General features: G+C 42.9%; 1 protein-coding gene across 1 annotated transcript; it reads right to left on the bottom strand.

Moving 5' to 3' along the window:
• Positions 1-303: 303 nt before the first annotated feature.
• LOC120019576 (radixin-like) lies at positions 304-49,914 on the bottom strand. The gene is made up of 15 exons (XM_038962884.1): positions 49,809-49,914; positions 48,666-48,771; positions 35,709-35,792; positions 18,030-18,125; positions 14,955-15,077; positions 14,717-14,868; positions 14,206-14,289; positions 13,747-13,893; positions 9,157-9,253; positions 7,603-7,766; positions 6,446-6,576; positions 4,936-5,096; positions 1,551-1,643; positions 1,040-1,324; positions 304-772 (listed from the first exon to the last, which is right to left on the bottom strand). Exons 2-15 carry the CDS (start codon positions 48,675-48,677, stop codon positions 608-610), a joined length of 1,794 nt encoding a protein of 597 aa, XP_038818812.1. The 5' UTR covers positions 48,678-48,771; positions 49,809-49,914; the 3' UTR covers positions 304-607.
• Between the last annotated feature and the right edge of the window lie 11,034 nt (positions 49,915-60,948).

Below are 60,948 nucleotides of genomic sequence, written 5' to 3'. Positions count from 1 at the left end.
AGTAAGAGTAAAAGTTCCATTATACTGTATTTTCCCCCTTTCCGAGTGATCCCTTTGAAAAACAACATATTGCCCTTTTTCAACATTCACACAACATTTAAGAAACATCAAAAGTGAGGGTTTAGTGCCACTACTCATTATCACACCTTTGGTTAAAAACAATGGTGATTGATTTGATCGCATCAAATTACATTACAATCAAAACACAAAGAAGATTTGTTATGCTAAAAGTAAAGAAGTTTTGGCACTAGTAAGTTCACACACGAATTTGAAAAGCCCCCCCCCCCCCCCCCCCCCCCCCTGCCTGACAGTTTATTAAAGAAGTTAGGGAGCTAAGGAGTAACTACTGTAGTAAAAGTGTGTCACTCACTCTTCATACTGCTCTTGTAGGTGTGATGAATTCACTAAATGTAAGTCGCTCTGGATAAGGACGTCTGCTAAATGACTAGAATGTCAAATGTTTGTGCACTGACGTGCATGTGTGTCTGTCTCCGTGTGTGTGTGTGTGTCTGCGTGTGCGTGTAGCAGTGGAGGGGATGAGTTCAGACACTATTCAGAAAGGGTACGTGGCTGTGAGGCCCTCGTGGCCTAGGAAGAAAGGGCCCTCTTATAAGGCCTCAAACTCGTCGATCCTCTGCTTGGTGTTGCCCGATCGGATCTGCCGCAGGGTCTTGTACTTGTCCCGGCCGGCGCGCACATTCTCTGTGTGGAGCAGGTCGTTCTGGGTATGCTTAGTGTCGTCACGCGCCTGGGCCAGCTCCGAGCTCAGGGCCTGCAAGGAGGAATAAGTCAACAAGGAAGGAACAAACCAAGGACATACTTTAAGTCAACAAGAGGACAACGACTTAACTCGGTACTCAGAGTTAGAGGGGAAAGCTCACCCTGGGAATAGGGTGGGTCTAGCACAGCAGATACATATAGGTTGATGTGCTACTAATAATACAAAACTCAAGACAATGATTTAATGAGCGAATCAAATCGATCCCTCAGCCGATCCCTGCAGACTCACACAGCTCTTTTGCGAACTCCTCTCTCTTACCATAAGCTGTTTCTGCACGCGCTCATTCTTCTCGGTCTCAGTGAGACGCTCCTCCTCCAGGCGGTGATCATGGAAGCCCTCGTTCTGCAGGTCGGCGCTGTATGTGCTGTTGTTCTCTTCGCTGTCGTGGTCGTTCTGCTCCTCCGCCGGAGTCGTCACCTCGTGGTTGTCCACGAACATGGGCACCTCCACAAACATGGGGGGAGGGGGCGGCGGAGGAGGAGCCGTCATCACCATGTGCAGCTCCTCCTTGGTCTTCAGCAGGTCTTCCTGGGCCTCCTGGGCCTGCGGGAAGGGAGAGGGATGGTGGTCACAGAAGTTATTAATACAGAACACCCTAGAATGCCCCACATTACAATGCAACCTTCAATATTAAGTGACTGTGTGTGTGTGTGTGTGTGTGTGTGGTGGCACCTGCGAGCGTGTTTGCACATCCAATTGTGCGTGCTTGTGGGTGCATACATAGGTGCGCATGCGTTTGTTCACGCGTGTGTGTGTGTGGGCGACTCACCCTGTGCTGCCATGTGTCGGCCTCTTCCTCCTTGCGTCTCTTGGCCTCCTCCAGCAGGGCGATCTTAGCCGTGTGCTCGGCCAGCTCCGCAGCCTGATGGAGAGAACAGAAGAGAGGAGAGGAGGGAGAGAGGAGAGGACTTAAACATCTGGGAGAGAGAAGGAGGACGACGGAGGAGGAGGGCTACAGGCCACAGACAGTCAGGATACAGTAGACGAAGGACTACAGGTCTGTGGGAGGGGATGGAGAGAAAGAGGGGTGTAGGGGAGTGTGGAGGAGGACTACACGTTTTAGGAAGGGCTAGACATTTGGAGTAAAAGGTGAATAGTAGGACAGAGATGGATGGACACTGTGTGGGGAATGTATAAGTCACCTTCCAGAAGAGAGAAAAGAGAAGCTGAGAGTACTGTGTTGCAGTAGAGTGAGTAGGCCAGTCTGTCTCAACATGTGCTGGGGCTAATAATCTGGTGATGAGGTATAATGATTTCACCATCGTTTGATGTGATTTACTAGGACCCCCATTGGCGACAGATAGTCTTACTGGGGAGAGACAACGAAAAATACATTGCAGACAAAAGACTAAAATGTATATACATGTAAAAACATTAACATGTAGTGTGTGTGCATCTATCAGTTACACATACGTTAGTACATACACACAACAAGTGGGTCACATGGGGGAGAGGCGTTGTGCAGTGAGGTGTTGCCTTGTTTTTTTAAACCATGTTTGCTATTCACTTGCACTATATAAGATGGAAGGGAGTTCCATGCATTCATGGTGCTGTATAATACTGTACGTTTCCTTGAATTTGTTCTGGACCTTGGGACTGTGAAAAGACCCCTGGTGGCATGTCCGGTGGGGTAAGTGTGTGTGGCAGTGCTGTGTGTAAGTTGACTATGCGAACAATTTGGAATTTCAAACACAATGCTTCTTATCAAAACAAGAAGTGAAGCGGTCAGTCTTTCCTCAACTCTTAGGAACTGTGAGAACTTGCTTTGTGGCGTATGGTGTCAAAAAAGCAGAGCGTCTCTTTATTATGGATAGACCTTTCTCCATCTTTACAACCATTGAATCTATATGTTTTGACCATGACAGTTTACAATCTAAGGTAACACCTAGTAATTTAGTCTCCTCAACTTAATCAACAGCCACACCATTCATTAATAGATTCAGCTGACTTCTAGAACTTACGGAATGATTTGTACGAAATACAATGTTCTTAGTTTTAGAGATGTTCAGGACCAGTCTATTACTGGCCAACCCATTCCAAAACATACTGTAACTCAAAAAAAAGTTAAAACATCTGCTTGCTGATGTGTATATGGCTGAATCATCAGCATACATGGACACACATGCTTTGTTTAATGCCAGTGGTAGGTCATTGGTAAAAACAGAAAAGAGTAGAGGGCCTAGAGAGCTGCCCTGTGGTACACCACACTTTACATGTTTGACATTAGAGAAGCTTCCATTAAAGAAAACCCTCAGTTCTATTAGAGATATAGCTCTAAATCCACAAAATGGCAGAGGTTGAAAAACCACAAGTTCTCAACAACAGGTTATGGTCAATAATATCAAAAGCTGCACTGAAATCTAACAGTACAGCTCCCACAATCTTCTTATTATTACATTGTTTTCAACCAATGAGCAGTCATTTGTATCAGTGCAGTAAACATTGGGTGCACCAGAGTGGAGAGACCTACAGTTATGGTCAAATATATTGGCACCCTTGCACTATTCAGAATTTCTTCTCAAATAAGTTGAAAATGAAAAAGGTTTGGTGTTTACACATGTATTGTTTGATTTACAACTGCTCAGGACCAAGAAATACAAAACCGAAACTTAAATTTCGATTCAAATGAATTTGGTTGGAGGCAGATCATTCTCATTTCCTGTGTAATTTCTCACCCATGGTAAATTGAAGGTGCCTACAGGGTAAAAATAGCCATTCAACCTGTTTTGAAAAGAGAAAACAGAACATCACACTCCATTTGTAAAGGGTTCTGAGTAACCTGCATCTATTGTTTGCAGTGTGTGTGTGAAGTCTAGGATTGTAAATACTGCACACACACACAAAGCCCAGCACAAAAGCACGACACACACAGTGTGGATGTTTTGACCATAAAAAAACCTCTGAAGTGTGCTCAGCTGTAAAATTGGTGGCTGGTTGAAAAAGGCCCAACACAGCCTCCATTGAAAACACAAACAGGTTGCTAAGCTAGACTGGTGCTAAGTCACTGGAGCTTCCACTGTACCTAATTAAAGCTGAGGAGATTGAGAAGAACACATGATAATGTTCATACTAGTAGGGCCTATAGGGGTCATGACGATGCATTACACGTTTGAGGAAAGCCCTATCAGAGCAAATAAATCCTAGCGTCTACATATTCATTGTTTGCTGTTTGGGGTTTTAGGCTGGGTTTCTGTATAAGCACTTGGTGACATCTGCTGATGGGAAAATGGCTTTATAAATACTTTTGATTGATTTAAATGTTGTATTTATTAAAACACTGTAGCCTACATTACTGTTTATTATCCATCCTGTTGCCTAGTCACTTTATCCCTACCTATATGCACAAATCTACCTCAACTACCTCATACCCCCACACATCGACTCAGTACTGGCACCCCCCGTGTATATAGCCAAGTTATCGTTACTCATCGCGTATTTATCTGGTGCATATCTGTTTATCATGACAAAGGGCTCTGTTATGGGGTTTGTTCAGAGTGGCTGTTGTCCAACGTGTGGCTGTTGCCTGATGAAGACCTGAGGGTCGAAACGTTGTTAAAAACATATCACCTGGGTGCATGAGCAGCAGTGTGCAGCGTTTTCCATGTTGTCCAACTTGCCCCTATAAAAACAGACTCAGTGTTCCACTGTCAATAGCCTAGTGAGAGCACACTGGTCTACAGGTTTACTGTCAGGCCTGTTATAGTGACCCTGTGGGTGGTCTGGTGCAGAGCAGGGTGGGCACTGTCTGGCATAATGGGATGCGGTCCAGTTATACGGTGGTGAAGGACATTACTACGGTGTCTTTAAGGAGCAGTCTGGTACAGGTTTTGCTTGCTCTTCAGTACTGAACAGAGGTTATTTCAGCTCGACACAATTCGCTGCAGTGAGGTGTAGTTCAGAGTTGTATATGTTAAAGAGATGGTGCCTAGGCTTTAGCTCAGTGGGCTAACAGTCTTGCGGCGTGCAGAAGAAGCCCAGAGTTCGAACTCTGGTCAGTCACATATAGATGCATAAATCCATTTCAGCACGTACAGTATAGTAGGGTTATAAGTTGGGTTTCAATTGGCTGTGACATGGTAGTGTTAAAGGACAGCTTAACGAGGTTATAAGGGGGTCGTGACACGTTTGTAACATGGTTGTCGGTTGGTTCTCACCAGCTGCTCCTGGTTGTGCATCTGGTCCTGGGCGTGACGGGCCAGCTCCTCCTTGGCCAGCAGGGCGGCCTGACGCTCAGCCTCCAGGCGGGCAGCCTCGTCCTCCGCCTTCCTCCTCTCCACCTCCAGCTGCATGGCACGTTGCATCTGCTCCTGAAGGTCTGGAGAGACAGAGCGGTGAGACACACACACACACACACACACACACACACACACACACACACGTGCGTTGTGATATTTTATATTTCTGCAACGTGTTACGCTATTAGGGGCAATAAAGAAGACCTGGAAAGCACCCAAACACACGTGCTACTCATGCAGGTCAGACAGAGAGAGAGCCTCAAAGAAATAAGAGTGACACTGACCGGAATAGACAGATACACCTCTGAGACAGAGGTATTTATAACCAAATATACATAGAGTGCGAGGCACACAGATGCACACTACATAGCGACACCGAGAAACATACAGAACAAGACAAACACATGTAGCAAACATGAGTTTCCTAACAACTCTCTACAATTCTCTCTGTGTAATGCTAAACAGCTCCCTGGATTACTAACTGACACACCAGGGGTTTTTAAATCTTACCCTACAAGGTCCTAAGTACTGCTGTTTCTGTTCTACCTGATCATGAATTGCACCCACTTGGTGTCCCAGGTCCAACACAGTTCCTGATTAGAGGGGAGAATGGGGGAAAAAAGCAGTTGTCCAGATTTGAATTTGAGGGTAATAGACTAATGACCAAGTGAAAATTCTGCCCTGCAGAAACCTCCAAATTACACTACATTTCCAGTACTGCAAACTGCTGTTAAAAAAAATAGCCTGCAAAAAAGGACAAAAGACCGACCTCTGAAGCAGGCCCTCAAAACGAAGTACAAAATACTACAAACTTACGATTGCTAAACGCACTACTATCAAACCATCCGGCACTTACTGTAGTTACACGGCTGCTCTACTTCCATGGTATATTTGTAAAACCTTTCCACAGCTATATTCATGGAAATACTAATCCTGTGTGCCACGTAAATCCGAGAGACCGCACTATATGGTAAAGACAATGGCGATGAACACTGAATAGAGGGTTACAAACAAAGGTCGATGAGAAATGCCTTATCAGCCGATTGCTGATATCTAACCCTGTAAAAACAGTACCGCCGGGCTATCTAAGGTCCACAGTGACAAAGTCACACATAGCACAAGGCCACCTGTTTATTACCTCTGAATTGAAACATCCACAGTAGTAAAACTGTTGAAATACAAATTGTCGTCAACTGAGAGCAATTTTCTCAAATATCATTACTGTTTTAGGCGCTCTTTTTTATGCAGCATAAAAATTATGCACGCAAAGTATGAATGCACACCAACACACACACAAATTCTACAGGTACACACTCCCCCCCCCCCCCCCCACCCGGTCTCTCTCTTTCTCATACCCACCTCTCCACATTTAGGTGATAAATGTGCTCTGGGTGACCTCCCAGTCAGACCCTATTTTCCCCAGTCCTACCTTTCTCTGCCTTCTTGGTCTTCTCCTCAAACTGGTAGAGCCTCATCATTAGCTCCTGCTTCTCTCTCTCCATCTGCTCCTTCTCTAACTCGATGGCCTCCCTCTTCTTCTTCTCGTTCTCCAGCTGGGCCCTGCAGATAAGGGAGGCCCAGTGTGAGACACAAAGAAGGGATGACGTGTGCTGGCTAATAAACTATTAAACTGGCCCCTCTTCGGAGTGTGTGAGGGCACACACTGATTTTAAAACACATTGAGTAGACACACACACACGTCGTACACACAATCACATGCACATGGGCACGCACGCACGCAAAAGCAAGCAAACACATTTCGGGTGCACAGTGTAGCAGACATAAACTGTCATTCTACACATACCCTTTGTAGTTTGTACTGTGATTTTAAATAAGGTGGTTCACTTTCATCATACAATGCAGCCTGTATACCTCTAGTGTACACATGTACATTACATTGTAATTGATAACAATCTAGACCAAAAACACAATGAACATTCTCCAACCAAAAATCCCCCTTTCCCATGTATTGTGTGGGGTTGGCAGTGTCGGGAAAGTCCTACAGGCGATTTTGTATGTGGCAAACCTCGGCCGTGTACAGCGTCACGACTGGCCGTTACATCATGTTGCTTGAACAGCTGTGCAGAGGCGATACTGTCCAGATAACACTAGCCAGCTCCCACAACCTTGTCTCAACGTTGCTTCACTCCCAGAATGAGGTCATGCTATTGAAGCATCAGAGCTACGCTGGGTTTCATCCTACTTACGCTGGCTAGTGACCCAGCGCCGCGGTACTTCAAGTACCTGCGAGGCCTACAAAAAGGTGCTGAGCACGTCTTGCTGTAATGAAGAGCATGCTAAGCTTTAGAGCAAGAGATTAATTCTAGGATATGAATAACGGCATATATTTGCTCCTCCGGACAACTCTCATAATGACATCTGCTAACCCTGCGTATGTGACCAATACAATTTGATACAATAGATCTCTTTTTGTGAGTGATATTCTGAATCTGATCAGGTGTTTGGGTAGGGATGGAGCAAAAGCATGCACATCCAGTTGTTCTCCAGGAGTGTTGACCATCCCTATTCTAAACTCTCTCACACACACACACACACACACACACACACACACACACACACACACACCTCTCCAACTGTTTCTGGTGTTTCTCCTCGCTGGCCTGGGCCTTCATCTGCTGCACCTCGATGGTGTCTGGCTTGCGGCGGCGCATGTACAGCTCGTGGTTGCCCATGCACAGCTGCAGGATGCGCTTGTTGATGCGCAGGCGAGGGGCGTAGAACACAAAGTCCTGAGAGAAGGAGAGCGCGAGAGAGAGAGAGGGAGGATGAGAGTGAGCGAGAAAGACCACGAGACAGAGAGGGGGGGGGGGGGGTGGCAGAAATAAAAAGGTGGTGGGGGAGATTTGTCGGAGAGAGAGAGAGAGAGACAGAGGTGCGAAATAGGGAGATGTGGGGAAAAAGAGGTGGAGGAGGGTGGAGCAAAGAACAACTCAGGTCAGACAAAACAGTTTTGCAGACAGCATGTCTTCTGTGCTAGAGTCTTACACCTCTGCGTGACAACGTGCACAGCGACCATTTGCTTTGGATGGAAAGTGGAAATGGCAGCTGAAGGAAGCAGTAGGAATGACTTAACCTTTCAGTTGAAGGAGACACTGCCCATATGCGCTTACTGACCAGTTAGCCGGACCACATACGCTCACACACACACGCTCTCACACACACACACACACACACACACACACACACACACAAATACTGGCTTGAGCAGAAGAGGTCTGTTGAGCGTAGAGGCTTGATGAACATTATAAGAGCACTCGGGGTCTTTGTGCACGTGTATGTGTGTGCGCACGTGTGTCCTCGCCGACTTTTGTGTGTCTGTGTTTCTCCCTATGTGTGCAAGCAGGGGCTGGAGCCAGGGTTCCGTTGACAATGGGAGATGGGATTGAGGATAGCCCCATGGAAACAGAGCAGGAGAGGAGAGAGGATGCAAGCAGGCCGAGCTGGGAACATGGGAGGTGAGGTAGTCAACACACACACACTAACTTTACCTACAGTAAATGCAAAGTAAAACATCTCCCTGTAGCGTCGGACACAGGTCTCCATGACGCAGGATCACATTGACTATTGATACAATTCACCAAATCACACGCCACATTTAACATCACAATGAAAACAATCTGAAAGCCTTAGCAAACAGCTGCAGCAGATGTCACGACGGACCAATATAAAACCCAGTTATCCTGTATAGCCAACTTTTGTTTTTCATAACACCGACCACAGAAGTTGGCTATACAGCACCGACCACAGAAGTTGGCTATACAGCACAAACAGACCTGGGACCAGGATAACTGGGTTTTATATTGGTCCATCGTGACATCTGCTGCAGCTGTTTGCTAAGGCTTTCAGATTGTTTTCATTGTGATGTTAAATGTGGCGTGTGATTCGGTGTATAGTATCGATCACTAAAACAGTGTTGTGATCCTGCGTCATGGGAGACCTGTGTCCGATGCTTGATTCACACTGTACGGTGTTGGCGTGGCTATTTTCTTTTCACATTGTCCTTTCCAGCAGAGTTCCAGAAACTATGCTGGGATGCGTAACCAGGCTAGCCCGGTACAGTTGGGCTTAGCCTGGCATGGCCTTATTTGTGTGAATCTATAGCGTTGAGGCCTAACTCACCGGGGCCTTCTTGTCAATGGGCTTGATGATGAACTTCTTGTCGTTGAAGGAGATGTTTCTGATCTCGCTCCAGGGGAAGCCAATCTTCGGGGTCAGTCTGATGCGGGAAATGAGGCAAACCAGTGTTAGTATTGTACATGTTTTTACATGGCTTAATAGTAGACATTACAGTTCATTTTCTGTAGATGTATTACAGATTATATCCCAAATCAAACTCCAGGGTATTGGTAGCCAAATATTTTAATTGAAACCAACCGAAGCCAAATTATTTTAATGTTAGTGGAAACACTGGGACTGTCTGAAACGGCACCATATTCCTTATAGGCTATGCAATATATAGGGGAAATGTTGCCATTAGGGACACAGCATGGGATCTGTTGTAGGAAACAAGTTCAAATAGGATAGGATTCATTCCATGTACATGTCTGAGGCAGGACTGTGCGTACTACTGCATTGTACATGTTGGCCTCTGTCTCAATCGGGCTAGGTGTGAGGAATTTCGGGCGGGGCTCGTCCATTGTGTGCCGGAGAAAGAAACATTGACTGGTTCTGTACTTGGTCCCGTGTGGCTGAGTTGGTAGAGAATGGTGCTTGCGATGCCAGAATTGCGGGTTCGATTCCCACATGGGACCAGTATGAAAATGTATACACTCACCACTTACTGTAAGTCACTCTGGATAATAGCATCTGATAAATATAAAATGCACACACATACAGTAGGCCATACGGAGAATGTTGTCTGAACTGCCTTACAGTGACACACTGGAAACCCTGCTGCTGCCTGAATTGGTATTTCAATCAATTACAGACCCGTGCTGACATACACATGAGGAATGTAAAGGACTCTTATTTAGAGTCATCTCTAAATGAAAGGTTAGGTGCTGTATAAGGCAACATCTCCCAATGACTTATCCAGAGGTGTGTTTCATAGAAAAATTATGATTTTACCAGTCAAATTGCTACGGTCAAAGGCTCTAAGCCCGTTCTAAAGATTTGACTTACAGTTGAAGTCGGAAGTTAGCATACACTTAGGTTGGAGTCATTAAAACTAGTTTTTCAACCAATCCACACATTTCTTGTTAACAAACTATAGTTTCGGCAAGTCGGTTAGGACATCTACTTTGTGCATGACACAAGTAATTTTTCCAACAATTGTTTACAGACAGATTGTTTAATTTATAATTCACTGTATCACAATTCCAGTGGGTCAGAAGTTCACATACACTAAGTTGACTGTGCCTTTAAATCAGCTTGGAAAAATCCAGAAAATTATGTCATGACTTTAGAAGCTTCTGATAGGCTAATTGACATAATTTGAGTCAAATGGAGGTGTACCTGTGGACGTATTTCAAAGCCTACCTTCAAACTCAGTGCCTCTTTGCTTGACATCATGGGAAATTCAAAAGAAATCAGCCAAGATCTCAGAAAAAAAATTGTAGACCTCCACAAGTCTGGTTCATCCTTGGGAGCAATTTCCAAACGCCTGAATGTACGACGTTCATCTGTACAAACAATAGTACGCAAGTATAAACACCATGGGACCGTCATACCGCTCAGGAAGGAGACGTGTTCTGTCTCCTAGAGCTGATTGTACTTTGGTGAGAAAAGTGCAAATCAATCCCAGAACAACAGCAAAGGACCTTGTGAAGATGCTGGAGGAAACAGGTACAAAAGTATCTATATCCACAGTAAAACAAGTCCTATATCAACATAACCTGAAAGGCCACTCAGCAAGGAAGAAGCCACTGCTCCAAAACCGCCATAAAAAAAAGCCAGACTACGGTTTGCAACTGCACATGGGGACAAAGATCGTACTTTTTGGAGAAATGTCCTCTGGTCTGATGGAACAAAAATAGAACTGTTTCACCATAATGACCATCGTTAGGAGGAAAAAGGGGGAGGCTTGCAAGCCGAAGAACACCAACCCAACCGTGAAGCACGGGGTGCCAGCATCATGTTGTGGGGGTGCTTTGCTGCAGGAAGGACTGGTGCACTTCACAAAATAGATCAGGAAAGAAATTATGTGGATATATTGAAGCAACATCTCAAGACGTCAGGAAGTTAAAGCTTGGTCGCAAATGGGTCTTCCAAATGGACAATGACCCCAAGCATACTTACAAAGTTGTGGCAAAATGGCTTAAGGACAACAAAGTCAAGGTATTGGAGTGGCCATCACAAAGCCCTGACCTCAATCCTATGGAACATTTGTGGGCAGAACTGAAAAAGGCGTGTGCGAGCAAGGAGGCCTACAAACCTGACTCAGTTACACCAGCTCTGTCAGGAGGAATGGGCCAAAATTCACCCAACTTATTGTGGGAAGCTTGTGGAAGGCTACCCAAAATGTTTGACCCAAGTTAAACAAAGGCAATGCTACCAAACTTCAACTGTACATGGTGTGTTCTGGGTTATGTAGAATCTCATAGAAACGTCAACATGTATTTGGATGGATTTATTCAGCAATCAGGGACAATATAGGACACCATACACATCAAATACCCTCCTTTCTGGTATAGGGGCAAAATGGAACCCTGTCCTGATAGCTAGCTATATGTCTTATACTGAATGAGGGTGTGTGCGTTTGCTTGACAAATGGCCTAAGGAGTAAAACGTTGGCATGATGGCCATATCTGACATATAAAGGATCAATGGTGTGCTAGTGTGTGTGTGTGTGTGTCTCAGCATGGTCTAAGGAGTCTACACTATGCACTCTGTGTGTCTCAGAGGCCTTGGCAGTAGTAGTGCTATGTATTGTCTGTAGCCTGCCGCCTCCATTGAGGGGCATGCACTCTAGGTCAGCCTGACATTCTTAAGTCCCGCACAGCTTGAAAAACCAGTAGGTGTCACCATGGTTACAGCAGCGTGCACTGCAGCAGAGAGTCATTTCTGTTGCCAAGCCCCAGAGTGCACAAACACAAACACACCCACATATTCAAGGACACTCAGAGCCTTACACAGACACATAGCCCTGTGTTTGTGTCTCTCTCGTCCCATTTTCTACTTGCTTCACCAGATTTACAGGTATCAGACTACACTACACTCAAGTTTAAATAAGAGTGTTAGATTCACTTTAAACCCATTCTATGGAACAATTGTGGTCGTAAATAAACACTCACACATCTATCCATTTGTGCTTTGTGTGGATTCAGAGCTAAGCATTTGGACACAAACCACAATAAATGTGGGTAGAGTGTAAGACAACGGGAAATCCCAAAAAGACACAGTCAAGTTAGAGTTAAAGCACTACCAAATGTCGGTCAGACAGAGTTCCCTGGGGGGGCGGCTGAGTCGATACATTTTCTCATTAACCGCCCAAGGAGCCGTATTCACGCTGCTTTGAATAGACTTTTGGCATGGAGAATTCAAACAGGGCATGGAGCTCTAAGGGAGCAACGGCCGTTGTCAACAACACAACCCAGCAATAGGTTAGTGCACTGCACTCAAAACACTGCTGCCAGACATTGGTTCAAATAGTATTTCATTATCTACTTTGCTGTGCTTAATTGCGTTTGTCTGGCCCGATGGAGCCAACGGAGTAGTCCCAAAAGTGTCAACTGCAAACCCAGCCCATCTTGAAAGGAAACAACTATTTGAACCCGGGTCTGATGTCACTCAGCCAGTGTTGCTGCCAGAGGGTCAGTGACCGCAGGGCTGTCGACTATATAGGGAATACTTATATTACGTCGTAATGTAACTGACCGGGAACAAGTACTTACCAAATAATTATGCAGTTACCGCTTGTATCGCGTGAGGGATCTGATCAAATCTGTATCTTTATTTTGAGCTTTCGCAAAGTATTTGGTGGCGCGCAGATTCGCATAACAACCTTGGGTACGACGGACCAGTAAAAGCTCATCAAAAAGGAGAGAGACAGTTGAAAGGAAAAACGCTGTGGTAAGAATGTTCTTCGTTGGTACTGATTAACTAAAGACGTGGGTTCACCTGGACGGAAGTCCATTGGAATGAGGCTACAATGTCTGGAACAGAACTGTAGCGAAGGCCGGAAAACAACCCGGTATCGTTGTCAAGCAGAACAAGAATGGGTAGACGGACTACATGACTTTAAACCTGGGCTCAAGTAGTATTTTAAATCTTTAGCTGTGTTTGATTGAGCTTGCCTGGCTCAATGGAAGTCATGGATAAGTGTCAGTGGCACCCCAGGCAGCAGCAATCAAATACTATTTGAACACAGTTTTGCATGACTTGACCCTCTGCAGTCTCAATCCTCATCCTGGACACCCAAAGGGATGCATTTTTGTTTTTGCCCCAGCACTAGCACACTTGATTCAAGTAAATCAACTCATCATCAAACCTTTGCGTATTTGAATAAGTGTGTTACTGCTAGAGGAAAAACTAAAATGTGCACCCTTTTGGTTCCCCAGGACCAGGATTGAGAAACACTGCACTAGTGCTCAGTTCAGTGAGGGAACCTGGGTGGTGTCCAGTAGGGAGAAAATGTTTTGAAACAGACAAACAGGGAGGGACTATCTGGACTTGTCCAATAAGAAATGCTCATTTAAAATTGTTAATTGCTAAATGTTTTTTTTGCTACAGTGTGACCTACTGAACACAACCCTGAAGGCTATTTCTTACTTGTCTTCCTTCTCGTAGATGTTGAGTCCAAGGGCGTCCACACCCAGCCACAGCTCGGTCCCCTTCTTGTTTTTGATGTCAAAGTAGTTGACGCCGTACATCTCCAGGTCCTGGGCGATCTTCAGGTACTCCAGCATGGCATCCTCTCTGCAGGATCAGACATGGAGGAATAAAGCAATGGTTTGAGATTAGGGATTTGATCTTTTTTTTATTATTGTGTCCTTGTGTAAGGTACTGTGGTGTTTTGTATTATTGTATTATTGTATTGCATCGTATGTTTGTGTATGAATGAACCCAGGAAGATAAGACCTGATCAACTAATAGGCATCTTCATAAATTAATATTAATAAAAACTAAAATGATTGCCATCTGAGGTAGAGCAAATCAGGGGAACCTGTTTTATTATGACAGGGACACCAACATACAGACTCGTACAAACCAACACAGAGAGGAACTCACTTGAGCATTCCACGGTGTTCCTCGTGCCACACCTGGATCCTCTCCTCCCACTGCTCCCTGGACAACTTATGCTGCTCCAGAACACTGGGAGAGGGAGAGAATGAGGGAGGGCAGAAAGGAAGAATAGAGGACGAATAGAAAGGGGCAAACAGAGAGGAGGTACAATGAAGAAAGAGTACTGATGTTATGATCAATATTGGATTTGTCACGGCATGGATTTCTTGTGGTCTATCCGAACACAAAACGTGATCTTGATCCTGTCAATCACAGCAATACTGTAAGCTATTGTCTGGTGTCTGGACTCCTGACTAAGTTCTAATGTCTATACTAGCATACCACTTAGAATGCATGGCCCCAATACATTGCTGCATATGAAAAAAGTCGAGTGCTTCATGCTAGTGTAGCTATTAGAAAAAAGCTCTTGGTTGTTTCCTAAATGGCACCATATTCCCCATGTAGTGCACTACTTTTGAGCAGGGCCCATAGGGACTGGGAGTGGACCGGCGCTTACCGCTGGGGCAGCAGGTGGTCTGAGGTGAGGTAGCCTGGCCGGTGGAGGTCCCGGGTGAAGTCTCCGAACTTGGCCTGGACGGAGTAGGAGGCCAGCAGCACGGCGGTCTCTGGGGGGCAGTAGACCTCATCGCTCAGGATGCCCTCCTTCACCTGGACACACAAAAAAAACATACATGTGTACGTGTGTGCGTGTGTGCTCGTGTGCCTGTGTGTGCCTGTGTGCGCGTGTGTGTTACCTGCATGAAAAACAGCTTCTGGGTGATGTCCTGGATCAGCTCCTCAGAGACGTCCTCGGGGAAGAACTTGGCGCGGAACTTGAACTGCAGCGGGTTCTCCTTCTTCACATCCTGGGACGACACCTGGGTTGGAGAGAGAGAGGATTCATTCATTCAAAATAGCGCACGTGAAGTGTTCCAAAAACACGTTTTCACATGATTTTAGTGAAATAGGGTGCCATTTGGGCTACCAGTTTCACGAGTAGGAATGGATGATTGGATTGGATAAACATTATTGTACCCGAGGAGTTCAATTGTCTTGGATGCACAGTGCTGCATTAAAAAAAAAAATGCACTGTCATATTCCTCTGTAAAAGAGGATGTATAAAATGCATGGGCTGATAAACGGGTTTATTTACTGACTTTGGCCTCTTCCTCTGTGTTCGCTCCAAAACAGGAACCAAAATGTCTTGAGGCGAATGGGAAGCAAATGTGGCGGGGGAATGTGTGCTGAAAGAGCTACTGTATAGTAGAGCTGCGCAGAGTCAGCACACAGCTATCTCCCTTATTTATAGGTATGGACCACTGGGTTGTCAGTACATTATAATATTCTACTTCAAACGTCCTAGTGAAACCACAACCGGCCTAACACCTTTCGCTGTAAACTAAGTAAAGTTACTATACTACCCTTACGTCACTAAGTATACACTCATGCTAATAGTCTAGCTCCTCACATTGTTAATACTGCAAGAATAAACAGTTTATTAGCCACGCAATAGAAACCAGCCCAACCCAAACACTGCAAGTAAGGTGAAGTTGGTGGGTTTATGTGACCTCCATGACGTAATAACCACAGCCATTATATACAGTGCATACCTGTACGTGTCTACAGTCATGGCCAAAAGTTTTGAGAATTACACAAATATTAATTTTCAAAGTCTGCTGCCTCAGTTTGTATGATGGCAATTTGCATATACTCCAGAATGTTATGAAGAGTAATCAGATGAATTTGCCATGCAAATGAACTGAATCCCCAAAAAACATTTCCACTGCATTTCAGCCCTGCCACAAAAGGACCAGCTGACATGTCAGTGATTCTCTCGTTAACACAGGTGTGAGTGTTGATGAGGACAAGGCTGGAGATCACTCTGTCATGCTGATTGAGTTTGAATTACAGACTGGAAGCTTCAAAAGGAGGGTGGTGCTTGGAATCATTGTTCTTCCTCTGTCAACCATGGTTACCTTTAAAGGATCACGTGCCGTCATCATTGCTTTGCACAAAAAAGGACTTCACAGGCAAGGATATTGGTGCCAGTAAGATTGCACCTAAATCAAACATTTATCAGATCATCAAGAACTTCAAGGAGAGCGGTTCAATTGTTGTGAAGAAGGCTTCAGGGCACCCAAGAAAGTCCAGCAAGCGCCAGGACCGTCTCCTGAAGTTGATTCAGCTGCGGGATCGGGGCACAACCAGTACAGAGCTTGCTCAGGAATGGTAGCAGGTAGGTGTGAGTGCATCTGCACGCACAGTGAGGCGAAGACTTTTGGAGGATGGCCTGGTGTCAAGAAGGGCAGAAAAGAAGCCACTTCTCTGCAGGAAAAACATCAGGGACAGACTGATTTTCTGCAAAAAGTACAGGGATTGGACTGCTGAGGACTGGGGTTAAGTAATTTTCTCTGATGAATCCCCTTTCCGATTGTTTGGGGCATCCGGATAAAAGCTTGTCCGGAGAAGACGAGGTGAGCGCTACCATCAGTCCTGTGTCATGCCAACAGTAAAGTAAAGCATCCTGAGACCATTCATGTGTGGGGTTGCTTCTCAGCCAAGGGAGTGGGCTCATTCACCATTTTGCCTAAGAAACACAGCCATGAATAAAGAATGGTACCAACACATCCTCCGAGAGCAACTTCTACCAACAATCCAGGAACAGTTTTGTGACGAACAATGCCTTTTCCAGCATGATGGAGCACCTTGCCATAAGGCAAAAGTGGCACGGGGAACAAAACATCGATATTTTGGGTCCATGGCCAGGAAACTCCCCAGACCTTAATCCCATTGAGAACTTGTGGTCAATCCTCAAGAGGCGGGTGAAAAAAACACAAATTCTGACAAACTCAAAGCATTGATTATGCAAGAATTGGCTGCCATCAGTCAGGATGTGGCCCAGAAGTTAATTGACAGCATGCCAGGGTAAATTGCAGAAGTCTTGAAAAAAAAGGGTCAACACTGTAAATATTGATTTATTGACAATTACTTAATGTAATTGTCAATAAAAGCCTTTGACGCTTATGAAATGCTTCTAATTATACTTCAGTATTCCATAGTAACATCTGACAAAAATATCTAAAGACACTGAGGCAGCAGACGTTGTGAAAATTAATATTTGTGTCATTCTCAAAACTTTTGGCCACGACTGTATATACAGCTCTGGTGAGAACCATTGATGCATTTGGAAATTCTGCAAATCAAAAACAGGCACATCTCCATTCCACGGACACAGGTGGTTGTGCTTTAACTATACTGTCGATACATACTGCACTGGGTACACAGCACTCGCTCCCCCAGAGAAGTAGTATCTTATCTAGTGGTTCACTGAGAGTTCACACTACCAGCTGATTATGAAAACCTCAGGGGGACTGGATTTGTCTGCATCCCAAATGGCACCCTATTCCCTATTTAGTGCACTACGTTTCACCAGAGCGCCATGGGGCACATCGTTTTTTTTGGGGGGGGGGGGGCATAATAACAACTAAAATCCCATTAAAAAAATGACAATTAACTGAAAAAAGGGACTGAAATGAAGGGAGATTACAATTAGCCACTGGTCTGCACAGGAAGTAGGAGTGAGAGAGGGTGCCCATAATGCAGTGAGTGAGTGGCTACTAATTGACTGAGTGAGTGGTAGGCAAATAGTGTGGAGTGATTTGACCTGCCTCTCTAAAGAATGTATGGCCCATTTGGTTTTGTTTACTGTAGAATGGTATTGCAAAAGAATATGCGATTTAAGAATGAATACAGTGGGAAAAGGTTTGAGAATTCCTGAGCAGAAAAACAAATATTTGTTAAAAGGTACTATTAGATTACATTAACCTTACCTTTTTGTCAAGCTTCAGCCAGGTATGGTATCCTTTGGCGTCCATATACTGAAGGCCAAAGTACCAGACTTCCCTCAAGCCAATGGTCTTTACCACCTGTGGACGGCAAAGAAAGTACATACAAGTAAATCAACTCTGTCAGAAAAACAAACTGTGACAACTGTACACAAGCCACAAAAAAATTTAATATACCACACGGGCAGAATCCTTGAAATGTGTGAATTTAAAAATCGTGTATCGATGTCAATGAAAGTTTTTTGTGAAAAATGTAGTTATGTGCGCAGCATCAAGTTAGGATTCTGGCCTAAATTAATGAATACAATAAGTGCCTTCAGAAAGTATTCATACCCCTTGACTTATTACACATTTTGTTGTGTTACAGCCTGAATTCAAAATTGATGATATGTTTTTCACCCATTTACACACAACATCCCATAATGACAAAGTGAAAACATGTTTTTTGAAATTTTTGCAAATTTTTGAAAATTAAATAGACATCTCATTTACAGTACCAGTCAAAAGTGGACACCTACTCATTCCAGGGTTTTTCTTTATTTGAACTATTTTCTACAATGTTGAATAATAGAAGACAACAAAACTATGAAATAACACATGGAATCATGTAGTAACCAAAAGAGTGTTAAACAAATCAAAATATATTTTATATTTGAGATTCTTCAAAGTAGCCACCCTTTGCCTTGATGACAGCTTTGCACATTCTTCGCATTCTCTAAACCAGCTTCATGAGGTAGTCACCTGGAATGCATTTCAATCAACAGGTGTGCCTTTTTAAAATTAATTTGTGGAATTTCTTTCCTTCTTAATGCGTTTGAGCCAATCAGTTGTGGTGTGACAAGGTAGGGGTGGTATACAGAATATAGCCAGCCCTATTTGGTAAAAGACAAGGTCAATATTATGGCAAGAACATCTTAAATAAGCAAAGAGAAATGACAGTCCAGCAATACTTTAAGACATGAAGGTCAGTCAATACAGAAAATGTCAAGAACTTTAAAAGTTTCTTCAAGTGCAGTTGCAAAAACCATCAAGTGCTATGATGAAACTGGCTCTCATGAGGACCACCACAGGAAAGGAAGACCCAGAGTTACCGCTGCAGAGGATAAGTTCACTAGAGTTACCAGACTCCGATTGCAGCCCAAATAAATGCTTCAGAGTTCAAGTAACAGACACATCAACCGTTCAGAGGAGACCGCGCAAATCAGACCTTCATGGTTGAATTGTTGCAAAGAAACCACTGCTAAAGGACACCAATAAGAAGAGACTTGCTTGGGCCAAGAAACACAAGCAATGGAAATTAGACCGGTGGAAATCTGTCCTTTGGTCCGATGAGTCCAGATTTTAGATTTTTGGTTCCAACCACTGTCTTTGTGAGACGCAGAGTAGGTGAAAGGATGATCTCCGCATGTGTGGTTCCCACCGTAAAGCATGGCAGGAGGTGGTGTTATGGTGTGGGGGTGCTTTGCTGGTGACGATGTCTGTGATTTACTTAGAATTCAAGGACCAGCATGGCTACCACAGCATTCTGCAGCGATAAGCCATCCAATATGGTTTGGACTTAGTTGGAATATCATTTGTTTTTCAAAAGGACAATGACCCAACACACATCCAGACTGTGTAAGGGCTATTTTACCAAAAAGGAGAGTGATGAGTGCTGCATCAGATGACCTGGCCCCCACAATCTTCCAACTTCAACCAAATGGAGATGGTTTGGGATGAGTCAGACCAGAAACTGAAGGGAAAGCAGCCAACAAGTGCTCAGCATATGTGGGAACTCCTTTAGGACTGTTGGAAAAGCACTCCTGGTGAAGCTGGTTGAGAGAATGCCAAGCGTGTGCAAAGCTGTAATCAAGGCAAAGGGTTGGCAATTTGAAGAACCTCAAATATAAAATATACTTTGATTTGTTTAAAACTTTTTTGGTTACTACATGATTCCATATGTGTTATTTCATTAATTTTGATATCTTCACTATTATTCTACAATTAAGAAAATAGTAAAAATAAAGAAAAACCCTTGAATGAGTAGGTGGGTCCAAACTTTTGACTGGTACTAAATACAATAGCGTTCAAAAGTTTGGAATCACTTAGAAATGCCCTTGTTTTTGAAAGAAAAGCACCTTTTTTTGTCCATTAACATCAAATTGATCAGAAATACAGCGTAGACATTGTTGTTGTTGTAAATGACAATTGTAGCTGAAAACGGCAGATTTTTTATGGAATATCTACATAGACGTACAGAGGCCCATTATCAGCAACCATCACTCCTGTGGTCCAATGGCACGTTGTGTTAGCTAATCCAAGTTTATAATTTTAAAAACCCTTTTGCAATTATGTTAGCACAACTTTAAACTGTTGTTCTGATTAAAGAAGCAATAAAACTGGCCTTCTTTAGACTAGTTGATTATCTGGAGCATCAGCATTTGTGGGTTCGATTACAGGCTCAAAATGGCCAGGAAACAAATAACTTTTCTCCTGATACTCTTCAGTCTATTCTTGTACTGAGAAATTAAGGCTAACTCCATGCGAAATTGCCAAGAAACTGAAGATCTCGTACAACGCTGTGTACTACTCCCTTCACAGAACAGTGCAAACTGTCCCTAACCAGAATAGAAAGAGGAGTGGGAGGCCCCGGTGCACAACTGAGCAAGAGGACAAGTACATTAGTGTTTAGTTTGAGAAACAGACGGCCTCACAAGTCCTCAACTGGCAGCTTCCTTAAATAGTACCCGAAAAAAATGTCAACAGTGAAGAGGCGACTCTGGGATGCTGGCCTTCTAGGCAGAGTTGCAAAGAAAAAGCCACATCTCAGACTGGCCAATAAAAACAAAAGAGTAAGATGGACAAAGGAACACAGACACTGGTCAGAGGAACTCTTCTAATGATCAATTATCCTTTTAAAATGATTAACTTGTGTTAGCTAACACAACGTGCCATTGGAACACAGGAGTGACGTTTGCTGATAATGGGCCTCTGTAGATTTTAAAATCAGCTGTAATAGTCATTTACAACATTAACAATGTCTACACTGTATTTCTGATCAATTTAATGTTATTTTAAATTGACAAAAGAATTAGCTTTTCTTTCAAAAACAAGGACATTTATGTGATCCCAAACTTTTGAACGTTAGTGTACACACACACACATTACTACTCGACTAAAACAAATCTCGGTCGACAAAATCGACCAGACGACTAATTGGGGTCAGCACCACAAACCCTGCATGCTTTTTCAAAAGTCTCATGTAGGCCTACATTGAACACCACACATTGGCTTCTACTGTAGGCTGAATGAGAAAACAGCTATTTCATTTTACATTTACATTTTAGTCATTTAGCAGACGCTCTTATCCAGAGCGACTTACAGTAGAGTGCATACATTTTATTACATTTTTTTTGGACATACTGAGACAAGGATATCCCTACCGGCCAAACCCTCCCTAACCCGGACGACGCTATGCCAATTGTACGTCGCCCCACGGACCTCCCGGTTGCGGCCGGCTGTGACAGAGCCTGGGCGCGAACCCAGAGACTCTGGTCGCGCAGCTAGCACTGCGATGCAGTGCCCTAGACCACTGCGCCACCCGGGATTTCCATGTTAAATATTTCCATGTTAAAATGTTATGGGATGCATTGTCTCCATTGTTTTTGATGGTAGGCCACTCTGGTGGGCCTACATTATGATCAAATAGCCACAGTAGCCTACTTGACCACTGTTAAAACAAACTTAAAGCGGGTACAGCCTCCGTGTTCACAGTAAACTCGTGCCGGAAGTTGCACAGAATTTTCACAACGTTCAAGTTTGCGCTCAGCAGACCTGAAATTTGCTCTGTGACCAAATTGTTTTGAGGGATCATTGCTCATAATGTGATGCAGCCACAACTATTCTTGAAAATATGGAGTGGTACTGAGTCTTGTTGTGTTGGATGTGCCCCAAACATAACACTATGTTGACAAAAAGTGAATTGCTTTGTCACATTTTTTGCAGTTTTACTTTAATGCCGTGTTGCAAACAGGATGCATGTTTTGGAATATTTGTATATTATAATATAATAATATCCTTCTTTTCACTCAGCCAATTAGGTTAGTATTGAGAATTAACTACAATGGTGTTGATCCATCCTGAATTCTCCTATCCCAGCCATTAAAGTCTAACTGTTTTAAAGTCACCATTGGCCTCATGTTGAATTCCCTGAGCGGTTTCCTTCCTCTCCGGCAACTGAGTTAGGAAGGAAACTTGTATCTTTGTAGTGACTGGGTGTATTAATACACCATCCAAAGTGTCATTAATAACTTCAGCATACTCAAAGGGGATATTCAATGTCTGCTATTTAACATTTGTATCCATCTACCAATAGGTCCCCTTGGGGCGGCAGTTAGCCTAGTGGTTCAAGCATTGGGCCAGTAACCGAAAGGTTGCTGGATTGAATCCGCGAGCTGACAAGGTAAAAATCTGACGTTCTGCCCCTGAGCAAGGCAGTTAACCCACTGTTCCCTGGGCGCCGAAGACGTGGATGTCGATGAAGGCAGCCCCCCGCACCTCTCTGATTCAGAGGGGTTGGGTTAAACGCAGAAGACACATTTCAGTTGAATGCATTCAGTTGCACAACTGACTAGGTATCCCCCTTTCCCTTTCTTTGCGAGGCACTGGAAAACGTCCCTGGTCTTTGTGATTCAATCTCAGCTTTTCATTTTTTTTAAATTAATTTGTAAACATTTCCAGAAACATAATTCCACTTTGACATTATGGTGTGTAGGACAGTAACACAAACTCTCAATTGAATACATTTTTTAAATTCAGTCTGTTACAAAACAAAAATATGTGGAAAATTCAAGGGGTGTGAATACTTTGAAGGCACTGTATATTTCCTCTGTGTATTCAACCCTCTAATTTACACAGCTGTCACGCAGTAATGTACACATTCGAGAACATCTTGGAACACAGAAGTGGCTTTTATCACCAACGCACATTCTTTTTCTCAGAGATGAGATAACATTCGGCACAGTAATCAACCGAAACCACTCAAACCAGCATTCGTTCACACCGTAAAAAAACAATGAGTCATCTGTATGAAATAAACAACATTGTGCCACCAATGTGGCATGACCACCAGCAGAGTACAGCATCTTGTATAAACAGACCTTTGAGGCCAGTGGCATTAATGTCGGCATGGCCGGGAGCGACGATCGTCAATGGCATACTCAGGTACTAGGCTTAATCTGGGAAGGCCTCATAGGATTACATCTTTCCCAGACCCAGCCCTACGGTCCCAGATCGGTTTGTGCAGCCTTGTAAGAGTTGGTGGAAAGACAGCACAAACAAATCTGGGACCAGGCTCCTGCTCTACAGGAGATGTAATGGAAAAAGCAGTTAGTCAGTGCAGATGAAATCCACGCTGAATGAAGGCAGCGAGTAGCTAGCCACAACAACATCATATATACTCAGTTGTTCCAATCAAAATCAGAAAATAGTCAAATTCGCAGCGGGCGATTTCTGACAAGGTGAAAGCTACAGTAGATAGTGTGTGATCTGAACTTTTCGATCACGGTTTCCTGACACGTCATTCAGATTTCCTTCTATGAGCTTCGTATGGTCTCTTTTTAGTGTCTGACCGGCATATAAACCTCCACACACACACGGGGACAACCAGAAGGAATGGTCTTAAACAATACGTCTCGATTGTTTTATTACTGAGGAGTCATACAGTGCCTTTAGAAACTATTCACACCACTTGACTTTGTCCACATTTTGCATACAGCCTGAATTTACAACTGATTGAGATTTGTCACTGGCCTACACACAATACCTCATAATCTCAAAGTGGAATTATGCTTTTCAAAATTTTTGCTAACTAATAAAAAAATGAAAAGCTGAAATGTTGAGTCAATAGGTATTCAGCTCTTAGAGACTTACCCAAGAAGACTCACAGCTATAAATCGCAGACAAAGGTTTGTAAGGTTTGTAACATGCATCAACTTAGAGGGGTGAATATATTAGTGTTTGATTTTTCATTCATCAAAACAAACAAAAAATCTTCCACTGATGGTGTTTTGTGTAGATCGTTTGCTAAAAAAAGACAATTAAATACATTTTAATCCCACTTTGTAACACAATAAACATTAAGAAATCCAAGGGTGGTGAATACTTATGATACCCTGTATATGGACTATGGTGAACAATTCTGACAAAACCTACGGGTAGGTTTCCTGGACACGAAATAAGCCTACCCCTGGACTAAAAAGTGCCTCCAATTGAGAATGATTCTGAATTCGGGGCTAGGATTAAAATCGGTGTTTGGGAAACCTTACCTATAAGTTCTATATGGGTTACAGAGTCTATAACCCGGGCATTTAGGATGGAAAAACTCTGTCGCCAGGCCCCGTTCTGCTTGTGCTACTGCTAAATTCCCCACCCAATCATCAGGTGCTTAGCTGCCTGGGTGAAGCCGTTTCAGTCAACAACACACACAGCAGGCACTCAGGCCAAGCCCATTCCTATCCAATAAGCAGTGGCCAAGGTTAAAATTAAATCAAGCGCCCCCGCACTTACTTAGCCGCCACCTAATACGGGTCCGGGTAACCTGACGGGGCTGCATTACAATAACGAGCACCGAGTGGTCGGGCCTGAAACGAGAGAGCGTTTATGACCGTGTTGTCTCGCCTGGAATGAAAGTCCTGAGGGTTTCAGGACACAAACAGACCCTTTCATGGTGTTTTTGCATCCAGGAACCACACAAGGGGGGGATTCTAAATGAAAGATTCCTTTTCCCAGGGGGGGATAAGCTACAGGAGTGCTGGTACAACGAGAGGCCTTTGAGGCCAGAAAATGTCCCTCTACGAATGGGTGAAACGGCATTTAATCAAATCAGAGTATTTTTGATTGAGGACAATACCAGTATTTAAGGGAAAGGGCTAATCCCCACTGAGTACTGGAATGAACTAATCAACATTCCAAGAGTTAAAAGGCTTTTGTTTTGAGTAGAGGCCGCACCAAAGAGTTACAAACTAGGTGTGCCACTCACTGCCAGGCCACTTCAAATCAGCCAATCATTGAACATATCTAAAACAAACATTTGCAGTTGAGTCAAGTAAGCTCAAACTGTAGATTACCTGTGAGCTGTTCTCACCTAACACAAAAGACCTAGGTTACCTGGGTCCTAGAATTATTTCACGCAGGAGGACGTCTAAAGAATCTCTCATTTTTTAGCTTTGGGGTGCAGATCATCAATAAAAATGTGCAGTATTATCAAAAGGATGTATATAAAACTGGAGGATACAAAAACGATTGAGAATCCCTTTTAAGAATCCCGTACTCTGTATCGTAACAGTGATACTGTCACGTTCCTGACCTATTTCTGTTAGTTTGTTGTATGTGTTAGTTGGTCAGGACGTGAGTTTGGGTGGGCATTCTATGTTTTCTGTTTCTATGTTGGTTTAAGGGTTGCCTGGTATGGCTCTCAATTAGAGGCAGGTGTTTGGCGTTTTCCTCTAATTGAGAGTCATATTTAGGTAGGTTGTTTCACAGTGTTCGTTGTGGGTGGTTGTCTCCTGTGTCAGTGTTTGTCGCACCATACGGGACTGTTCGGTTTGTTTGTACATCGTTCTTTTTGTGTAGTCTATTTTTCCCTGTTCGTGCGTTCTTCGTGTTTTATGTAAGTTCGTATAGTTCAGGTCTGTCTACACATTTGTTTTGTTATTTTGTTAGTTAATTCAAGTATAGTTCGTTTTCTGTCTTCGTTGTTTTGTCGTGTCTTAAATAAATCATGTCATTTCACAACGCTGCGCCTTGGTTCAATCCATGCTCATCCTCTTCGGATGAAGAGGAGGAGGACTACCGTTACAGATACAGGGCCGCAAATGCCGCCACGCCTGCCCTTCTCACTGCAGTCAGTCTTCCAAGTGTTTATGAGGGCCCAAGCCCTGTGATGAGAGAGAGAGGAATGTAACCATTCCGAAACGGCATTACTCACTGCATCCGCTGACTCACGTAAAGTTCCAACTAATTGTTCCAGATTACTCAGGGGAAGGGGCACACTCAGACATGGGCAGTGAGAGAGAGAGTGGCCAAAGGATAAATGGCTAATGTATAGCTATTTATCCTGACCACACATGCATTGAGAGTGGAGACAGAGAAACCAACTAAAATCCTCAGTTTGAAGACGAGTCCGTCTTCTGGTATTGTGTTATTACTGCATGAGTGTGCCACCTATTGAACTACCCCTTCCTCTATTTAGGTGGCCTGTCCTGGAAGTACACATACACAGTATCTAAGGTTGTGTTCCAAATCACACCCTATTCCCTATTATATGCTTGAGCAAGGCACTTATCCAAAGCGACTTACAGGAGGAATTAGGGTTAAGAGAGTCTGCTATATGACTAGATTGTAAATGTTTTCAGTGCACTACTTTTGACCAGGGCCCACAATATGGTTCCATTTGTAAAGTATCCTAAGAAAATCTAAAAAGGAAAAAGCCTCTGAGTACTTCTATGGGAAATCAAAGTGGGTATGAGCTGAAGAGTGGCAGGCCAGAAGTAATTCGTCCCGTTAGGGCTGCACGTCGCTAAGGCAGCGAGGCTATGATCAGGGACCACCACAAAAAGGGCCCCAAGCCAGGCCACTTTAACAGGGGAACACCCCAGGGATGAGCTCACCACTGGTATTACTCAGCATTTCCACTTAACCAACCGCCAGTCTGACTGTGTGTGTGTGCCTATCTGTCAGCCTGCGCGTCTGTGTCTGCAGGATATTTCTGCTACCGACTTCAGCCGTCCAGGCCAGGTTTCTAATGCAATTAGGTCACAGGCTTCTGACAAACACACTGCTACCTAGAGGAAGTAGACGTCAGTGGACTTCACCTGTGGTTACTGGTGGTTACCAGATGGAAAATTGCCAAGACAAAGGAATTCTTAGTGACACTAAAGTGGAACGTCTGAATCTAATGCTGACAATCCTGAACAACAGAATCTAATGCTAATATCGCTGTAGAGGGCCTGAAGGTCAAATTCCCTAGTCATGTTTCCACGCACGTACACACAACTGACAAACAAGTTATTCAGGAAATGGCAAGCCAAAACAATGCCTTTCCTCTCCCCGTTGCGTGGTGGACTAGAGGCTTGCTACATCCCATGGTGCCTTTGGAATCCAGTCCACGCTGTAGCTACAGAATGTGACACCATGGGACTCAACCATTAGATAAGAACATACAGTATAGTACACCGATTGACCAATAAGAGGTTCCAGCAACATACTACAAGATCTTGTGCCTTCAGAAAGTCTTCACACCCCTTGATTTGTCATCACTGGCCTACACACACACACACACACACACACAATACTCCCCATAATGTTTAAGCGCAATCATGTTTTTCAAAATTCATACAAATTAAGAATTTAAAATATCTTGAGTCAATTACTTAACCCCTTTGCTATGGCAAGCCTAAATAAGTTCAGGAGTAAAAATGTGCTTAACAAGTCACATAATAAGTTGTATGGACTCACTCAGAGTGACATAATAGTGTTTAATGTTTAACATGATTTTTAAATGACTACCTCATCTCTGTACCCCATATATACACAATTATCTGTAAGGTCCCTCAGTCGAGCAGTGAATTTCAAACACAGATTCAACCACAAAGACCAGGGTGGTTTTCCAGTGCCTCGCAAAGGGCACTTATTGGTAGATGGGTAAAACATTTAAAAAAATACATTGAATATCCCTTTGAGTATGGTGAAGTTATTAATTACACTTTGGATGGAGTATCAATACACCCAGTCACCAAAAAGATACAGGCTTCCTTCCTAACTCAGTTGCCGGAGAGGATGGAAACCGCTCAGGGATTTCACCATGATACCAATGGTGACTTTAAAAAGAGTCATAGTTGAATGGCTGTAATACGAGAAAACTGAGGATGGATCAACAACATTCTAGTTACTCCTCAATACTAACCTAATTGGCAGTGTGGAAGGACCACCAGAGGGCAGGTTGGGCTCACGGATAGTAGCCCAACAAGGCATGGGAGACAAGGTAACCAGAGGCAATCAAGCACAGCTGACGGTACTAATGAGATATTCTCCTTCCCCAATAAGAGAGAGTATGGAACCAGCAGACCAGGGGAAAATACTATCTCTGGAAGATGGCCACCGAGACAGAGGAGCTATCCATGAAGAACCACTAAGACGGTGACAATCCCGTGACTTTTGTTGTAGTTTAAAGATAATCATATTGTGTTCCTGGTTGATCTGGAGAAGATATGTTTTTTTCCTTGGGAGATTTTCATTGATTATGTTGGAGTGTTTGTGGTGACCAAATGCCCTCAATAGGTGCACTGTGTTCAATCAAGAAAACCTACTCCTGACTCATTTGTTCCACCTTTCCGCTTTAGAGTTACGCCCAATTACTTGGTCCGCTCATAGCAGAGTGAAAAGGGAAACCTGAACAGATTACAAATATTCCAAAACATGCATCCTGTTTGCATGGCACTCAAGTAATACTGCAAAAAAATGTGGCAAAGCATTTAACTTTTTGTCCTGAATACAAAGTGTTATGTTTGGTGCAAATCCAATACAGCACATTGAGTACCACTCTCCATATTTTCAAGCACAGTGGTGGTTGCATCATGTTATGGGTATGCTTGTAATCATTAAGGACTGGGGAGTTTTTCAGGATAAAAAAAAAAGAAACGGAGCCAAGCATAGACCAAATTTTACAGGAAAACCTGGTTGTCTGCTTTCCACCAGACACTGGGGCAATGAATTCACCTTTCAGCAGGACAATAACCTAAAACACAAAGCCAAATCTACACTGGAGTTGCTTACCAAGAAGATAATGATTGTTCCTAAGCAGCCGAGTTACAGTTTTGACTTAAATCTACTTGAAATATGGCAAAACCTGAAAATGGTTGTCTAGCAATGATCAACAACCAATTTGACAGAGCTTAAAGAATTTAGAAAATAATGGGCAAATGTTTCACAATCCAAGTGTGGAAAGCTCTTAGACTTACCCAGAAAGACTCACAGCTGTAATAATTGCCAAAGATGCATCTACAAAGTATTGACTCAAGGATGTGAATACTTATGTAAATTAGATATTTCTGCATTTCATTTTTCAATAAATTTTCTAAACTTTCTAAAAACATGTTTTCACTTTGTTATTATGGGGTATTGTGTGTAGATGGGTGAGATTTGTTTTTATTGAATCCATTTTGAATTCAGGCTGTAACAACAAAATGTGACCCGATTCAGGAAAGTAGGCATATGTCGCAAGTCACGACTTCACAGGAGAGCCGTTTCAACGTAAATTTTTTTTTAAATCAAAATGCATTCTTTGGCAGAAATGCCTTCTCGAACATGTGAACTTTCATGTGCCTTAATATCAAACTTGTATGCCATCTGTCAATACGAATAAAACACTTAAAATTATGAGCCTAGTTGGTTTAGCCACAGAAAAAGACAGCAACCATGATTGGCTGAGATAATGAGTGGGCTGAACATTCCGAGAGATGAGTTTGAATTGGTCTGAGGTGTAGCACCTTGTGTCTATAAAATGAGCTGCTCGTAATGCGTAGATAATCCTTTCTACTGCAGTGTTTCTTAAAGATATAACGTTAGCCATGGAGAACTGCAAATATGTTGCTACTGCTCTCAATAACATTGCTGCCCTGAATTTATCAGGCGCTATCGACAAAGGTCAGTGGGAAAAAGTTGTGATGGACTACTTTCTGGAGGACGATCGTGCCATGCTGACTCTCTCGGGACTCTGAAAATGAATCAGACGATGAGGAAATCCCTGATTTAGGTTAAAACATTTTCATTGAAGAAGACATTGTAGAGTCTTCTGATGACAGTGATGGAGAAGAAAAGGTGACAATCAACAGTGTTGTTGTCACGGAAGAAGTTGACTGAGGGGAAACCCCCATGGCATTGGTGACGGAGGGAGAAAATTCTGACGATTCTTATGGCATTGCACACGGTCAGTGTGAACCAGGGTGACTTGACACAACGGGCCAAAGACGCTGTTCAAACTAAAGAGACAAGACACAGGATGTCTTATTTAATAAAAGGGGTTGCAGTCTGCCGTGAAGCTTTCATCCATGGGTTCAATGTTAGATTCTTACCCGTATACATTTTGGTTAACTTTAGCTAGCTATGACAATCGGTTTGTATTGCTGAACCCAGCTGGAGTTCGATGGCTGGCTTGCTAATGTTACTCTATGGATTGGGATTTTAGTTCATTTTTTTTGCTAGCTAACGCTACATGTCTAAACAAAAGACCCCAAGTTAAAGCTTGCTGTTAGCTAGATAACGTTAGATGGCTGGCATGCTAGCTAACATTAACTTAATGTATGAAGGGTGTGTGTGTGTAACGTTTGTATCTGGAATTTGTCTTTCAGCATCAGTAGAACACGCCCAACTCTCCTCTACCAGTCATACAAGGAGAACGGTCTAATGACTCCCATCTAAAAAGAAAGCTGGCCCAAGAAAGCACAGGTTACACCTGAAGCATGAGGACTTGCAGCTAGTGGTGAACTTCAACTACACAGAGGTTAATGCAATAGTATTACCAGGACGCCACCCAGGACAAACACTTTTGGTGGAAAGCTGCTGCCATCCCGTGTGACAAAAGCAGCGTTGTGGCGTCTCTACAAGGAATCGATGACGACACTTGGTATGTAAAGCATGAACACATTTGACTATTTAATTGACCTCCAACATGATTGGCACTACTTTTATTGATCTCACATTTTTCTGTATTTTCCAGAGGTACGTGTAGTCGGGCTGTCTTCCTTCAGGAATCTGTGGAGAAAATTGCTGCCCCAGATCTCAAGCCGAGGACAGACAAGTGCTATCGGCTCTTCAGATCTGCCAATCTGCCAGAAGCTGTTAGGTCAGCCAAGCTGAAGAAGCAAGAGCAGCATCTCCTGCTTGATCAGAGTGAGCGGTCTGTCTACCAGAAGATGGTTGCTGACTGCAAGACCACCTGTCAAGACCTGCAGTTGTCTCTGGGGGCCCCCACAACCACCAAGCAAAGACATCAGGATAGACTACAGCTTTGATTTTGCTCAACACGTAAGCAACATTTCCTCCTTTATACTGATTAAGGACATATACACTCAACAAAACAAATAGTGAAGACATCAAAACTATGAAATAACACATATGGAATCATGTAGTAATCAAAAAAAGTATTAAACAAATCAAACCCTTTGCCTTGACAGCTTTGCACACGCTTGGCATTCTCTCAACCAGCTTCACCTGGAATGCTTTTCCAACAGTCCTAAAGGAGTTCCCACATATGCTGAGCACTTGTTGGCTGCTTTTCCTTCACTCTGCGGTCCAACTCATCCCAAACCATCTCAATTTGGTTGAGGTCGGGGGACTGTGGAAGTCAGGTCATTAGATGCAGCACTCCATCACTCTCCTTCTTGGTAAAATAGCCCTTACACAGCCTGAGGATGTGTTGGGTCATTGAAAAACAAATGATAGTCCCACTAAGGGCAAACCAGATGGGATGGCGTATCGCTACAGAATGCTGTGGTAGCCATGCTGGTTAAGTGTGCCTTGAATTCTAAATAAATCACAGAAAGTGTCACCAGCAAAGAACCCCCACACCATAACACCTCCTCCTCCATGCTTTACGGTAGAAATACACATGCAGAGATCATCCGTTCACCCACACCGCGTCTCACAAAGACACGTCGGTTGTAACCAAAAATCTCCAATTTGGACTCCACTGGTCTAATTTCCATTGCTTGTGTTTCTTGGCCCAAGCAAGTCTCTTCTTCTTATTGGTGTCCTTTAGTAGTGGTTTCTTTGCAGCAATTCGACCATGAAGGCCTGATTCAGTCTCCTTTGAACAGTTGATGTTGAGATGTGTCTGTTACTTGAACTCTGAAGCATTTACTTGGCTGCAATTTCTGAGGCTGGTAACTCTAATGAACGTATCCTCTGCAGAGGTAACTCTGGGTCTTTCATTCCTGTGGCGGTCCTCATGAGAGCCTGTTCCATCATAGCGCTTGATGGTTTTTGCGACTGCACTTGAAGAACATTTCAAAGTTCTTGAAATGTTCCAGATTGACTGACCTTCATGTCTTAAAGTAATGTTGGCCTGTCATTTCTTTTTGCTTATTTGAACTATTCTTTCCATAATATGGACTTGGTATTTTACCAAATAGGGCTGGCTATCTTCTGTATACACCCCCAAGGGTGTATACTTAACCAGCATGGCTACCACAGCATTCTGTAGCGATACGCCATCCCACCCTTGTCACAACACAACTGACTGGCTCAAACGCATTAAGGAAAGACATTCCACACATTAACTTTTAAGAAGGTACACCTGTTAATTTAAATGCATTACAGGTGACTACCTAATGAAGCTGGTTGAGAGAATGCCAAGCTGTCATCAAGGAAAAGGTGACTATTTGAAGAATCTCATATATTTTGATTTGTTTAACAGTTTTTTGGTTACTACATAATTCCATATGCTTTATTTCATAGTTTTGATGTCTTCACTATTATTCTACAATGTAGAAAATAGTAAAAATAAAGAAAAACCCTTGAACAAGTAGGTGTTCTAAAACATTTGACCGAGAGAGAGAAAGAGATATATATATGGATGGATGGATGGGAGGCAACAAATACATTTCACTGAATGGTGTAAAGACAGATTGACAGGGGTGAGACAATTAGTTGTAATTTATCTTAATGTTACTTTGTTGTTTGCAGGTGCACTATCCTTCTGACCCTATGCAGCCAGGTCCCATCTACTTTTTAACTCCTCGCAAGTGTGGCTTGTTTAGTGTCTGCTGTGAAGGAATACCACAACAAGTCAACTACTTGATTGAATGTCATCCAGCGCAGTCATCAACTACATGCACCATTTCTTCACCAACTACGGAGTTGGGGAAACACGTGTGGACCTGAATTGTGATAACTGCAGTGGCCAAAACAAGAACAAGTTTGTGCTCTGGTATTGTGCCTGGCGGACCATGCACAAGCTTCACCACAGTCCGGACCTTCACTTCCTGATCACAGGCCACACCAAGTTTTCCCCCCCAACTTGTGCTTCGGCCGCATCAAGCAGCGCTTCAGGAAGACAAGAGTGAACACCTTGTCTGAGATAGCTGGTGTTGTGAAGGACAGCACTGTGACAGGGGTCAACATCCCACAGCTGGTTGGACTGGAGGATGGTACGGTGCTGGTGGAAAGCTATGGCTGGCAACAACACCTGACTCCGTACTTCAGGACGCTGCTTCAGATCAAGCATTACTAGCACTTCAGGTGAATACATTTTCATTTTATGCGGTTATTCTTCTTTTAAACTTGGGAGGTGAATTGATGTTGTGCAAAGTTGTAATGTCTTCAATTTTTCTTTTGTTATTTCCTGTTTAACAGCTTTGATGCTCTGGAGCCTGGTTTTGTCGCCAAGGAGCGTTCCGACTCGGTCGGAACCAGGTTTCAGCTGCTGCGCAATGCTGACATCCCTCCTCCCATAGATGGTCTGCCTGTACAAGCACCACCTGGACTGGACACAGCTAGACGAACGTTTATATTTTTGAGAAGATCAGGGAGGTCAGGGACGAAGAGGCTATGGACATCACATGCCCTGCACCAAAGTCAAGGGCGGGAGTGAAACAGGCTCTCCGAATATAGATTCCCTTGTTCATGCGTGGTTTGGACGGACCAGTCATCAGCACTATCTGCAGTCCCTCTATTCAAACGACTCTCTCCTAATACACACACACGCCATACGTTGCTGCTACTATTCATTTTTTATCCTGCTGCTCAGCCACTTACCCCTGATTGTATGCATACAACTACCTCATATATCACTATCATTACTGATATTGTTCATGTACATACTGTATATTATTTTATTTGTATTAACACTTTCTGATATTGCTACTATGCAAGTAACCATAGGCGGTACAGTTGACACCTTCTGCAGAGACCCATCCACTTAGCAAAATAGTATTATATAAAATGAATATTGATGTGTGGTCTTAACATTATTTTGTGACATACACCACACAGACTCACTAAATACAAATGCTTTGTTTGTAAATTATGTCTGAGTGTTGGAGTGTGCCCCTTGCTATCCATAAATAAAAAAAATATTTTTTAAAAGTTGGGCTGTCTGGTCTAAGGAATTTGAAATTATTTATACTTTTGATACTTACGTACATTTTAGCAATTCCATTTACTTTTGATAGTTAAGTATTTTTAAAACCAAATACTTTTACTCAAGTAGTATTTTAATGGGTGACTTACCTTCATAGAAAATGACTGAAGTAAAAGTATCTTTACATCTGGACACTGTTGACCTGGAATTGTTCCTTATTGTAGGCTACTACCACTTTTAGTCTTAATCTTTACTACACTACTCACTGTTAAGCACACGACCTCACATGTGGATCCTTAAAGAAATGTGTGGGGCTGGCTTAAGAGGGTGTGAACAATGCTGAATGGCTGTAGACAAAGGGCTCTCCAGTAAGTACCAAAACATTCAAAAGGCCCTTTTCTCAAAAGTGAGGTTACAAGTATATCAACTTTCAAAGCAGAATTACTTTCCCATTGTTCCTAAAAAATGCAGTATATGATATACCATTTTGTAGCTGAGTCTCTACTTTCTACCAATGTAAAAAAATAAAAAAATAAATCTAATTTTGCTACATAAGACCAAATCCAGGTGGTGAGTCACACGTGGAATAAATCAAGGGGTATGAATACTTTCTAAAAGGCACAGTACTCAGCAATCTGATGACAATACATCATTATCCTATTGTCCCTCTGAACTTACCGTACAAACACGCTGTACTCCAAAAAGTTGTACAGAAAACATGATGTTCAGGAACTGACTCAAACAGATACGGTATATTTCTGGCTTCCGTAGGAAGGACAATGGTTGGGAAGATTCACTTTCATAAATATTGTCAATTTGGCAATCATATTGTCAGATATATTGTAATCTGATCCAAATAAAGACCTTCGTCATACTCCATTTTCTCACACTACCGTTAATCAGTTTCCAGTAAACTCTTGGCTCTTAGCACAGCACCATTCCTGGTCATGGTCGTCATAGCTCCAGGAGAGAAGGGAAGGTCTGATAAGAACAGTTAAAATCTCTTGAAACCTTCCTTGAGATAACATACTAATGAGTGTGTGTGGGGACAGGACATGCCTGGAGGTATGAAGACAGAGGTGGGGGAGTAGGGTTCAGGGTGGGTCACTGGAGCAGGACCCACACACACACACAACCTAGAAAGCCTCACTAAAATGGTCTTATTACAGTAATGGAGAATTATTGCAAAAGCAGAAACCTGCTATACATACTTGTGGTGTTGGTACGGGTTTTGTTACTACTGATAACAATACTAAACGTATGGCTACAGATGTAGGATCTTAATTTGATTACCCTGTTGCAGGAGAACTTTCCTGCAAAGCAGGACATTTAAAACATGTAGTATGTAATTTCCACTTTGACATTTCAGACTTGATTTTACCTTATGAAAGAAAATGATCGACCCCTAAAAAAAAAGTAAATTAATTATAATCCACATTATAATTCACATTTCTGCAAGGTTATTGTCCTGCTGTAGCAAACTGGCTCAAATTAAGATCCTACATCTGTGTTAAGATGACAGTCATTAGTGTACTGTTAACCCTGACCTGGTCAAAGAGCTGTTTGCCAGTGGTGCTGGGCTGAACGGCAAACTCCAGCTCAGCGTCCATGGTGGTGACGCGAACATTGACCTGAGGAGAGAGAGACATGACAGAAAGACATTAGTAACACAAAAACATTAGTATTTACTAAAAGAGAGATACAGTTGAAGTTGGAAGTTTACATACACCTTAGCCAAATACATTTCAACTCAGTTTCACAATTCCTGACATTTAATCCAAGGAAAAATTCCCTGTTTTAGGTCAGTTAGGATCACAACTTCATTTTAAGATTGTGAAATGTCAAAATAATAGTAGAGGGAATGATTGAATTCATCTTTTATTTATTTTATCATATTCTCAGTGGGTCAGAAGTTTACATACACTCAATTAGTATTTGATATCATTGCCTTTAAATTGTTTAACTTGGGTCAAACGTTTTGGGTAGCCTTCAACAAGCTTCCCACAATAAGTTTGGTGAATTTTGGCCCATTCGTCCTGACAGAGCTGGTGTAACTGAGTCAGGTTTGTAGGCCTCCTTGCTCGCACACGCTCATACTTGCTTGCTTTTTCAGTTCTGCCCACAATTGTTCTATGTTGCTTCAATATAACCACATAATTTTCCTTCATGATGCCATCCATTTTGTGAAGTGCACCAGTCCCTCCTGCAGCAAAGCACCCCAACAACATGATGCTGGGATGGTGTTCTTCAGCTTGCAATCCTCCCCCTTTTTCCTCCAAACATAACAATGGTCATTATGGTGAAACAGTTCTGTTTTTGTTTCATCAGACCAGAGGACATTTCTCCAAAAAGTACGATCTTTGTCCCCATGTGCAGTTGCAAACCGTAGTCTGGCGTTTTTAAGGCGGTTTTGGAACAGTGGCTTCTTCCTTGCTGAGCGGCCTTTCAGGTTATTCGATATAGGACTTGTTTTACTGTGGATAAAAGATACGTTTGTACCCGTTTCCTCCAGCATCTTCACAAGGTCCTTTGCTGTTGTTCTGGGATTGATTTGCACTTTTCGCACCAAAGTACAATCAGCTCTAGGAGACAGAACACGTCTCCTTCCTGAGCGGTATGACGGGTGCGTGGTCCCATGGTGTTTATACTTGTCACTATTGTTTGTACAGATGAACGTGGTACCTTCAGGCGTTTGGAAATTACTCTCAAGGATGAACCAGACTTGTCGAGGTCTAAAAGAAAATTCTGAGGTCTTGGCTCATTTCTTTTTGATTTTCCCATGATGTCAAGCAAAGAGGCATTGAGTTTGAAGGTAGGCCTTGAAATACATCCACAGGTACACCTCCAATTGACTCAAATTATGTCAATTAGGCTATCAGAAGCTTCTAAAGTCATGACATAATTTTCTGGATTTTTCCAAGCTGTTTAAAGGCACAGTCAACTTAGTGTATGTAAACTTCTGACCCACTGGAATTGTGATACAGTGAATTATAAGTGAAATCATCTGTCTGTAAACAATTGTTGGAAAAATGACTTGTGTCATTCACAAAGTAGATGTCCTAACCGACTTGCCAAATCTATAGTTTGTTAGCAAGAAATGTGTGGAGTGGTTGAAAAACGAGTTTTAATGACTCCGACCTAAGTGTACGTAAACTTCCGACTTCAACTGTAGGTGTTCAAACGCTTTAGGAAGTAACAATGAATGAGCAGCTGTAGAGTAATGTACCGTACTTCAAATGGGATGATATGTACAGACTAAACAGACCATGTGTTTATTTGCCTAGTTAAATCAAATTAAAATAAATAAAACAAAAGGTCTGGGCCTCGTAATAGACAGAAAGACTGATCAGAGGGAACTGAGTGTGAAAAATCACGAAGGCGTTTCACACTAACCTAGTGTATGGTTGTGAAAACCCCTACTACACATGAAGGCCTATAGTCAAATTCAATCAAATGTATTTTATAAAGCCCTTTTTACATCAGCAGTTGTCACAAAGTTCATTACACAGATACCCAGCCTAAAACCTCAAAGAGTAACGGCACAGTGGCTAGGTAAAATTCCCTAGAAGGCAGGAACATTGAAAGAAACCTAGAGAGGAAACAGGCTCTGAGGGGTGCCATAGCAGCTGTAGTTAGTTACAGTAAAAAGGAACATGGTTGATTTTAGAAGGGAACCCCTAACGGAGATAGCGATAGGTGGAGATACAGGAGTTGTATTTTTTATTTTATTTTTTTATCCCATTTTCTCCCCAATTTTCGTGGTATCCAATCGCTAGTAATTACTATCTTGTCTCATCGCTACAACTCCCGTACGGGCTCGGGAGAGACGAAGGTCGAAAGCCATGCGTCCTCCGAAGCACAACCCAACCAAGCCGCACTGCTTCTTAACACAGCGCGCTTCCAACCCGGAAGCCAGCCGCACCAATGTGTCGGAGGAAACACCGTGTACCTGGCCCCCTTGGTTAGCGCGCACTGCGCCCGGCCCGCCACAGGAGTCGCTGGAGCGCGATGAGACAAGGATATCCCTACCGGCCAAACCCTCCCTAACCCGGACGACGCTATGCCAATTGTGCGTCGCCCCACGGACCTCCCGGTCGCGGCCGGCTGCGACAGAGCCTGGGCGCGAACCCAGAGACTCTGGTGGCGCAGTTAGCACTGCGATGCAGTGCCCTAGACCACTGCGCCACCCGGGAGGCGAGATACAGGAGTTTAGCCTGTATTGACAATGGCCATCCATTCACTTCATCCATTCACCATTCCGTTCTTTGGTTAATAATTGATAAGACTGACCTACTGTATGCCGCACAAACATGGCAAGTCCTTATTTTTTAGGCATGCCTTATGAGGTGAGCATGCAGGAATGTTTATGGACTCCTAAGTCATAAAATAAATAGGACACTGAACAAAAATATAAAAACGCAACATGTAAAGTGTTGGTTACATGTTTCATGAGCTATTTCGGTCTGTAAAACAATGAATTTAGCAGTATTGGTTTTGTTATATGGTAAAGCAAAATAACAAAGTCATGGCAAAATGCAAAAATGCAAAAATATAAAAATTTAAAAATTAAATAAATAAAAAAATTCGCAGGAAAATTGCTTTAAAAGGGCAACATTTTTCTGCTCCATGGCAGAATGCGTAGAATTGCAGGAAATTAGCTTAAAAACTGCTAAAATGCATCTCAGCTTCATGGAGAAATGTGTAGAATTGCAGGATAAAAAAAATGTTTAAATACAGCGAGCCCATTGCCACGCCCCCTGTCACACCCACCACCTACACCCATTTTTGACCCAGAAAAAAAACCTGGCATGACTGCCTGCTTAAGGAGGTCCACTGAGGTAAATCGTTTTTTAAATATAGTATGTCGCAATGAGAGCGCCCTCTGATTTCCATGAATCAGGCATGACGTCAAGATTGTAGTCTTTCAAAGACTCAATTCCATGTAGGTTAGTTCTTATCACATTATTAAATTCCTGCTACAATATATAATATTCATTACAATATCAGCATTGTAAGCTTACTAACAAACCCTAGTCCTACACCTTTCGCTTCTAGGTCTAATGTTTCAGTTGAGAAAACGAGGCCTACAGTATTTACCCAGGTTATTGGTGTGCACTGACAACCCTATAGAGATGTGTGTGGACTCCGGAATGAGGGAGACTGCTGCTAGCAGAGTCTTTGGTGTTTTCTGTCATCTCCTGGCCATTGTGAATGCCATTGAGGCTCTTTTTATTTATCTAGGCAAGTCAGTTAAGAACAAATTATTATTTACTATGATGACCTACCAAAGGGCCTCCTACGGGGACAGGGGCTGGAATTAAGAATAAAATAAAAAATATATAACAAAAACACACCACAACAAGAGAGACACCACAACACTAAATAAAGAGAGACCTAAGATAACATACAGTAAGTAGCATGGCAGCAACACATGACAACACAGCATGGTAGCAACACAACATGACAGCAGCACAACACGTTAGCAGCACAAAACATTGTACAAACATTATTGGGCACAGACAACAGCACAAAGGGCAAGAAGGTAGAGAAAACAATATCACGTGAAGCAGCCACAACTGTCAGTAAGAGTGTCCATGATTGAGTCATTGAATGAAGAGATGGAGATAAAACTGTCCGGTTTGAGTGTTTGGGTCTTGGGGGTTGTCTGGTCACTGGTCTGCTCCGGTCCTGCAGGGGGAAGATGGACAACCTCAGAGCAAGCAGACACACCTGGTAGCCCGTGACAGAGTTCAATGGAGGCACCCCTCTGTGGGATGCTCACTCCAGGTGTAGGTTGGCGTCTTTGGTCCTTCCGCCACTCCTCTGGTTCTGGTGGTGATGGTCTGGTCTCTTTCTGTTGATCTGCTCCAGGTGGTACTGGTGTGTTCGGCGGCGGCAAGGGAGGAGGCAAGGGAGGATGGCTCGCCTCGGCAGTACTCTACTCGCCTCAAGGCCTGCAGTCTACCATTTCCTCCTCGAGGAGCTGGTCTGGTGAAATTGACGTGAGCAAACTCAATGACGCCCACTGGAAATGGACTGACGGGATGTCTTCTGGGCTGGGGCCTGGGCTCTGACTGACTGGACTGTTTACTCACTGCCTCAGGCTACATACTGAGCCTATACATAATGGCAGTAGATATGGTCAAATGAATTACTCCATAGAAAGAACAATTCAAAGTGACCGTGAATTGACTACAAGAGAAAAGCGCATGAAAGGTTGTTTTTGTTGTTGTGGGCAGCCCCATTTTGCAGTTGTGACTGGGCTAGTCTGCATGTAGGAGTCCAACAATAGGAGTGGTAGAAGTTCAAGGGTTGTTCAGTAGGGCAAACTAGCAAAATGCGTTGCAACCGAAAATTAACATGTTAGACAAATTCAGCAAGTACCTACTCATTTCACTCCATTTCAAAATGCTTTTTTCCATATTGAACACAACCCAGGACTGATATTATCACCACCAAACCTGGAGGGGAGGAGCGCCTATGGGAAACAGCATCCAAAATAGCAATGGAAAAGAGGGAAAAAAGAAAAAAACTAATTTACACAGCAAAACAAAGATCCCTTTTCAGCTGGGCCTCCCCAGTGGTCCCTCTCCTGCACCACTATGCATTTTAATGGACCCAGCTCCCAGACTGCAGAGTCGAACTGACTCCAGGTCAGCTGTGTAAAGGAGCCAGAAAGTAATCTTCCATGTGACGACAAAGTTCAACTGACACCGGATCAGCTAAGTGGGGGAAATGGACTGAAATCCGGTACCGTTTAGCTCAGTTGGTAGAACATGGCAATTGTAGCGCCAGGGTTCTGTATTCGATTCCCACGGGGGACCAGTACAACAACAAAAAGTATGACAATGTATGCACTCACTACTGTAAGTCGCTCTGGATAAGACCATCTGCAAATGACTAAAATGTAAATAAATATAACACACATACACAATACTAGTCAAGTTTGGACACACTTACTCATTCAAGGGTTTCTTTATTTTTACTAATTTCTACATTGTAAAGTAATAATGAAGACATCAAAACTATGAAATGAAATAACACATATGGAATCATGTAGTACCCAAAAAAGTGTTGAATAAATCTAAATATTTTTAATATTTGATGTTCTTCAAAGTAGTCATCCTTTGCCATGACAGCTTTGCACACTCTTGGCATTCTCTCAACCAGCTTCATGAGGTAGTCACCTGGAATGCATTTCAATTAACAGGTGTGCGTTGTTAAAAGTAAATTTGTGGAATTTCTTTCCTTTCGAGCTTTGAAAGTTTCTTCAAATGTAGTCGCAAAAACCATCAAGCGCTATGATGAAACTGGCTCTCATGAGGACGGCCACAGGAATGTAAGACCCAGAGTTACCTCTGCTGCAGAGGATAAGTAACAGACACATCAACATTTGCATTTTGTGGGACTATCGTTTGTTTTTCAACAGGACAATGACCCAACACAACCAGGCTGTGTAAGGGCTATTTGACCAAGAAGGACCACTGGCTTCCAGTTGAAGCTCGCATCCGCTACAAGACCATGGTGCTTGCCTACGGAGCTGAGAGGGGAACGGCACCTCCGTACCTTCAGGCTCTGATCAGGCCCTACACCCAAACAAGGGCACTGCGTTCATCCACCTCTGGCCTGCTCGCCTCCCTACCTCTGAGGAAGTACAGTTCCCGCTCAGCCCAGTCAAAACTGTTCGCTGCTCTGGCACCCCAATGGTGGAACAAACTCCCTCACGACGCCAGGTCAGCGGAGTCAATCACCACCTTCCGGAGACACCTGAAACCCCACCTCTTTAAGGAATACCTAGGATAGGATAAAGTAATCCTTCTAACCCCCCCCCCCCCCTTAAAAGATTTAGATGCACTATTGTAAAGTGGTTGTTCCACTGGATATCATAAGGTGAATGCACCAATTTGTAAGTCGCTCTGGATAAGAGCGTCTGCTAAATGACTTAAATGTAAATGTAAGGAGAGTGATGGAGTGCTGCATCAGATGGCCTGGCCTCCACAATCACCAGACCTCAACCCAATTGAGATGGTTTGGGATGAGTTGGACCGCCGAGTGAAGGAAAAGCAGCCAACAAGTGCTCAGCATATGTGGGAACTCCTTCAAGACAGTTGGAAAAGCATTCCAGGTGAAGCTGGTTGAGAGAATGCCAAGGGTGTGCAAAGCTGCCATCAAGGCAAAGGGTGGCTACTTTAAGAATCTCAAATATATTTTGATTTGTTTAACACTTTGATTACTACATGATTCCATACAGTATGTGTTATTTCATAGTTTGATGTCTTCACTTTATTCTACAATGTAGAAAATAGTAAAAACAAAAGAAAAACCCTTAAACAAGTAGGTGTTTTAAAACTTTTGCATGCTCAAGAATGTGCTGGTTCGCATACCACTGCTGCCATTTAAAATGGCATTTGAGAAAATGTCTGAAACTTGGAAAATCCCCAAGAACAAAGTACACGCTGTGCTACGTGATAATGCACGTAACATGACAAAGGCTTTGGAAGAATGCGGAGTCGCCAGTTTGCCATGCATGGCACACACGCTGCAACTGGCTGTGAACTTAAGGTGTTTTGGCCCAACGCAGCATATCTGACACAGCGGCAACAGGTAGGAAGATAGTGGGCCATTTTAAAAACACTCACATCTAGCATACCCGCCTGGCATAGCCGCCTGCAAGCAATACAGGAGCAGCTTGGAGTGAAGACGAAAAGGCTTAAGTAAGACATTTCCACCAGATGGATCAGTACTTTTTACATGGAGAGCCTGCTGGAACAAAAACGAGTGCTTGGCGTGTACGCAGCTGACTGAGTTACCTGCAACAATCAGTACAAATCAGTGGACTCTCATTGAAAACATGAACACACTCCTAGCTCCATTCGAACAACTGACTCGAGAAATAAGCTCTTCAACTGCATCTGCAGCAGACGTGATACCCTCTGTCATGGCATTGAAACGCCTTCTCAGCAAAACTGTCGACACAGACCGTGGGGTTAAAACTTGCAAAAGTACTCTACTAGACGCTGTGAACAAGTGATTCGGTGGCATTCTCTCTGAGCCTCTTTACTGCTCGATGCTAGGTACAAGGATCGCTACTTCGATGCAGACAAGAAAAGGTTTACGTGAAATGTTAGACACAGCTGGACAAGATGGAAACAGACACAGTGCGCACTAAAGAAGAGGACCCACAACAGAAGAGGCCACAGTCAATTCATGGCCGGTATAGGTCAAGATTTTATTTTAATGTAAAACAAAGCAGGTGTTTTTTTGTGTGTTTTTTTCCCTAAATGAAAGATGAAATGGTGTTGAAATGTTGCTCTCATTTTACTAGTCACGTCAGTTGAGCAAGTTGTGCCATTTATAGCAGCTTATGGCAGCCTAGAGACAGAAATTTTTTCAAACAGTTAAAGCTAAAATGATTAACTGCATTTTAGTTTAAACCAATATTTATTTCAAATAATTTAAGTTTCTCCTTACAGTCAAGATTGGATAGTAAGAAGAGCCACCAGCAACTTAACCATATTTGTAATGCGGGGCAGCTCAACTATGTGTGTCATGAATATCTGTTGTGCGATAAAATACATTCATGATGTGTAGATTTTCTAATTTACAAGTCATTAAACAATCTGTTCCTAACTGAACAAATGACACTTTGTTTCAAATATTTAACTGTACTATAAAGCTTAAAAAAGGATGCTAAAATGTTAAATATCAGTTATCGGAATCGTTTTTTTTGGCAAGGAAAATATCAGATGTCAGTATTGGACAAAAAAAATGTCATATCGGTGCATCCCTAATTGCTGCGGGGACTTGCTTCCATTCAGCCACAAGAGCATCAGTGAGGTCGGGCACTGATGTTGGGTGACTAGGCCTGGCTTGCAGTCGGTGTTCCAATTCATCCCAAAGCTGTTCGATGGGGTTGAGGTCAGGGCTTTGTGCTGGCCAGTCAAGTTCTTCCACACCAATTTCGACAAGCCATTTCTGTATGGATCTCGCTTTGTGCACAGGGGCATTGTCATGCTGAGACAGGAAAGGGCCTTCCCCAAACTGTTGCCACAAAGATCCATTCCTTTAGATTTGTGTTTACTGTTGTGAAATTGTTAGATATTACTGCACTGTTGGAGATAGAAACACAAGCATTTCGCTACACCCGCAATAACGTCTGCTAAACACATGTATGTGACCGATAACATTTGATGAAGAGTGATTCATCACTCCAGAGAACACGTTTCCAGAGTCCAATGGCTGTGAGCTTTACACCACTCCAGCTGACGTTTGGCATTGTGCATGGTGATCTTAAGCTTGTGTGCGGCTGCTTCGGCCATGGAAACCCTAAGAGAACACGCCCAGACTAACAGAGAGTGGAAAGAGTGGGAACCACTACACACACGTACGTATGCATGCACACACAGGCAAACTGACATCTGATCTCATGCAAGTCAGTGAAGGCATTCAGCCAGAACTAGAGGTTGACCGATTAATTGGCAATGCCGATTAATTAGGGATGATTTCAAATTTTCATAACAATTGGTAAATCAGCATTTTTGGACGCCGATTAAGGCCGATAACATTGCAATCCACGAGGAGACTGCGTGGCAGGCTGACCACCTGTTACGCGAGTGCAGCAAGGAGCCAAGGTAAGTTGCTAGCTAGCGTTAAACTTATCTTATAGAAAACAAAGAATCTTAACATAATCACTAGTTAACTACACATGGTTGATGATATTACTAGTTTAAGTAGCTTGTCCTGCGTTGCATACAATCAATGCGGTGCCTGTTAATTTATCATCGAATAACAGCCTACTTCGCCAGAAGGGTGATGATTTAACAAAAGCGCATTTGCGAAAAAAGCACTATCGTTGCACCAATGTACCTAACCATAAACATCAATGCCTTTCTTAAAATCAATACACAAGTGTATTTTTTTTAAACCTGCATATTTAGTTAAAAGAAATTCATGTTAGCAGGCAATATTAACTAGGGAAATTGTGTCACTTCTCTTGCAAGCAGAGTCAGGATATATGCTGCAGTTTGGGCCGCCTGGCTTGTTGCGAACTGTGTGAAAACCATTTCTTACTAACAAAGACCTAATTAATTTGCCAGAATTTTACATAATTATGACATAACATTGAAGGTTGTGCAATGTAACAGCAATATTTAGACTTATGGATGCCACCCGTTTGATAAAATAGAGAACGGTTACGTATTTCACTGAAAGAATAAACATTTTGCTTTCGAAATGATAGTTACCGGATTTTACCATATTAATGACCAAAAGCTGGTATTTCTGTGTGTTTATTATATTATAATTAAGTATATGATTTGATATTTGATAGAGCAGTCTGACTGAGCAGTGGTAGGCAGCAGCAGGCTCGTAAGCATTCATTCAAACAGCACTTTCCTGCGTTTGCCAGCAGCTCTTCGCTGTGCTTCAAGCATTGAGCTGTTTATGACTTCAAGCCTATCAACTCCCGAGATTAGGCTGGCAATACTATAGTGCCTATAAGAACATCCAATAGTCAAAGGTATATGAAATACAAATGGTATAGATAGAAATAGTCCTATAATTCCCATAATAACTACAACCTAATACTTCTTAACTGGGAATATTGAAGACTCATGTTAAAAGGAACCACCAGCTTTCATATGTTCTAAGCAAGAAACTTAAACGTTAGCCTTTTTTACATGGCACATATTGCACTTTTACTTTTCTCCAACACTGTGTTTTTGCATTATTTAAACCAAATTGAACATGTTTCATTATTTATTTGAGACGAAATTGATTTTATTTATGTATTATATTAAGTTAAAATAAAAGTGTTCATTCAGTATTGTTGTAATTGTCATTATTACAAATAAAAATCGGCCAATTAAATCGGTATTGGCTTTTTTTGGTCCTCCAATAATCGGTATCGGCATTGAAAAATCATAAATCGGTCGACCTTTACTCAGAACGTTACCAGAAAACATGACATTAATGCTAAAAATAAACTGGACAAAGACCCACATTTGAATTCTTATTCTGAAACCACAAGAGAAGTAGGCTGATGACAGCAAACTTCCTAACTGACTCGAAACGGACCTAAATATATTAATCAACTAATATTGTATGCAAAGAGCTATCCAACTTTTTAACTATGCCTGCCTGCCTATAACAAACTAACAAGTACCAGTTTGCATCTGCATAGCCCTACAGGAAGCCCTACTCCATTAAGTAACTACAGTGGCTCTCACTTCCCCACTGTCTAGTATATAACACCCTTTACTGGTTAATGAGTTGGTCCCGAATGGTGATCATCACCTGCATTCCCCTGTGCTGTGAACCATTCAATATTCGACCACGTGCATGGTTTGCATGGCTTTACAGGAGACTGTTGCAATGTGGGGTTGTCATGGGAGCCATATAGCCATAAACAACCAATGTGCTGGGTGCAACCTGCTGACGTGCAGTGCACTACCTCCCTGCACTAGGTCCCATGGAGACTGGCGAGGGGGGGGGGGGTAGTATAAACACCTACTGCGCTCCTTTCATTAGGGTATTTAGGACTGAAACCTCTAATATGTGGATACGTTTTGTAGACCCGGGCCCAATATCTCAGCTTGGCCAACTTGTTGACTAAACAGTGTATTAACTTCTATTAGGAACTAAATACGATATAATGTCTAAATATACAATGATGTGGTAAGTGCTAACATGACGACTATTCAGAGTGACATGCCTAGAGGGTGTAACAGCAGGCATCATTATATCATTGAATTATCAATTATTGAAGAGAACAAATTGTTAGCAATGGGTTTCGGACAGGAGGAGGGAACACCCATACAGTATGTGTTGGTTATGGCCACGGCTTGCGTGGCTGTGTTGTCTGACTGTCACATGGACGTTCAAGGGGGCCGCGACTGCACAGAAAGAGGATTTAGGGAAAGCCAAGGAGTGAACACTGTCCCACACTTGGTGATAATGTGTTATTCTAACAAGTGTAACTCGAGCCAGAGAGAGAAGTGAGACCAAACCAGGATCTCAATCTCAGCTGCTCAACTTTCTTTTGTCAGATTTCTTTCTCTTCTTAACCAAATTAACTCTGGCCTACTCTACTAGCTCTATATAATAGAGAAATGTTTAACGTGTACCTTTCACAGTAAAAAGGATTTTGCGTCACAAAGCACAATACAGAATCTCAATAAGATCATGTCAGTGAAACTCTACCTGTCAGTTTTCCCAAAAGCCCTTCCAGTCAGTGTGTAGCAGCCACAGCCAAAACACAAACACCTATGTTGCCCAACCAACGCTATGAATTAAACAACTCAGCATTTTGAGGAGTAATTTGAGTTGCAAAACGATTGACGTCAAAACAAAAAAAATGCAAGACCAAGTTCATTAAAAACAGACTTAAAACTTAGTAATAACTTGCCATTGTAATATTTAATGCCTTGCTCCAACTCTTAAGTTTCAGTTATTCATGTTGAGAGAAGTGAGCCAGTGGCAGTAAATCAATGATTACGCCTCATTGAAATCATGGAAAAGAAAACAATCTGCCATTAGGCACAAAACTTGAAAACCTTGCCTAACAGAGGAGTGACAGAAAGTGCAACTGTCATGCAGCCAGCGCCACACTGATGATGTCACTACTTCCCAGTTTAGTGTGACGCTCTTAACCCCAGGGCAAAACAAACCAACACTCTTTATTACTCCTCGAGTCTTCGACTAGGGGGTGTCTTGGACAAGTGGGGGACTAACTGTGAATACAATACAGTGTACTGTTCAACTATCAACTTCTCTCTGGATCGCACACCATTACGGCTAATAGCACCCCAGGAAAAGCAAAGTAGAAATGTCTCAGTTGAAACACAGCATGTGATTTTAGAGGCTGGTGTGACATTCCATAGAAATCAAATAAACTTTTTATTTCTCTGGCCATTATGGTCAGATGATCCTTTACTTCCTCTCTAGCTAAAGTAATGAAAGTCCATTGTGTTGCTACACTTGTGGGAATTGCTTTCAAAGGCACATTTTCAACAAAAAGCTGGGCAGTTGTATACCTAGGTAGGTCACTGCTAAGATATTACATTAGGTCAAATAATGAGGTTGTGAGAGTAAGACTAGTGAAAAATGACTCAACATCATGTGAGAAACCACATATTCAGACAGTGTGATCACTTACAAGAGGCCAAATTCTTATTCGCATATTCAATATCCTCAATTCGGGAGAATGTATTTCTGTAAGTGAGCACAAAGTTTTCATTTTCATCAACAAGTGACACTACAAATTAAATAATAGAAACATTATACATGTTTACAGCACAAATAGCCCCCATCTCTAGACTGCCATGAATACCTCCTCTCATCACGTGTAGACATCGTGGCAATAAGTCTCTTGCTTGCCTAGGTTACTCCCATCTCGACTCATGACTGGCGACGTATCATAGTTACCAAGCATAGTTTCAGGCAACTCAGAAATACTCGGAATACATTAAAAGCTTTGAAATAAATAAAACTACAGCAATACTTACAGCTTTAGGCATTTTGTTTCCTTCTCCTGAGTTTGTGCGCGGAGCTGTACCTTTGGTTTCCAAATACCTCGGATAGCCTACGAGATGACGTTTCCACAGTGCCTTCCTGTCAGAGGGAGCGAAAGAGGAAAAACGAGTTTCAGCCACCCGGGTGATACTTAGTCAAATGGGACTACCCTTCCTTTTTGAAACGCTGCTGCGAAATAGAGATTGGTTGACGCAGCCCTTGTACGAGTCATTATTATGAATAAACATGGAGGTTTAGATTAAACGAGCCTATCCCATAAATCTCAAAAACACCGTAATACATTGGGAGTCTCCACCCTTCTCGGTAAATATCTTACTTGAGCACCAATACTACATCAAGGTGTGATCCTTACTTCAGCACCACAACTGTATCAATGTGTGAACCTTGCTTGGATAAAATGATGAGGGGGGACGTTCGATGTAGCCTATATGCTGCACCGTGTACAACAGATACATTTTCCAATTTCATATTGGCTACTACTGGGTGTAACGTGGATACAAAGTGGTCTATCCGCCAGGGACAGACACTTACAAAACTACTTGTTGCGATTAGGGTCTGTTACAAATGTAACAACTTGATCAGTTGGAATCACAAGATGGCCAGGAGATTGATTCACTTCTGAAGAAGATACGCATATTAGGGTATTTAATAATAGCCAAAACTGTTTAAGCTATTTCAAAAGTAACAAACCCGACTCGGTTAGGCTACACGACGTGTGTTAAAATAGATACAATGTTCAACGCGTATGGTAGGGATTTTTTTGCTTGTTGAGTCCACCTACCAAACCCAAATCTACAGCTGGTTTACTCGGTTAATCAGTGAATTTAGCATAGCCACTTATTTGTAAAATGTCATGATATTATCGAAAAGTGAATTATTTGACATGACTCGAATAGGCTTCTGGAGGACAAATACGACAAAAATGTCCCCACTATAATAATCCCAGACACCTGATGGAGATGTTTTTCCCCTTATAGCGAAGAGGCAGCAGAAGTACTGCAACAAGTGCGGAAACAAAGTAGTGAGCATCCCTATTCTGCTCAACAGCCTCGCGTTCACATAAATATTCGATGTATAGATAACGCTATACACTGTTACTTTGTAGAATGTCTTACCAGAGCAAGTGGGATTTGAGATGAGATGGTTCTATGGCAAGGCTGCAGCCGCGGATACTCCCCTCTGCTGAACTCGAAGCGCGTTAATATGGCTGCACCGCTCACCTCGGCGCTCCTACTATTAACGCCTGCTTGCATGAGTTCCTGTTTGTCATTCGTACTCCAGCAACTCCCATCAATGACACGTACTAAGAACTGAAGTCATGCAAGCTTGTAGAAAAGTGCATAAATGATTTACAGTAGGGATATGCCAACAACTCCATTTTTTTAAATGGGGATTTTCAGCCTGGCTCTGTTTATCATAGACGTTTTTATCCTAGAATTATCCAAACCACAAGCTAGAACTAGCACATTTTCATTTCACTGGTAGAATCGCAAAGTTTCGACTACCTGTGTATGTCTGCTCACAATGAACCACAAAGTCCGGCAGCCATTAGCCTTAGCAAAGACAGTAGGAGCTGAGCACAAAAAAATTGCATCCCTTGAGAGAGCAATAACAAGATGTATGTCAGGAGAAGTGCAGTATTATCATAAGGAGACAAATTCTTGGAATATGGAGGAGGAATGGTGGGAAAAAGAAAGGCAGAGGAGGTCGAAGAGAGAGAGGGAGGAAGAGGGTGAGCTTGAATCGGTTAAAAATGGTGGGAAAATGGGAGATGGTTTGTTAAAGAAGAATGGTAGAAAGTTTAAGCAGAGTGAGCTGCACGCCGGATCGAAGACAGGAGGAGAAATGAGAGTGAGTTAGAGGTAGGTGTGATGGAAGAGATTGGAAGGGGTAGGTGTGATGGAAGAGATTGGAAGGGGTAGGTGTGATGAAGTTCCGAGGCTTGCACAGAGGGTCAGGATAAAGATGAGTCTGTGACGGGAGGAGTGCCATTTTTTGAAAAAGTGGACCCTTGCCTTTTGGCTGATCCATTTGTGGTTTCATGGTGGGTGAAAACAAAGTTGGGTGCTGTGGAATGGTGAAGGCAACCAGAGGTGGTCTGGTGATAATTTGTTGTGTTTCTGCTGGTCAGAGGGAGCAGGTGCTCTGCGTTAAACAAATGGGGACAAGAGATGTGAATTGTTTTGCTCTCAAGAAAAGGAGTGATTACTGGGGTAGCTGTAAATGTGAAAGCTGATCAACTGAAGGGGAAGATGATCCTCGTCGTTTAGTGCAACGCAGATAGGGTAGCGTGAGTAGTGAAACAAAAGTCGTCTGTTCTTTTGAGTTTTGATGTTGAGTCTTTGCCCGCCAAAGTGATGTTAGGATATATAAGTTATCCCGTACGAGCGTTTGTTCCGGAATTACGTTGTTACAGATGTCAAGCTTATGGGAATGTGGCAGCAGTGTGTAGGAGGGAGGATCCTAGGTGTGAGAAGTGTATAGAAGAGCATGAGACAAAGGAATGTGTAGCATTGGGGAAAGTAGTGCTATGTGTTGACTGTAAGAGTGCCCATGGGGCTGGGGATCAGAAATGTCCAGTGCGAGAGAGGAAGATTGAGTTTCAGGGTTAGAGTTGTGCAGAAACTGTTGTATGCTGAGACAGAGAAGAAAGTAGAGGAAGATGTGTCAAGGTGGAGGGATCCTGAAAGGAGTGGTGTGAGTAGTAGATCTGTACCAGTACAGAGGGATAGGGCAAAGAGTGATACAGTGCATTCGGAAAGTATTCAGACCGCTTGACTTTTTCTACATTTTGTTACGTTACAGCCTTTTTCTAAAATTGATTAAATGGGTGTTTTCCCCCTCGTCAATCTACACACAATAACCCATAATAACAAAGCAAAAACTGTTTTGGCTAAATATTTCCAAATGAATTAACAAAAAACTGAAATATCACATTTACGTAAGTATTCAGACCCTTTACTCAGTACTTTGATGAAGCACCTTTGGCATGATTACAGCCTCAAGTGTTCTTGGGTATGACGCTACATGCTTGGTACACCTGTATTTGGGGAGTTTCTCCCATTCTTCTCTGAAGATCCTCTCAAGCTCTGTCAGGTTGGATGGGGAGCTTCGATACATATCTATTTTCAGGTCTCTCCAGAGATGTTCGATTTGGTTCAAGTCCGGGCTCTGGCTGGGCCACTCAAGGACATTCAGAGACTTGTCCCGAAGCCAATCCTGTGTTGTCTTGGCTGTGTGCTTGGGGTCGTTGTCCTGTTACAAGGTGAACCATCACACCAGTCTGAGGTCCTGAGTGTTCTGGAGCAGGTTTTCATCTGGGATCTCTCTGTACTTTGCTCCGTTCATCTTTCCATTAATCCTGACTAGTCTCCCAGTCTCTGTCGCCAAAAAACATCCCAACAGCATGCTGCTGCCACCACCATGCTTCACCGCTTGGGATGGTGCCAGGTTTCCTCCAGATGTGACGCTTGGCATTCAGGCCAAAGAGTTCCATGTTGGTTTCTTCAGACCAGAGAATCTTGTTTCTCATGGTCTGAGTCCTTTAGGAGTCTTTTGGCAAACTCCACTGAGTACTGGCTTCCGTCTGGCCACTCTACCATAAAGGCCTGATGGTTGTCCTTCTGGAAGGTTCTCCCATCTCCAAAGAGGAACTCTGGAGCTCTGTTAGAATGACCATCAGGTTCTTGATCACCTCCCAGACCAAGGCCCATCTCTCCTGATTGCTTAGTTTGGCCGGGTGGCCAGCTCTTGGAAGAGCCTTGGTGGTTCCAAACTTCTTCCATTTAAGAATGATGGAGGCCACTGTGTTGTTGGGGACCTTCAATGCTGCAGAATTTTTTTGGTACCCTTCCTCAGATCTGTGCCTCAACACAATCCTGTCTCGGAGCGCTACAGACAATTCCTTCGACCTCATGGCTTGGTTTTTGCTCTGACGTGCACTGTCAACTGTGGGATCTTATATAGACAGGCGTGTGCCTTTCAAAATCATGTCCAATCAACTGAATTTCCCACAGGTGGACTCCAATCAAGTTGTAGAAACATCTCAAAGATGTTCAATGGAAACAGGATGCACCTGAGCGCAATTTCGAGTCTCATAGTAAAGTGTCTGAATACTTATGTTGATGTGATATCAGTTTTTTATTTATGATAAATGTGCAAAAATGTCTAAAAACCTGTTTTTGCTTTGTCATTATGGGGTATTGTGTGTACATTGATAAAGGGGGAAAACTATTGAATCCATTTTAGAATAAGGCTGTAACATAACAAAATGTGGAAAATTCAAGGGGTCTGAATACTTTCCGAATGCACTGTATATATTGTGTAAGCGAGCTAGGTAGTGTCAACAGCCATTGTCAGCCAATCCAGTCGGGGTTGGAAGCTATGGTGAGCTATGATTGGTAACTTGCGTCTCAACATTGCAGAGGATTTGAATGAAGTTTAGCTTTCTGCAACTTTAGTCCTGCCCTCTCGCTCATCATGCTCAGAAGCGCCACTCGCTTTGCTAGTCTCCCTCATGTGGGTATCAACAAGTATGTTAGGCTGTGCTACATGTCAACAAATCAGGTAGGGGTTGGAATCTATGGTTTGCTTCGATTGGTCACTAGCATCGCAATATTAAGGAAGATAACGTTCAGCTTTCCCAACTTTAGTCCCACCCTGTTCATTTCCCTTTCCCCTGTTCGCATCGCCCACAGTGGGTTTTGACCAGAGGCGGCCTCCTCTTGACAAATGCTTTGCACCAATGCTTCGCTTGAAATTTGCATGAAATAGAGCAGAGCTCACCTTTTTCTACAGCTAGCAGGGTTCCCGCTCACCTTCCCATAATCCCCTGCACATTTCTCCGTGTGCCCTTGTTGAAAATGAATGGGGGTGTAAATTCTCCTGCCAAATTAGTTGTTGGTGAAAACCTTCTGTCAATGGTCCCCGCCCACTCCGCTTCTCTTGCTTTCCTTCCATTGAAAGTGAATGGGTGTGTTCGAGCGGATACTTTTGTCAACTCTGTGACCATCGTTGGTCGCCACCTTTCAAAGTTCGTTACATTATGGGGATAACAATTGGCCGAAATGTGCCTACATGTCGACTGCATGACATCCATGCGATCAAATGTAATTTAGTTTCAACTGCAGTTGACTTCAATTTTTTTGCAGTTGCCCCTCAGCCATCGCCTGCATTCTGGGAGGCACACATTTTCAACCAATCATTGGTGTTTTTGTTTGACCCATGCAAACGGGACCAACGATGTGACTGAAACAGGAAGCCACTTTGCTGCGATTCATATGTATACAGTGGATATGTACATTTAATGTGATATTTGAGTCTCTCCCCAATTGGTAGTACAATGTAAACACATATTTACAAATGGTGTGTGTGATATGGTAGTTGGAGACATGTTTATTTCGGCATTACAAATAAACATTTTTAGAAACAATGGCAACACTGCCATGTTGCACTGAGCCTTGATGTTGGAAAACTCACAACAGTCTCCGACTTTCGGCTGTAGCAGACGCACCTCCCCAGACTTCACTCTTCGACTTTCGTCTGCAGTCGGTTGCTTCATTATACAAAACAAGTCAAAGATGGTCTATTATATTGACAAGATATTCGGGTGACCGCTCAACAATGGAAATATATGCCCTGAATGATGGAAGGCAGACAGGAGGAGGCAAGATCAGGTGGGACAGTTCTAGCCAATGACAGGGCAGATACCCGAGTGAAAAACAAGCCATAGAGACAGAGGATTAATCTTTGTATCTGTGCTATTGTAGCGTCTGTGACAGCATGGGCAAGTGCCATTAAAGGCAATCTCCATTTTCAACTAGTCCATTTTCTTCTTAATTGGTTGATTTCTCCAAACTCATAGGAATCCTGAACTAGTTGACTACTATAAAATGATGGAAGCCCTTAAAATGGGAATTCTCCACGCAAATACGGGTTATATCCACGAGTCCTCTCGCTGACAACAGCACAACTCAGTTGTTTTTTCAAAGTTGCCGAAATGACACGCGCGTCCACCTATATCAGTGCATTTGTAACTACCCAACCATTACCAAACTTTTATTCGATCAAATAAGCCACACGTAGCTAATGAGAAATTCATTTTTTTGTTTACCAAATTCAACAATCATTGACCTCCATACACAAATTCCTCACTTCGTGGGCTGAACAAGCCCAATGGTTTACAATGTTTCACCGCGCAATGCCCCTTCCTAGTATAAACGGGGCATAACAAAATAGCCAGGGTGTCAAAAACAAAAGCAAAATATTAAATGCACGTGTATATTTGCATTACGAGACATTCGTTTCTATTTGTGTAGTTGAGGAATAGCGCGCGTCAGAATCACACGTCCTTGTATAAACTCAATCTAGGAGGCGCAGTGAATGGGGTTGGGGAGGTTTCATAACTGTACACCGACCAATAGTTGAGCAGGATTAAAATAGAACAGTATATATCGGAGTTAAATCCTGAAGTGAAACTACAGGTCAGAGCGCACCACATGTAGTCTGATGTACAGAAACGGCCACTTGTAAAGAAGAAATTGCAGTGATGCAATCCTTTGCACTCTCTTAAACAGATACTGTACATGTGTTCTGAAACCAGATGTACTTTCCAGCAAATGTCTTACGGTTTTGAAAAAGACAAAAAAACGATTTAGCATAATGACTGACCAAGGCTAAGGTTTTGTTTTCAATCATTTTAAAATATAGCATACTGTATTTTGTTTTAAACATCCAGTGCTTGACTTGGACTAAAATAGTTGGCTGAACTAATTTTGGGTGCTGGTACTGTTTACATTTAGGTGCAGAAGCTCCACAATACCTTTGAGCTAATATTCGATAAGAGGAACAGGAGCTCAAGCAGTAGACACTGAGGTGATGGTACTCAGCTCCAGTGAGCTCCTGACCATGTCAAGCACTGTAGGCCTTAACATGACTTTTCATCAATGCAAAGGGTAGCAGATTACGTTCAACTATAGGCTAGTACAAATAGAGTTGTTGAGGATGTATGAGAAGTTAGGAAATTAAAGTTTTACAGACCTGTTGTGAAAAGAAACAAGAATTGAGTGATTGAACACCAGCATCATTTAAAGAGACATACAAACAGCATTTTGGTAAAATGACTAACAGTGGGAAAATAAAACAAGCAACCAGTTGCAGATGATAGGCTACTGAAACATGAGCCTACAACAAATAAGGCAACAACATGTCAACACTGGGGCCCCTCAGGTGTGTGCTTTGTCCCTACTGTACTTCCTGTTCACCCACGACCAAACATGATTCCAAAACCATCATTCAATTCTGACAACACAACAGTGGTAGGCCTGATCACCGACAACAATGAGACAGCCTATAGGGAGGAGGTCAGAGACCTGGCAGTGTGGTGCCAGGACAACAACCTCTCCCTCAATGTGAGCAAGACAAAAAAAGCTAATCGTGGACTATAGGAAATGGCTGGCCAAACAGGCCCCATAAACATTAACGGAGCTGGTCGAGAGTTAAGTTCCTTGGTGGCCAAATCACCAACTAACTATCATGGTCCAAAAACACCAAGTTATACAGCTACACCAGCGAGAGCATCCTGACCGGTTGCATCACCGCCTGGTATGGCAACTGTTCGGGTTTCTGACCGTAAGGCTCTACAGAGGGTAGTGTGTACGGCCCTGTACATCACTGGGGCCAAGCTTCCTGCCATCCAGGACCTATATTCTGTACTAGGCTGTGTCAGAGGAAAGCACAAAAAATTATCAAAGACTCCAGTCACCCAAGTCATAGACTTCTCTCTGCTACCGCACGGGAAGCGGTACCGGAGCACCAAGTCTAGGACAAAAAAGCTCCTTAACAGCTTCAACCCCCAAGCCATAAGTATCAGGTTTCAGGTAAGACTTTAAGAAACAATGTTTATTGCAAGAGGGGCAGGCAAACAACAGGTCAAGGCAGGCAGGGGTCGATAATCCAGAGTAGCAGCAAAGGTGGCAGGCTCAGGGTCAGGGTCAGGGTCAGGGTCAGGCTGAGACACAACCCGCTGGTTGACTTGAACAAATAAGACGAACTGGCACAGACAGACAGAAAACACAGGTATAAATACCCAGGGGATAAGTGGGGAAGATTGATGACACCTGGAGGGGGGTGGAGACAAGAACAAGGTCAGGTGAAACAGATCAGGGCGTGACAATAAGACTGCTGAACAATTAATCAAATGGCCACCGGACTATTTACATTGTTTTTTACACTGCTGCTAGGAGCTGTTTATTAACTATGCGTAGTCACTTCAACCCGACCTACATGTACAAGTTAACCTGTACCCCCGCACATTGACTCTGTACCGGTACTCCCTGAATAAAGTCTCGTTTTATTTGGTAAATATTTTCTTAACTCTTTCTTGAACTGCACTGTTGGTTAAGGGCTTGTAAGTAAGCATTTCACGGTAAGGTCTACACTTGTTGTATTCGGTGCATGTGACAAATAAAGTTTGATTTGGGTAAGGATAAGAAACTAGTATAAAAGCACTGTACATAAATCCATAGATTAATGGGATTTGTTTAAAAAAGTAAGAGTTAAATCTCCCGAGTTGCGCAGCGGTCTAAGGCACTTCATCTCAGTGCAAGAGGTGTCATTACAGACCCTGGTTTGATTCCAGGCTGTATCACAACCAGCTGTGATCCGGGTTTGGCCGGGGTAGGCCGTCAATTTAAATAAGAATGTGTTCTTAACTGACTTGCCTAGCTAAAAAAATCTAATCTAAACATAATAGAAAATACAAATATTTAGTATAGAAATCCATTCCCTGTAAAGAAAACGGACAAAAAACAAATGGTTTGTGTTAACATTCAGGTCACAGAAGCAGAGATTAACTTTGTAATGGATTGCATTATGTATGGTGCATATCATTAAAAAGGTGCTGTGCTGCCTGGGTTAGATTAAACATTGAAAAAGGGAACATTCAGTGATCCGTAATAATCCAATGGTGTTCATTCAGGATATCAACCAATAATGTAATTAAATTCTGTTTGTATAAAGGGCAGACAGGAGTGATGGAATTGTCTGAATGGAGCGGAATGCTCAATCAGTAATCCTGATGTGTTTTTGCATTTATCCAGGACCCTTGGATTAACATGCTGATACAAATAGATACAAAAATACTGAGGCTTTAGATAGCACAAACAGATCTAGGAGCAGACTAGAATGGCTATAATAGTAGGGTTTATTTATATGCAATAGCAAAGTTGTCATGTGTTGTCAGGTGTAAAGACTGCTGTAAAGCCTCCCCCACTTTTTACAGAATTGTGTGGTTAAAAACTTGAATTTAGATTAAAGCACTGCTACCTGACCCGAGCCCGACGTGCCCCGACATTATACATCGGGTAGGTCCTGTTTTTTCCATCAACAACTAGGGTACGGGCAGGGCTTGGGTATTACTACATTGATCACTAACATTTTGAAGCTGAGCCATTTGCACGTGCTCTGCTGTGCAGTCTAGTCATATCTGACTAGGATCATAACATGGTGCCAGAAGTGCTTCACCCTCGTAAAATACAAAATAGGAGAGATTATTTCACAGAAAATAATGTTCCTTGAATTTTGTCGGAGTTGAGTGATGAAAAGTTGCTAACAGCTAAATGCTGTCTCATGTCTCTTCATTGAGCAGAGCATTCCAAGCGGAGCCGTTGCTATGGATACTCAGGCTCAGAGCCGCCATGAGCAGAGCGCATGCAGAGCAAGCGTCACGCATGCAGAGCGAGCTTCACGCAGAGAGCGAGTGACAGACAGAGAGGAGCAGCTAATGGGTTTACTAATGGAGGAAGTTATTTTTGATTTCGTACTTCAGGCAGGACCAGGCCTTAAATTTGGCAGAAGCAAGCGTGCCTGGGTAGGGCAGGGTTTAAAATTCATTCACGTGCAGGGCTCTAATTGGATTCTAATTTAGTTACACATGAAAATGGCATGCCTTGCTATTGGTCAATATTTGCCATGGGGAGCAAACATCCCAGAGAACGCGTTTCCACTTTTCCAGAGTCCAATGGCTGCGAGCTTTACACCACTTCAGCCGATGCTTGGCATTGCGCATGGTGATCTTAGGCTTGTGTGCGGCTGCTCAGCCATGAAAACCCATTTCATGAAGTTCCTGTCGAACAGTTCTTGTGCTGACGTTGCTTCCAGAGGCAGTTTAGAACTCGGTAGTGAGTGTTGCAACCGAGGACAGAGGATTTTTACGCACTTCAGCAGTCGGCGGTCCCGTTCTGTGACCTTGTGTGGCCTACCACTTCGCGGCTGAGCCGTTGTTGCTCCAAAACATTTGTTTACACTTCACAATAACCTCACTTACAGTTGACCGGGGCAGCTCTAGCAGGGCAAAAATTTGACGAACTGACTTGTTGGAAAGGTGGCGTCCTATGACGGTGCCAAGTCACTGAGCTCTTTAATGTGGCCATTCTACTGCCAATGTTTGTCTATGGAGATTGCATGGCGGTGTCCTCGATTTTATACACCTGTCAGCAACGGGTGTGGCTGAAATAACCGAATCCTCTAATTTGAAGGGGTGTCCACCTACTTTTGGCCATGTAGTGTATGATTGATAAAGTATGGTTACATTTAATTTTCTCTGTTACTTTTTTCAAATCCAATGTATTTTCCACATAGAGTCCACATCACAATACATTGACAAATGTACCTTGAAACAAGGTTGATTTAACCAGTTTGTGCCCAGTAGAATGGCTTACATATGGAATTCTTTATACAGTTTCGGGTAAATGCATCATAATGCAGAAACCCCAATGGCCCAACTCTAAATACATGGCTGTGATTTCAGACAGCTATATATGTCGTCCTACGATCATCAGTTTGATTGCAACTCTTGAGGGATGTGCTGTTGAGTGGTGTAGGCCAGCATGAGAAACGTGTCGTCCGTCGTTCGGCTGAATCCAAACTTGAGATGGGCGCTCTTAAGTCTGACTTTTGCATGTATCACGAATGAAAAATGTGTATGAAAACTCGAGTTATTCAGGCCTGACAGAATGGGGAGCTCTCTTTCATTTAAAAAACAAAAACACCCTCACAGCATCGATGGTTCTGGCTCCAATATCAAATAACTAAACTAAAACAAATAACTAACATAAGTATACAGACAGTGGATTTATTCATGCTTTTATACCATTGCTGGTTATTTTGGATTTGCTGATATTACCTGTATGTCCCACCATAGTGGTACAGGCTCTCATTGGAACGAGGGGTCCTGGGGCGCCACCTGCTTGAACAGCTCCAGCCTCTTCTGGGTGACATCATGGATGAGCACTGTAACCAAGACGAAGAGGTTCGATTCTGTTCTATGCTGTATGTTATAACTATGTTGGTCTGCATATGAGTACCTTGGTGGGTTTAACCCCTGTGGGTCTAGCACTCTTGTGGGTTTAACACAGATATTACATAGGTATAACACATGTCTTTAAAATGGCATGTTATATGTTGCTTCTGCATCGTGGTCTTTGTAGGATATTTGATTCAGCACTGCAACAATGTCAATGCCAGGGTGGCTGGTTCTCTAACTTACAATGGCCTCTGTAGTATTAAACAATGACCATTAGATGGTGCTAAAATTATGTTTATGGCCAGTTAAATCTCAGAGGGCCTCACAGCAAATGCACTTTCATGGTAGGTCTATGATAACTGCACAGGTTGGACGTGTCAAGTATTGATCTTTGAAAAATCTCAGAAATGCCTCCATCGACTTACTACTGCTCTGGCCACTTACTTCTTCTCCAAAGTGTTACCGGCATGAGCCATCAGCCACAGGAGGAAGCCAGTCTCAATATCTGGAGATAATAAGAGGACACACACACACAAAAGCACATTGAATATTAAACCCTGTAAATATCCATGTATCTTGAGAACAAAATATTTTGTATTTTGGTACTTGGACAATATTGAACTATACATGGATATTCAAGCTCAGTCTGGGCTGGGGAGTCAAAGGTCGGCATTGCAATGATTCGCTAAAACTGAACAACCTCTTGTAGGGCTGGCCGATATGGACAAAAAGTAATATTGCAATAAATGTAATATTTTGCTCAATAACAATAAATGCAACAATAAAATGTTTTTAGGGACAGTTACTTTACATTAGCAGCAGGGCTCTATAGACCATTTTTTCCCGTGTCAAGTAAGACAACTCAGATGGTAGCCTATGTCACAGGGTTTCCCAAACTCTGTCCTGGGGCCTCCCTGGGTACATGTTTTGTTTTTTGCCCTAGCACTACACAG

Source organism: Salvelinus namaycush, chromosome 24, assembly GCF_016432855.1.
Source record: "Salvelinus namaycush isolate Seneca chromosome 24, SaNama_1.0, whole genome shotgun sequence".
Lineage (NCBI taxonomy): Eukaryota > Metazoa > Chordata > Actinopteri > Salmoniformes > Salmonidae > Salvelinus > Salvelinus namaycush.
Note: the sequence above shows the minus strand (reverse complement) of the source record. Positions and strands in the feature narration are given on the sequence as shown.

Bases quoted from the DNA above. Each gene is read 5' to 3' on its own strand.
- LOC120019576 (XM_038962884.1), bottom strand. The intron at 1,325-1,550 runs GTGAGTCGCCCA...CCCTTCCCGCAG, and splicing joins CCGACACATGGCAGCACAGG to GCCCAGGAGGCCCAGGAAGA. The intron at 773-1,039 runs GTAAGAGAGAGG...TCCTCCTTGCAG, and splicing joins GCGTGCAGAAACAGCTTATG to GCCCTGAGCTCGGAGCTGGC.